Source organism: Cannabis sativa, chromosome 1, assembly GCF_029168945.1.
Source record: "Cannabis sativa cultivar Pink pepper isolate KNU-18-1 chromosome 1, ASM2916894v1, whole genome shotgun sequence".
Classification (NCBI taxonomy): Eukaryota; Viridiplantae; Streptophyta; class Magnoliopsida; order Rosales; family Cannabaceae; genus Cannabis; species Cannabis sativa.
In genome coordinates this window covers 10,712,991-10,785,079 of record NC_083601.1, presented here as the reverse complement: position 1 = coordinate 10,785,079, position 72,089 = coordinate 10,712,991, and the positions used below count along the sequence as shown (strand labels likewise).

At 35.1% G+C, this 72,089-nt stretch overlaps 2 protein-coding genes and 1 long non-coding RNA gene across 10 annotated transcripts; 2 read left to right on the top strand and 1 right to left on the bottom strand.

Moving 5' to 3' along the window:
• Positions 1–19,724: 19,724 nt before the first annotated feature.
• LOC133036455 (uncharacterized) lies at positions 19,725–20,759 on the top strand. Its single transcript, XM_061113025.1, has 3 exons — positions 19,725–20,257; positions 20,352–20,543; positions 20,631–20,759. Exons 1-3 carry the CDS (start codon positions 19,754–19,756, stop codon positions 20,757–20,759), a joined length of 825 nt encoding a protein of 274 aa, XP_060969008.1. The 5' UTR covers positions 19,725–19,753.
• A 5,245-nt stretch (positions 20,760–26,004) lies between these two features.
• LOC115705806 (uncharacterized) lies at positions 26,005–28,775 on the bottom strand. 5 transcript variants are annotated; one of them, XR_004009503.2, is made up of 5 exons: positions 27,205–28,774; positions 26,958–27,104; positions 26,556–26,853; positions 26,401–26,469; positions 26,005–26,305 (listed from the first exon to the last, which is right to left on the bottom strand). It is a non-coding gene; the product is annotated as an uncharacterized LOC115705806 (long non-coding RNA). The 5 variants fall into 5 exon arrangements; XR_004009501.2 differs by having other exon boundaries at positions 26,401–26,853; XR_009684371.1 differs by lacking the exon at positions 26,005–26,305 and having other exon boundaries at positions 26,326–26,853; positions 27,205–28,263; positions 28,460–28,775.
• A 165-nt stretch (positions 28,776–28,940) lies between these two features.
• Positions 28,941–37,019, top strand: LOC115706495 (cyclin-T1-3-like). 4 transcript variants are annotated; one of them, XM_061103734.1, is made up of 7 exons: positions 28,941–29,293; positions 31,516–31,736; positions 32,053–32,134; positions 32,327–32,461; positions 35,012–35,187; positions 35,264–35,415; positions 35,734–37,019. In XM_061103734.1, exons 2-7 carry the CDS (start codon positions 31,522–31,524, stop codon positions 36,732–36,734), a joined length of 1,761 nt encoding a protein of 586 aa, XP_060959717.1. In that variant the 5' UTR covers positions 28,941–29,293; positions 31,516–31,521; the 3' UTR covers positions 36,735–37,019. The 4 variants fall into 4 exon arrangements, with proteins under 4 accessions (XP_060959717.1, XP_060959711.1, XP_060959715.1 ...); XM_061103728.1 differs by having other exon boundaries at positions 31,513–31,736; XM_061103732.1 differs by having other exon boundaries at positions 31,421–31,736.
• The last annotated feature ends 35,070 nt before the right edge of the window (positions 37,020–72,089 follow it).

Here is a 72,089-nt window from a genome sequence, read left to right as displayed (position 1 = left end):
ATAAATGTATGATCAAAATCATCATGTTAGGTTATCCATTGAATTTATACATCCTACATGTGATCAATGATCAGAACTATGCAACATTAAATGTTGTTTCGATCTATGATCTACATCAGTAAGGGATTAATATATTGAAATCCGGATTACACCCTACAACTGTATCTCTATTCCTAAATGAAGAAACAAAAGTTCCCCGTATAAATGATATTTCACGAATGTGAAATGAGTACAAATCCACCAGTGTAGTAGTAGTAAACTCCTCGTTGGTCCGAAGCTCGAAGGAGATCAACCTTTTCCTCGTTTACTATTCGCCGTCATGTGCAAATTTACGTATTCCATGTTTACTGATAGCGATTCTATACCTTGGCAACTACTTTTGGTTAATTGAAATCAACACTACCGTAGTTCCCATAATTGTACGTATGCACCCCGACCTAAAAAGTAGGCTATAGAACTAACAAATCAAAGAACACAAGTACCTTCCTCAAGATCTGAGTCTCTAATCCGTGTGACCTATTTCAGATTAAGATCACTTCTCCGAAATCACTAGGATTAACCCCTAGGCGAGTAATCGACCATCTTATCGTAATAAGATATTACGTAAGTTTAAATTTCGAAATCTGATATGGTGTAGTCTAAGAAGTTCAATATTCATTCCTTTACTTCGACTGCATACATCCATGCATCCAACCTCTTAGATTTACTTTACTTCTAACCAATGTTCTTCTCTCCTGATTAACTTGATACATAGTCATTTCCCTCCAAATTAACACAGTAAACTCTTGTCTATACATATCAGCAAAGCATATACCTCGTGTCACGATAAATCTAAGGAAACTTCTATTCACATAGTCATGTTTATCTTTCTCGAATGTGTTAAGACTATGACTTAGATAAACAAAGATCAAGTATGTGAAGAAGGGTTTCAGATGAAGCTTCTATACATTACGTACATATAGATCAAGAAAATAAATCATGTGAACCATGCAACATTAAAGTAAGTTGCTTCGATCTATATTACAGTAAGTAAATTACTTGATTATATTGACAATGAGTTTTAGGTTTAGGGCATTAAACCCAACAACTCCCACTTGCACTAATACTAAAACATAAGAAGTGCGTTTCAAGTCCATAATTCAACACTTATTATACTTTAAGTGTCCTCAGAATAGAAAACTTTAAAGTCATTCCATCGTGAACAGGATTAAAGAACCATAGGTTGAATTAAAATCGTCATAACCTGTTTCCTATTCGACAATCCATTACTCTGTCCTTAATCACAAAACCATCACAATGTGAAATTTTAATCTACTATGTCTACTCAAGTCTTGGGATAATTTGAGTTCAAATACTCCTTGGCAACTACGACAAGGTTAATCCGTGAATTATGTAACACTAAGTAGTTTAAGGCAATTCCTTGGAAATGGTGCCAAAGATGTATAGAACTTTCCTTAGACCGAATAAGTACCTTTCCGCAATGCCTTAACATTCGCTCTCTCTCGGTAGACCTGTAGACACTTCGTATAGGTTTTTACACTTCTCCGAAATCACTTTATTCCACCCCTTGCAGTAATCACTTAGTCATTATCTAGTAAAAGTAGTATTTTAATGGAACATAGGCAAATTTAAATCTATCGACAATGGGATGGTCCAGCCCCTAAGAGTCATTTGGACAATTTACACACCCTTATTGACTAACATATAGTTCAGCTCTCTTAATCTTAAGATTTACTTGATTAGGTCTTCCAATGAATTCGGTAATGATTTAACGTTAAGGCTACCCATCATTACATCATTCCCAACAGTTACCATATGAATTGGTGTGTCCGGTCTAAGGCATACAATCATCAATCATGGCCCTAAGACCTCTCACATCGTTGATGTAATTCAAAAACTTCAATTTCATGGTTTTATCTTTTTCCGGAATAGTCTACTAGACTATTTCTCCACCCCTATCGCCCGCAAGATCTTAAAATCTATACCTTAATGAAGCCTGTTTAAGCATTGCTATAGATTGCCATTAGAAAGAAAATGCTTCAAAGATCTTCACTAAAGTAAGTTGCTTGCAGATAAGTGTATACACAAGCCATCGTTTTAAGAATGCAACAAAATCTGGCATCTACCTCGAATACATCCATCTCGCGAATGTATGATGAACTACTTGTAATGCATCTAAGATACACTTAAAAGATTGATCCTTTTCAAATGTCCATTGTAATAGAACAACAAGGTCATACAAATGCCATGGATTAAACCATAGTGGTATTGGTCTTTCTTCTTAGGCTTTCTTATCTCGACAATCCATTACTTTGCTTAGAATATCACAAGTGGATTTTAATCATCTAGTGTCTCCCAAGTCTGATGTTAAGGTGAGTTCCATTAATAGAAACTCTCCCACTTGACGACAAGTGTAACTCGTGGAATGTATGTCCTGAATTAGAAATACTAAATGGTATTGACCTCTATTGTCATGGACAAGACTAACGTAAAGTCAAAGTGGGATCATCATATATTACCTAGTAATTCTATCTCGACTGCAACATCTTTTGGAATCATTGCAACTCTAAATATCGATTTGCCCATACTTGGAGATTTCTAAGCACTTGAGTCATTATATCAATTGGGAAAAGTAGACATTTTCAGATTATGAATCATAAGCGTCATTATCTATCGACAATGGGATGGTCCACCCCTAATCATTTAGAATGACATGAACCATGATTTATACCAGCTCTAGCTTTTCTTAATGATATGTTGATTAAGCTAATTCCAAATGAATCCGGTAATGATTTACGTTAAGAGGACCATTAGGATCAGTTCTCGTTTTATAAATAAGTAATTACCATAAGGAATTAGGCGAAACGTCACCAAGTAATTCCTAGATCATACAATCTTCTTGTTTCATACTCGTAAATTTCCTGGGAGTCTAAGTTTGGATCATAATTCAACAAATGCGTATGTCGCATATACAATGATCTTATCTTCATATCCAATACCTAAATGTCTAATGGTGAAAATCCACCCCGTGGATTTATCTCATTACAAACACAAGTTTAGACCACATACCTTAATGGTGTTAAACTAAGAAATTCACAATTGTTAAAATTAACATGGTTCAATATAAATTCATACACAATTTCAGAACAGTAAACATATAAATAAGGTATAATCTGACAAGTTAAAAATACGTTTTAAGAACTTACAACGAAATAATTTCCATATCAACAAACCGATATCATGGTCCATCTCGCGAATGAGTCAAAGCTACTACATTTCGGATATCGCATATTAACTTCAAGTAGAGTGATAGAAAGTTTACATAAGCCATGTGATATTTATCTTTCGAGATCTTTCGAGAAAATCTCATTAGATAAACAAGCCAAGTTAGACCAACAATAAGATTCGAAATTAAACTACAACTTAATAACAAAAATAACATGGTTCAATATAAATTCATACACAATTCGAAATTATAAACATATAGCTGAATGACAAGTGAAAATACTAAAACTTACAATCCTAAATAATTTCCAAGGTTTTCAACAACCGATATCGTTGTCCCGTTTATACCATTCATTGAATGTAGCTCGGTTGTACTGCGTCTAAAATGTTAAACATTCTAGCAACCTTTTATTCGATCAAGATTGGAACTCAGCGTTGTCCCGTTTAGGCGAGAGTCAAGGCAATTCTATCTTATGAGCTTCCACCATTGTTTTATATTCTTGCAAGTCTTATACAGTCGCCACCATTAGGGTGGTCATAAACTATATAAAAAAAACTTACAAGATTACTTATCTTTCGAGATTATAACTTGCTAATGAACGTTCCTCCATTAGGGAGGATTACTCACTAAAACAATAGCTATGTAAAACCAACAATGGAGATCGAATATCCTTATAATAAAGCTCATTATTTAATGAAGGGTTGTATTTTCTTCTAATATTTATTTTAATCCATTTATTTTAAATATATATTTATTTAATTAAAATTTCCAATTTAGAATAAAATATTCTAAATATAAATTTTAATTTAATATTTATAAATTATACTTAGATGGATATGAAAATAACGTGAATTATTTCCATCTTAGTAATAATTTCCATAAATATTTAGAAAATTATTCAATTTAAGTTGTTTCAAAATTAATTTAAATTAATTTACAACATAAATTTAATTTTCTATAAATATATATTGCATTTTCAAAAATGCTTTAAAATAAAATAAAAATAAATCCTGGAAAATTACTCTAATTTTATGTTGGCCCAAAATTAATTAAAAATTAATTTTCAACAAAAAATATAATTTCCCTATTTAATTAAATATCTAAGAAAAATTTCAAATATTTAAGTATCATGATTAAAAATCAACTTAAATATTAATTTTCAATATAAATTCATACACAATTCAGAAATTATAAACATATAGCAAGTAGGAATGACAAGTGAAAATACTAAAACTTACAATCCTAAATAATTTCCAAGGTTTTCAACAAACTGATATCAGTGTCCCGTTTAGGCGAGAGTCAAAGCTACCATTCATTGAATAGAGTTGTCAGCTCGTCTAAAATGTCAAACATTCTAGCAACCTTTTATTCGATCAAGATGTGAATCCGCGTTGTCCCGTTTAGGCGAGAGTCAAGGCTATTCTATCTTATGAGCTTCCACCATTGTTTTATATTCTTGCAAGTCTTATACAGTCGCCACCATTAGGGTGGTCATAAACTATATAAAAAAAACTTACAAGATTACTTATCTTTCGAGATTAAACGGTGCTAACTTGCTAATGAACGTTCCTCCATTAGGGAGGATTACTCACTAAAACAATAGCTATGTAAAACCAACAATGGAGATCGAATATCCTTATAATAAAGCTCATTATTTAATGAAGGGTTGTATTTTCTTCTAATATTTATTTTAATCCATTTATTTTAAATATATATTTATTTAATTAAAATTTCCAATTTAGAATAAAATATTCTAAATATAAATTTTAATTTAATATTTATAAATTATACTTAGATGGATATGCAAACGGAAGATGGTGGTGTTTGAGCCCGACGGTGCTAACCCAGCGGTGTTCGTGGGTAAAGTTCAAGGGGCACGCATACCGAGAATATCACTGTTGAAAGCTAAAGACCTGATGGGTAGAGGTTGTCTAGGGTTCATAGTTACTACAGTGGACACTAGCCAACCTGTGACATCAGGGCCTGAGAATACGAGATTGGTATGTGAGTTCCTTGATGTCTTTCCAGAAGATTTGCCGGGATTGCCACCTGTTCGGGAAATTGAATTTGTTATTGAATTGGCTCCGGGAGTGGATCCAGTGTCTAAAGCACCGTACCGAATGGCTCCAGCTGAGTTGAAGGAATTGAAGATACAATTGCAAGAGTTACTGAATCTGGGATTCATCAGACCGAGCTACTCACCTTGGGGTGCTCCGGTTTTGTTTGTGAAGAAGAAAGACGGAACCCTGCGAATGTGTATTGACTACCGGGAGTTGAACAAGCTTACCATTAAGAACAAGTATCCTTTACCTCGAATTGATGATCTGTTTGATCAACTGAAGGGGAAGACGGTCTTTTCCAAGATTGATCTTCGCTCAGGCTATCATCAGCTGAGAATTCGAGAGGAAGATATCCCGAAAACTGCGTTTCGTACTCGGTATGGACACTATGAATTTCTTGTGATGTCTTTTGGACTCACTAATGCCCCGGCGGCATTCATGGATTTGATGAATCGGGTGTTTAAGGATTACCTGGATAGGTTTGTGATTGTGTTTATCGATGACATTTTGGTGTACTCTGAGACAGAAGAAGAGCATGAGTTGCATCTCAGAGCGGTTTTGCGAAGATTACGGGATCACAAGCTTTATGCTAAGTTCAAAAAGTGTGAATTCTGGTTATCTCGTGTCTCATTTTTGGGGCACATAGTGGATAAAGATGGGATCATGGTGGATCCGGCTAAAATTGAAGCTGTACGGGATTGGCCAGTACGAAGTCAGCTACAGAGGTCAGAAGTTTTCTGGGTTTGGCTGGTTATTATCGTCGGTTCGTTGAGGGTTTTTCAAAGATTGTTGTACCCTTAACGGAGCTGACCCGAAAGAACCGAAGTTTGTTTGACCGATCGGTGTGAGAAAAGTTTCCTGGAGTTAAAGCAACGCTTGATTACCGCTCCTGTACTAACTCTTCCTTCATATAAGGAAAAGTTTGTGGTATATTGTGATGCCTCGAGACGGGGTCTCGGTGTGTGCTTATGCGAGTTTGGGAGGGTAATAGCTTATGCTTCTCGGCGAGTTAAAGGAGTACGAGCGAGAGGTACCCTACTCACGATTTAGAACTCGCAGCAGTGGTATTTGCGCTAAAGATTTGGCGGCATTACCTTTATGGCGAGAAATGTGAGATATACACTGATCATAAAAGTCTGAAATACTTCTTCACCCAGAAGGACTTGAATATGAGACAAAGACGTTGGCTAGAATTGGTGAAGGATTATGATTGTGAGATCCTTTATCATCCTGGTAAAGCCAATGTGGTTGCTGACGCTTTGAGTAGAAAAGGTCAGAGTCAGTTGAGTACTATGAAGCAAATCTCCCGACAGTTAGCAAATGAAATGACTCGAGCTCAGATTGAGTTGGTTGTGGGGCAATTGGCTAATATTACCCTACAATCCACTCTTTTAGAGAGAATTAAAGAAGCACAAAAGCAAGATTCAGAGTTGATAAAAACCCGAGCTAGGGTTTTGGCTGGGAAGGCTAGTGATTTCTCAGTAGATGAAACGGGAATGTTGAGATTTGGAAGTCGAGTTTGTGTGCCTATGAATGAAAACATCAAGAAAGAGATCATGGATGAGTCTCACACGACTCCTTATTCAGTTCATCCAGGGTCGACAAAGATGTACCAAGACCTGAAAGCCATGTTTTGGTGGCCAGGCATGAAGAATGACATCGCTGAGTATGTTGCAAAGTGCCTTACATGTCAGCAAGTGAAAGCTGAACACCAGCGACCTGCAGGGTTGCTGCAACCACTGAAAATACCAGAATGGAAATGGGAAGATATAGCTATGGACTTCGTGGTAGGTATGCCTAGAACCACGGGACAATTTGACTCTGTGTGGATCATAGTGGACAGGTTTACAAAGTCTGCTCACTTTTTACATGTTCGGACGAATTTCTCCATTGATCAGTATGCTGAGTTATATGTTAGAGAAATTGTGCGTCTGCATGGTGTCCCAAAGTCCATTGTGTCGGATAGAGATCCGAAGTTTACATCGAGATTCTGGGAGAGTCTGCATCGAGCTATGGGTACTCAATTAAAGTTCAGCACAGCTTTTCATCCTCAGACGGATGGACAATCCGAGAGGACCATTCAGATTTTAGAGGACATGCTACGGGCATGTGTGCTTGACTTTGAGGGATCATGGGTAAAGTACCTTCCCCTGATCGAGTTTTCTTATAATAACAGCTATCAGGCAACAATCGGGATGGCTCCTTATGAACTTTTGTATGGAAGAAAATGTAGATCGCCCATTCACTGGGATGAAGTGGGTGAAAGAAAGTTCTTGGGTCCCGAAGCTGTTCAGAAAACAAGTGAGGCAGTTGATAAGATTAGAGCGCGAATGCTCGCGGCTCAGAGTAGGCAAAAGAGTTATGCCGATCCAAAGCGTCGAGATATTGATTTTCAAGTCGGGGACATGGTATTTCTCCGAATATCTCCGATGAAAGGCATAAAACGCTTTGGGAAGAAAGGAAAGCTTAGCCCGAGGTTCATTGGACCTTTTGAAATCCTTGAGAGGATAGGGCAAGTAGCGTACAGGTTGGCTATGCCCCCAGCGCTGGCAGCTGTACATAATGTGTTTCATGTTTCAATGCTTCGGAAATATGTCTCAGACTTGTCCCATGTTCTGAGTTATGAAGCATTGGAACTTCAGCCGGATTTGTCATACGAGGAACAACCAGTGCAAATACTTGATAGAAGAGAAAAAGTCTTGAGAAGCAAGACAGTGGCACTGGTGAAAGTACTGTGGAGGAACAGTAAAATAGAAGAGGCAACTTGGGAACTCGAGACGGATATGCAGCAGAAATATCCGGAGTTGTTCAGGTAAATTTCGGGACGAAATTTCTATAAGGAGGGGGTAATTGTAATACCCGGAATTAAGAAATGGATTAGCAAAACCCTAACTAGATAATTATGTATAATTGAGGAAATTATATTATTATATAATTTAATATATGTGAAATTATATGAATTTTATTATGTTAAGACCCCGTTGGTGAGCCAGGGGCATTTTAGTAATTATGACCCGAGAAGGGTAAAATTATGAAATTAATTTGATTACGTGCTTAATGGAACTATATTATTATATAGTATACAAGTGTTGTCTTTTCGGGTGTGTTACGACGGAGTTAGCGCGGTATAGTCACAACCGGGAATTTCGGGCCGAACCGGGTTCGGGCCCGAAATGTAAATTGGATTGATAATTTGGCATTTTATTTGATGAATGATAATCTGAAATTTATTTGAAATTAAATGAGTATTGAAATGACTTATTTACCCTTGTGAGGGTGTAGGTGTGAGTAATAAGCCATGAGGGCATTTTGGTCATTTCACCCCTAATTATTATGTTTGATTAAAATTGATTTTTGATGAAATGAAAAGCAATTTTCTGGTTTTTCTTTCACTCTTGGCCGACCCCCTCTCTCTCCCAAACCCTCTTATTATTTCAAAGTTGAATTTGAAGAAAAGCTTGGTTCTTAGCTTGTTTTGGAGCTTTGAAGTTGTGAATTCTTGAGCTTGGAGTTGAGGTAGATTCTTGCTAAGTTTATGTGAAATTTATGGTTGAATTCTTGCTGAAATTATTGTGGAAAAAACATGCTTTAAGTTGTTTGATCTTGGTTTGCATGTTTGGGAATGATTTGAGTGAGTTTTGGGGGTTTAAAGATTGAGAAATTTCGTGTTCTCTGCCCAGACAACCGGAATTCCGGTTGGTTCATCCGGAATTCCGGTTGGAGTTCATCGGGAAATGCTGAAATTTGTTTTGGCCATAACTTTTGACTCGGGACTCCGTTTGGGACGTTCTTTATACCGTTGGAAAGCTCTTTTCTAGCTCTATGTGATTATCTGTATTTGAAATGCCATGAATTTATTTTATGAATGTGAAATCAGGGGTTAACCCTATTTGTGAAAATCCCGGATTGTGTGTGACTAGGATTACCGGCACACAGTCGGGAGCACCGGGGATTTGGAATCTCTACTATTGCGGGACAACAGGTAAGACAGTGATTAGCACGTAGAGTATGCGCAGTGGCGCTTATGTTGAGAATGATATGCATGAATGTTAAGTAACCGGGATTAGGGTTATTACCCTAATAGGAACGGTCTTATAGCCTAGGGTTATTACCCTAGTGATATATGTGTATAAATGCCATGCCATGTTAATTGAAATGAGATTTAAGGATTATGTGCTCAAGGCATAATCAGGTTGGACTCGGTACTCATAACCGAGATGAACCGCTTCTAAGGCCTTAATGTATTTAGACGTGTGAGAGTAACACGTGGGTCTACGTCACGTAGATTTAATTAGATGTGTGAGCGCAACACATAGGTCTACGCCACGTAGACATAAATGGGCATGATGAAATAATGATCAGGTCTGTGCTATACAGACATATGTGAATGAGCATAATATATTTGTTATGATTTATACTGTCTTGCTGGGCTTGGCTCACGGGTGCTCTACTGTGCAGGAAAGGGTAAGGCATTAGCTGATCAGCCATGAGTTTCAGGAGCAAGGCGAAGAATGTACATGTTCATGCCACTTCAGACCAAGCGGGTTATGGGTCTAACAGTGTTGACTTTTGTATTCTGTTTTGCCGCTTAGGTCGGCTAGTAAGAAAGAACTTGTAATAAGTTTGTAAATGTTTTTGGGATCCCAACTATTTTGAAAAGTTTAAATATATTACAAGTTTATTTTCAGTCTGTTTAATATAAAAGTTTAAATTCTGCGCTATTTTAATTAGTAATCCCGGTTAGGGGATTAGGGCTTCATAAGTATTTTGGGTAGCGTGCCTAATTATTTAGGGCGTTACATTGTTAGTAAATCTAGGTCCTGGTAAAATATTCTCAACAGGTGGAGTACATACTCGAGGAAATCGTGAAATAGAGAATACATCTCATGATTCGAACATGTACTCTGTTCTTGGTGAGAATTCACGATCTACTAATGCCAATGACCTCTCGAATCCTTATTTTCGGTCGAATGGTGATAACCCAGGTGCTGTTGTTGTTCCAAAAATTCTCAAAGGTAGTGAGAATTACAACATCTAGAGAATATCGATGTTGATTACTTTGGTTGCTAGAAACAAAGTGAAATTTGTTAATGGAAGGCTTCCTCAACTTGATGATGATCACGAAGACTATGACAACTAGTGTAGATGCAATAACACTTCTTGGATCTACATGCTATTTTTGATGAGATTGTCGATAGCATAATGTATCACGACAATGCTGCTGAAATCTGGACAGAGTTACATGAACGGTTCAATGAGAAAAATGCACCACGTATCTTTGAAGCAAAAAAGATGGTGCAGAGCCTTACTCAAGGATCTAATACTGTGACTACTTACTATACTCGTTTGAAGGCCTTGTGGGATCAGATCAGAGAGTATATACCACAACTTGTTTGTACATGTGGTGCAATGAAGGTGATTCAAGAATATAAGGAGGAGGATCGATTGCTCAAATTTTTGGTTGGATTGAATGATTCCTACAGCTTTGTTAAGTCTCAAACCTTGATGGATGATCCTCTTTCAAGGGTGAACAAAGCATATGCTGCTGTTGTTCAAGAAGAGAGACAAAAAGGCTTAACTGGTGGAGGAATTACCTCATTTGATGTAGATAAAGCAACATCGAGCAACAATGGACAGTTTGCTGGAGCTGTTCAACCTTTCAAATCAAAGTAAAATTGTACTCATTGTGGTGTGAATGGACACTCAATTGAGAGGTGCTACAAACTTGATGGATATCCTCTTGGTCATAAATATCATGGAAGATTTCCCAATCGTGATGCTAATGGACCTCCAGGCTAGACTGCTGGTGCAAATTTTTCAGGAACGAATGAAGGAAAATTAGAGGAATTGCCAATGGAGAGAGATCACATTTCTAGTTTGTCAAGTGTTCAATGTCAGAAGCTCATGGCCTTGCTTGCTCAGTAAACTACTGAGAGCAACACTCCTAATGCTTTTGAGGATCAACCTGTGGTTTCTCACTTCTCTAGTAAGAAATTTTTTGTTCATAATACAAATTGGATCATTGACACAGGAGCTACACATCATGCGTGTCCTGATCTTTCTTTGTTCAAAAATACCTATGTTGATTCCAATCTAAAAAGTGTCCTCTTGCCTAATGGATTACATACTGAAATTTCTTGCATAGGGACATTTGTTTTAAGTCCTGACCTTGTTCTTGAGAATGTTTTATATGTGCCTTCTTTCAAGTGCAATTTGTTGTCTGTCAATTCCTTAACAACCACAACTAATTGCACTTTCTTATTCTTTAATGGCAATTGTGTCATCCAGGACACTTTGAAGACCAAAGTGATTAGGATGGGTAGAAAGTTTGGCAACCTGTATTACTTGAATTGTAATCAAAACAGTGATAGAAAGTTTGCTTCTGTTTCTTCTTCCATTTCTGAATTAAAAATTTCTAACGAAACTATGTGGCACTATAGATTGGGCCATCCATCTTGTGTAAAAGTTCATCCTTTGAATAAAGCTTTAAAGTTTCATGTTGATTCTAATTCCCTATTCTATTGTTCCATTTGTTACTATGCAAAACAAAGAAAATTGTCCTTCATTTCTAATCATAATGTTGCTGAAAAGTGTTTTGATGTGATTCATGTTGACATTTGGGCCCTTATAACACCATGACAACTAAAGGGTATAGGTATTCATTACCATTGTTGATGAATGTTCCAGGTACACCTGGATCAAACTTATCAAGCAAAAATCTGATGCTTAAACTGCCATACCTCAGTTTGGTAAAACCATTATGGGAGTTAGGTCAGATAATGCAAAAGAGTTGCAATTCAAAGACTTGTTCAATGAACTTGGAATTATGCATTATCATTCATGTGTGTAAAGACCTCAACAAAACTTTGTTGTTGAGAGAAACCACCAACATTTACTCAATGTTACTAGGGCTTTGCTATTTCAGTCTAACATTCCTTGGTGTACTGGGGAGATTGTGTTGCTACTGCAGCATATCTAATTAACAGAACACCTACACCCAATCTTCAAAACAAGTCACCATTTGACATCCTTCATTCTAAAGCTCCTGCCTATGAACATCTAAAATCTTTTGGATGTCTAGCCTATGCATCTACTTTGAGTCAATCCAGGTCTAAGTTTTCACCTAAGTCTGTTCCTTGTATCTTTCTTGGATACCCTCCAGGTATGAAAGCATACAAGTGTTGGGTTTTGTGCCCTAAATAAAACCCATTTCAATATAATCAGATTTACTTTTTAATAAAGATCAGAAATAACAATTTATGTTGCATGGTTCACATGATTTATTTCATGATTATATATATAATGTATGAATTCCATTTAAGTTCAGAACATATGAATTTGTTAATGATTATAGTGTTGTCAGCACAGTGGAATATAATCTTAATTATATGTTCGAAAGTTTATTCTCTGATTTGTCAGAACACTAGATTTAGACTGACATGGTATAATCAGCGATAGGTATTCTTACACCTTGGAAAAGTGTTATGTCCTTTCTAGGACATTGGCAAAGTTTACCAGTATCAGATGTATGGAGTATACATCGGAAGCGACCGATATTGAACTTTGATTAGATATAATAGAATTTACCGTAATATCTATTCAATTCAATATCACTTGTTGATCCTAGATCAAATGATCTTAATCCTGATTAGGTTCAATCTCAAGAGTGTTATTCGTGTTCTTTGATTTGTTAGTTAAGCCTACTTTTGGGTCAGGGTGATACGTACATTTTGGGAACACAGTAGTGCAATTGAGTGGGAACGCTAACATAAATATGGAATCTATAGCTTCTATCTGGCGAATAGAAAGTAAAGGATGATTTCCTTCGAGCTTAACCAACCGAAAATAAATGGTGGAGTACTCATTTCACTTAGCTGAAATGTCATTTATACAGGGTTAAGTGTTTTAAGGATAAAATACATTGTAGGGTGTTACGGTAATTTAATCCCTTTACAGTGTAAATCATCTATATAGAGGATCATTGATCACATTAGGATTATAACAATGGATAACTAATGACGTGTCTATATCGTGGAACATATAGAGCGTTCTATATGACTGAGAGTGCAATTCCAAGTTCTAAGAGTGGATTCAATAAGGAATTAATAAGTTAGGGAATTTACTTGGTAAATTCAGTTCGACTTATTGGAAGCTCGGTTATATAGACCCATGGTCCCCATACTAGTTGAGACCATACTGCTTGTAAGACTCAGTTAATTGATTTTAATTAATCAATTATAATTCTAAAAGTTAGACTATGTCTACTTTATGAATTTTCACTAAGCAAGGGCGAAATTGTAAAGAAAAGAGATTCTAGGTTTATTTATTAATTAAGATACTTTATATGTCTAAAATAAATACCTTAAATGGCAATATTATTTAATAATTATTTTTAAGTTATTAAATAATTAGAATTGGCATTTGAATGGTTAAATTAGAAAATTGACATTTTTGAGAAAATGGGAATGGAAAATAACAAAATGGGAAAGTTGCAAAGTGAGGCCCAATTTCCTTATATGGGCCGTCCACTATGCATAGGCTTTTACCATTTTATTTTTCCATTATTTTAATGCCACACAATTCTAACCTAAACCTAGAGGGCATTCTATAAATAGAAAGTAATGGCTTCAGGAAACAACACACAATTCCATCTCATTCTTTTCAGAGTGAATTCCTGAGCCACCACTTTCCTCTCTCTTTTCTTCTCTTCTAAATTTCAAAATTTCTTGAGTGATAAGAGTAATGCCCACACACATCAAGTGGTACCTCAATCATAGTATGTAAGACTATGGAAAATCAACCATCAAAGAAGGAGAGAAAGAGATCCAGATTCAGATCTTGATAATGCTCTGCTACAGAAAGGAATCAAGGGTTAGAGATCTGAATGGAAGGAGAGATTATATTCCGCTGCACCCAATGTAAGGTTTACTAAACTTTATATGTGTTTATTTCATTGTTTTAGAATTCATATTAGGATGATAATAAAACATACTTGGTAGTAAATCTAGATCCGGGTAAAATATTTCCAACAACAAGTTGCTTGATCTGAACACAAATGTGACATTCATTTCTCTAGATGTCTACTTTTATGAACACATTTTTCCCTTTGTTAATAGTGGAGGTATTCCTCCTACACATGAATTTTTTTTCCTTCATTTCCTCACACTGCAGAGTCAAATGATTCACACATAGCAGGTACCTCTCAATCTCCTCATGAAACTGTTTTACGTGATTCTTTTGATGTGACTACTTTTGATATGTCTAATGTCATCTCTCCTCATAATAGATCAGGGAGAAAAATCTCAAAGCCCTCATATCTGAATGAGTATCACTGTTAGTTGGCAACTAATAATTTGTCTAATTTTTCTCAGGCCTCATTTGTCACAACTCACCCTTTGTCTCAGGTTATTGGATACCACAAGTTGTCTCCTGCATTTAGAGCTGTTGTTCTAGCTATTTCAAGCCATTTTGAACCAGAGTTCTTTAGCCAAGCTCAAGGTATCCCTGTTTGGGATAATGCCATGGACACAGAAATAGAGGCCCTTGAGAAGAACCATACTTGGATCATTGTATCATTACCTGTAGGCCATCATGTCATTGGTTCAAAATGGGTTTACAAGATTAAACTTAATGCTAATAGGAGTGTGGAAAGGTTCAAGGCTAGGTTGGTTGCCAAGGGTTACAACCAACAAGAGGGGATTGACTACACATATACATTTGCACCAGTAACTAAACTAGTTACTGTCAAGTTGGTTTTATCTCTTGCAGCCATCAAAGGTTGGCATTTGCATCAGTCGGATGTCAATAATGCCTTTCTACATGGTGACCACTCATCGGTAGGATACCTCCGAGTATGGTCATATGACCTTGGTGGCATCGACCATGAACTGTTGAATGTAGCCCTTCAAAGTTTCATCTTATCTTTGCTTCATTTCGACAAGATCCTCCAATCGGACATGTATTTGTCTTGAAGAAGAGAATTGAATATAGAACTCTCGGGAGAACTCTTCCCAAGAATTGAATCATTCTAGGGCCAGCTTGAAATACCATTGTTGAGCTACTTCAGCTAGAGTTGCTGGAAAGATTCGACATCGCACATCTCCAGATACTTGTAGGAGATCTGTTTGGATCTCAAAGTACTTCAGGTGTACTAGGGGATCTTTTTTCTCCGTGTACATCTTCCAAGGTGACATCTTGAATTTGGGCAAGGGCAAGGCGTTGATGTATGCTGAGAATGGTGATCCCCTTGACCTGTCTAGCTCAAGTTCTTAATGTCTCGCAATTGATCCAACCGCGCTTGCACAAAAGGATCTCTTATTGTAGGGGCCTGGTTGATTGGCTCTTCTTGATTGAGTTGCAGCCTCGAATTAGCTATAGCCTGGCCGACCATATCTTGGGAGAGGGTATACTCAAGGCCGATCAACTCTGAGTCTGGTGCTTGTACAAGGTCGGCCAACCCTAATGTATTGCCCTATTCCATAGGGACGCCACATGTGTGATTTTATAAATTAGTTTAATACTAATATATTAATTAATTATTAAAAACTGTGAGAATAATAAAAACTTGACTAAAATAAAACATTGAAAATGGATATTATAACGACAGTGAAAATGTGTTATGAGGATCCCAGTCATAAAAAAGTTTTACAAAATAACTATATACAACGACAACACAAAAACATAAAACTAAAACACAAAATAGATACAACCCAAAATAACTTCTAGCAGCCTGACATGAAGATTGGTGAGGTCAATATGTGTATTGCTGGAGAAGACTCTCATCTCATGGCTGCTATGACTTTTCCTTGCCCTTACTTGCACCACAAAGTACCCACGAGTCACATAGACTCAGAAAGAAAAACAATAAAGAAGGATACATCAAACAACTAATTATACGTTTCATTATCATAAGATGATCATACCATAACATTCAACAATAGGTAATATAACTAACCATATGCACAAAAATAGATATGCACATACATTTACATTGCCTAATCAGACAAGCCCGTGTCATAATGTAATATCATATATAATACGATTACACCACTTAATCTTCTATAATAATGAAAATTAAATGGAAGAAAGATGTGTGTTATGTGTATTCCTTTTAGAAAAAGAGTACAATAAATTGATCATAGAAAGATAAGTATAGTCGTTTAGAGAAAACATACATAAGGTAAAAAAATATTGAAAATTAAGTACTCATAAAAACAACTAAACAAAGATTGCAAACTATTGATGCGCCAAAAAGAAAAGATAGAATAAAAAAAAATATTACCTAAAGATGTTGATTGATGGTATGGCATAAGAATGAAAAAATGAGAGAAAAAAAGAAACTTATACTATGAAATTAAAATGATATTTATAGTATATATTTATAAGTTAGTTATTAAATAAATATTTTAATTTTAAAAAACTAAAAAAAAAGGCAAATAAATATGAGAGATTTTTTTTTTTAAAAACATAAAATTTAAAAAGCTAAAAATTTGTGATATTAATTAATATTAATAAAAAATTAAATATTTAATAATTCTAATGAAATACTTATTATTTAATAAAAAAATGATAGAAATAAAGAGAACAAATAATTTTAATTAATTTTTTTTTTAGAGTAATCGTTTTATAATTTTTTTTATAGATATATATAGACTAGCAAAAAATTACGTGCGATGCACGTATACTAAATTTTATAATAGGTATTTTCTACTTTATTTAAAAGTGATATTAAAAATTAAAGAAAAAATATTATTAGTTATTAGGTGAGATTATTATTAAAAATATAATAGATTAAATATAATAGATGAATGTTACGTGTCAAAAGCCATGTATGATTAGTAATATTTAAGTTTATTTTGAAAAGAAAATGTTAAATGTAATTTTAAAAGGGAAATTTCATATTTTGGCCCTAATAAAACACTCAATATCAAAATTTATACCTATTAATTTTTTGAACAAATTGATTCCTCTAATTTGAAAAAGTTCCTAAAATACCCCTAAAATTAAATTTTCACTATCTCTCTGACTTTCCCTCTCTCTCTGGCTCTCTGACTTTCCCTCTCTCTCGCTCAAAGACTTTCCCTCTCTCTCGCTCTCTTCACGAACCCACACGAACCAGACAACCAGACCAACGGCGTCGACCACCCACGAACCCAACCACACGAACCAGACAACCAGACCAACGGCGTCGACCACCCACGAACCCAACCCCACGAACCAAACCCAATCGACGAACCGAGGAGAAACTGCCGTCACCACCACGAGGAGAAACTGCCGTCGCCACCACGAGGAGAAACCGCCGTCACCACCCACGAGCAAAAACCGTCGCCTACACCACGAAATTCAGTCAAAGGTAAGATTTTTTTTTAAAAAAAATACATTTTTCATAGATTTGGATGCCAATTATTGCATGTTGTTGAGATTAGTGGATTTTGTGTAGCATTTGTGATCTTTAGGTGTAGTGTTTGAATGAAATCTGTGTGAATTACAGGGTTATCGATGACATGTCAATAGGTTATCGATAGGATGTCGATAGATTTAGTTGTACATTTGAATATCCTTTGTAATTTGTATGTCGATAGGATATCGCTTGTATGTCGATAGGATGTCGACTGGCATTTTAAGAGTATTTCTGCCCTATATTGTCGACTACTTATCGACAGTATGTCGATGGTATGTCGATTAAATGAACATGTTGATTGGTAGGTTGTATTGTCGACTGAATGTCGACTGTATGTCGACAGTATGTCGATATATTGTGTAATTGTTATTTGTTTAAATTATCGTTGAATGTCGACGGGATGTCGACATTTTTGTCGACATGAAAGTGTTTTCTCTTCTTTTGATAATGTCGACATAATGTCGAGGGTATGTCGACATAATGTCGACATGTTTGTTTTGAAATTTTTGTGTGCTTACTTGTTAGATAATGTCGTTGAATATCGACATGATGTCGATGCTATGTCGACAATTTTAAATTTTTTAGCGACTTTATTTATTTGTTTGTTTTTTTCGAGATGGCTCCCGGACTCATTATTCCAAGACCCGAGCATTTCCTTTGGCCGCGTCACATATGAGGGGCAACCTTGGAATTTTGCCAAAATTAAAGCTCGGTTTGAGGAGTTCAACCTTAACAACACGGCGAAGGAAAGCGTTTCGGGAGCTTACGGAATGCCGTACCAACGACATTCTCCTCGGTGTTATTTCACCGGTGATGCTCCACAAAATGAAAGTGGATGCTCAGGAGGAGTTGAGGATGAGGTTTTATGTTGGTCGGAAGGAGGTCCGATTCGGGGTGTCTTGGAGTTTGCACTCATTACGGGTTTGGACTTCTCCTCGGGGCCAACGAAGAGAGAAGGCCGCGCGAGTCGCGCGCTCGGGGTCGACCGACCGATCAACAAATATTTCAGCGGTCGATAGTGTGAAGACGAAGCACTCCAACTTCGATTCCTGCCGGAGCCGGAGAAGACTTGTACAAGCTCGGCTTGTGCTTGTTTGTGGAGTCGATTAGCTCGGGGCCGCGAGGCCAACGCGCTGATCACGCCTCACATCATTAGATATGTGGAAGACCTCGAGTTCTTCTTCCGGATTCCTTGGGGGAAGCACTCATTCGCCAGACTCATGCACTCGCTTCAGAAAGACATGTTGAAACAGAAGGCCAACTACGAGAAGAAGGCTGAGTTCGGATGTTCGGCAAAGACGAGTGCAAATACACGGCATATGGCTTCGCACTGCGGTCCAATATTGGGCGTACGAGGCCATTTGGAGGTTGGCAAGAGGTATGGCACGAACCACGGGATTCGGTTCCACAGGGATGCTTAGGTTGGACGAGCAAAGGCGATATTGGGAAGAAAGACGTCGGCGCATTATTTTCAGACGGGTATGATTTTCACTTATGTTCTGAATAATTATTTAACATAAATGCTTGTAATAAATGCTAAATGGTTTTATTTTGATATTTGTTAAACCATAAACGAATGCGGAAGTGGGGAAGGGGCTCCTTCCACGGACAGAGGAGGAGGCATTTGTGAGGACAATTTCTTACGATGGTGTGGAGAACCTGGTTGATGATGTTGTGGATGACACAGAGGCTGAGGCAGGTAGTCAGGTAGTCAGGTACCAGAGACTCAGGTCCCAGACACTCAGGAAAGAGACACTCAGGTACCAATTTTTGGAACTTTTTTTATGTCTTTATTTTTTATTGTTTTTGTTTTGTGATATTTGTTACATTGTGGAATTATCGTATGCTTACCGTATTTTTTTATATATATTTTTTCAGGCCACTGGTTCAGAACCTCAGCCCAGTGCACCATCTTCATCAGGCGTTCGGGGTGCCGAGTACACTGATTTAGTGGCTCGGTTGGATAGGATCGAGGCCGACACTCGGGGTACGTATGCTCGGCCAGCCGAGCCGAAGAAGGCATACGAGACCTGCCATGTAGAGCTGAAGGGTGGTCAGAACGTAATTATGGAGCAGCTCAGACACATATTGGCCATGTTGAATCGTCCGCCAACGACAGCTTCAGCACCGGAGGCCCCAGCAGATCCATCTACCCCACCACCAGCTGCTTCACCCCCAGTAGAAGAGGATGAGGTCTTCCCCGACGATTACGATCCTTATGAGGGAGCTCCAGCGACTCCGATCGAGGCACAACCTCTTATCCATGTACATGACACCGAGTCGCAGGGTGAGATTCTGTCCATAGAGGCACAACCTGCAGTGGTTAAGAGTCGGAAGAGGAAGAGAAAGCCTCCTGTATGGTTCGGTGACTATACGGAGATGAAGAGGAGACATAGGCCATCTTCGACTTTTGATCCCCTGGAGCCACCGGATGAGAAATTGTTAACCACTTTCCGAAAGTGGTGTGTTGGACTCATTCCGAACCACCGACTTCGGGATTTGAGAAGTGGTGATTACGGTCCAGGATTCTTTTGGATAATGCTCACACCAAAGGAATGGCTTACAGATGACGTAAGTAAAGTATTTTATAATATTACTTCACTTTACAACTTTATGTGCAATTAATATATTTTTTTGTGTAACTGACATTTCCGTTTATATGCAGCATATAGATGCAGCAATGCATATGCTGAGGAGGCGACGCACCGACTATCCACTGACATTTCCTCAGAAGGGTATCATTCTCTCCACATTCGTGACCGCCATGATCAGCAGTGCATGGACGAGCCACAAGGGTCCGAGGAAAAACTTTAAATGGGAGGAATATATCCTGGACTACTGCACAGGGTTTCATAAGGTATTGTTTTAGTAAGATTTTAAATGTTAATTGTTTGGGAAGATTATTATGGTTTGTTAATTGTTTCGTTGTTCTCTGTAATTACAGTCCCAAGTCTTTGAGAGATGGAGGGGTAACGAGTTTATTTACTTCGTTCTGCACCTTCCCACGGCAAGACACTGGGTCACAGTTGAAGTGGACATAGAGCTGTGGAAAATTAATGTCTACGATCCGTGATTCCAGCGTCTGTCATTGGACCGCCTTGGACCCCATCTTGAAGGTTTGGTCGAACCGCCGCCATACTCGCTAATCCTTGCAACCGGGGAATTTCCACATAACAACCAGATCATGGCGTTAGCTAACGGTGACATCGCGGTGCTTCCAAAAATGCACGCGAGTCGAGCCACTCACGACTTAGTTCCGAAGTCAGCAACCAGGTACATAGCGATAAAAAAGTACTATAGTATTAAAATATGTTTTACGTTAGGCCGACTTTACATTTTATTTTGCATTTAGTGGTGATTGTGGCGTGTATTCCATTGAGTATGTGGAGCATCTCATGATGCGGCGTGGATTGACCGATGTGACGCCGGACCAGGATAGCCATGTTTCGTCAACGGTGGTGTGTCGATTTATTTTACCAAAATGTCGCCGATTATATTTTTAATTATTGGGACATTGTATATTTTGTGTAATTAACATTACAGTTATGTATATATAGATTTTCTTTTCGTTCAAATTTTGATAATTATACGTGGTTTCAAATATAAAATATCAACATTATTCAACAAAAATAACTATTAAACCTAAAAATAATTAAAATATTTGAAAAATATTCAACCTCAACAAAAATAACTATGACAAAATATGCGTCATTACAATATATCAAATTTCCCAACGAATACGTACAAGACGCCTCGGATGCGGGCTTTGCATGTTGCTCTGTGGCTGGAGCACCACGGCGGGCCGGTGCTTTCGTGGTACGTAACCTTTTTTATCACCAGGACGGAAACGGTTCTCCCGTCTTCTTCCGGCGTTGCTTTTTCTTGGACGACCTACGGGCTTCTTTTCCACAGGTACCCCAACTTTCATATTCTTGATGTGTTCTGGGAGAACCCAATCATCCTCGTCACCAGCGAGATTGATGGTATCATCGTAAATCTTCCTCCACGTTTCTTTTGAATAATAAGGTGAGCAAAGCGTGTACACACTTGTGTTCGTTTTCAATGCCGCGGCACATGCATGAAGGCAAGGGAGTTTCAATAACGTGAACACGCCGCAGGTGCATGTTTTTTCAACTAGATTCACATCACCACCTCTTTCACCGTTAGGTCCCCTACCAACGTTATACAAATTGGCTCCATTTCGTTGGACGCGCCTGTACCTTGCATTTTCATGAATTTTTGCCAAGTTTTTTTCGAAGAGCGTGGCCAAAGGGGTGGCACATTTGTCAGCATTTTCGAGGCGATCAGCGAACCACGATTGGAGTGTGAACCTGATAAATTCAACCAAAGTAGTTATTGGATATTTCTGAACTCTTCGCGTGACACTATTGAAGCTTTCGACGGCGTTGCTCGTCATGATGTTGTATCTATCGCCCAAACAATAAGGGTGAGCCCACTTCACAAACCCTATACTCTCCACATATGCAGCGATGGCGGATTCATCTTTCTAAGCTTCTCGAACTCTCTATCGCATTCCGTCTTCGACCATGCGTAAGCAACATTATATATTTGGTTGTGAAAAGCATCGTCTTGAATTTGGCGTTCACGTTCATAACAATGTGGTGATAGCATGCACAGTGGACTGCTTCGGGAAAAACGAGTTCAACAGCATGATCAATGCTTTGATGCCTATCTGACACAAACACTAAGTTCTCAACCACGCCAATTGCTACCCTCAACTTCTGTAAGAAATACGTCCAGGAGTCGTTATTCTCACTGTCAACGATACCATAAGCAACCGGCAACAATTGGTTGTTCGCATCGTATGCCACAGCAACTAACATTATACCGCCGTACTTCGTCTTCAAGAAGGTGCCATCGATACTCAAAACAGGACGACAAAAAGAAAAGCCCCTTCTACATGCACCGAGTGATATAAAACAGTACTTGAACCGCTCATCCTCTAAGTACAAGTCAGTAATGGTACTGGATTCTTCGTTCCAAAGCATGTACAAGTACCCAGGAAGCTTCATGTATGAAAACTCAGGCGTACCCCTAGCATACGTAAGTCCCATCTCCCTGCACCTCCACGCCTTCACATAACTCATACTGATACCGTAGTTGTCAAACATGTCCCTCTGTATGTCTTTAGCCTTGTACTTAGTTCCGTCTTGGGTGTACTTCCCCTTAATAAGGTGGCCAACTACCCATGGTGCTGCTTGACGGTGATCTGAACGTCTCGCATTCAAGTTACATGTGTGTTCATTGTGAAATACAGTGACCTCAAAGTTGTCAGAATGCATCTTCTTCCTCCCCCTCAATCTCCATTTACAATCTGGAGCCTTGCATGTAACGTACAACACATCAGGGGATGACTTCTTCACCATCCACTCGAAATTGTTATTAAGGGCAAACCTACCCACAACTTGTCTCAATTCTTCCTTGTTTTCATAAAAATTACCAAGCTCTATCACCTCGCTTCCTTACTTTGTAAACAAGTAGTTAGCTCATGATTTTCCATTATATCTTCCTTTGTCCACATGGGAGCTTTGAACTTGGTACAAACTTCAAAAGAGGAGAACGTTGAGAACGTTGCATGACGAGCATGTTCTTCAGTTCTGCCTGGTCGACTACTGCTAGTTCCAGGTGTAGTGCGATTTTCACTACGAGGTTGTCGTTCTCGCTGTGTACCTTGGTTACTCGGTACACACTCTAACCTCAACAATGGTCCCGCTACGGGTTCATCGACTGCTAAATCATGGTCATCGTCCATATTCAAATCTACAATAGGATCATTATTGTAGAAGGGTGTATCGAACTCTTCAAACTGATGAAATCCTGTCGCTTCTTGTTCTTGCCCTACATTGGTCGGAACATCAAAATTGGTCGGAACCTCTAAATTGGCCGGAACCTCCTCATTCACACCAATCCCAACATCTGTTTCGAGAACGCAAGACCCTACCACACTCCGAGGAGAGGATTAGTAGGCGGCGTCGGCTCCGAATTCCCCACTTTTCTCACCTTGGTCACGAATAATGGCATAAACTCGTATTTGACATTGTTGCCCTCATCTCTAAAAACGTTCTCAGTTGGCGTTCTCTCTTAATAACCTGCGGCGCAACCATTTTTCCCTTCATGTACAAGGAACAAATCTCCAACTTTAAATCATACGCTACGGATCAACTTCCAACTCTTCATATAAAATTTGTCGCAAGTTCTTGTAGGGTTGTCTCGGTTGTATGTCAACGTCAAGCGCTTTATTTGCTTTGTAGATCCAATTATAATTCTCACATAACCAAACACCATCGTACGATACAACAAGGAACACTTTGTCTCCTGCAATTGCAAACCAAAAAAACAAGGTGAGTAAAGGAAAAAACACCAAAAAAAAATAAACATCGACATCCCATCGATATCAATAGACATAATGTCGAGAAGCACAATACCAGAAATTAGGGCACTGATTGTCGACATTGTGTCGACATAATATCGACATACAATCGACAACAACAACAACTTTCCTCGTCATCGACACACTATCGACATACCATCGACATTATATCGACAATAGAAACGGTTGCACATTAAATGTTAATAAATTTTACATACGTTCCCAACAACCCTTCCCAACTGAAACGTTGCATGTCAGACACGTGTCCTATCGACAACATATCGACATGAAGTCGACATGTCGTCGACAAATGTGGTAGCAGTGACACTAAATTGGCATGTTGTCGATAAGATGTCGATATAGTATCGACATTCTGTCGATAAATACGCCATTTCATGCGTTTTTCCCTGTACAGTTACGCATTTAATGACCATTAAATTTTCATACATTCCCAACATTTTTACTGCTCTATAAAAGCAAAGGGAAATCTTGTATTCTACCTATCTCTTACTCTTAAAAATCTTCTCTTATTCTCTTAAGTTTGAAATATGGCCCCAAGAAAGAACGGCAAATACCCCATCCTAACTCCTGAGGAGCTGAAGCAGGAGGATGATGTTGGCATAGTTACTCCTGCAATGCAGAAAGTTTTGGACGCCGCTCGAGCTTTCGAAAGAGAGCGAAACGGTAACGAGTTCAGGTTCATGCAACTTGAAAGAGAATTTGCAAAAACTGGCGAATGGCCGGCTCCACCACCTGGGTTCCCCGAAGGATGCCGTCGTTGCAAACTGGGCATCTTCAACGGTAAACCGGTGAAGCCTGGAACATTATGCAAGTATTGCAAGGCTCACCCACAAGCCAAAGAATTTAAAAAAAAATAATTTCTTATGTTATGGTTTGTGGGTTTTATTTAATGTTTTTTTTTTAATTTTTATGAACTTTTATTTTCTGTTTTTTTTTTTTATGTTTTTTTTTTGTTATTTTTAATAAAGTTTATTTTCTGTCAATGTTATGTTTATGTTTTATCTACGGTATTTTTCCATTGCATCGATATTTTGTCGACATGTCGACAAAATATCGACAACTTCTCAAAAACAACCAAAAATGCTTGTTGTCGACATTCTGTCGACAAACATGTCGACAAAATGTCGACAAATGGTTAATCCCAAAGTTGGTTGCATGATGTCGACAACATGTCGACATCATGTCGACATAACGTCGATAATGGTCGTCACTGACCTTTCCTTCATAATCATCGACAAACCATCGACATATCATCGACATATCATCGATAACACTGGAAAACCCAGAAATCGACTGAAAACCAGATCTGCCAGATCTCAACAATTTCAGACCAAAAAATGTTCCAACAATAAACACACGTATAACAATTTTAAACTACATAAAGTCAAACAAAATGCTTAAAATGCAACTTACCCATTATAATGGTGTAAGATTCTTGAGTGATGTTGTATTGTGCTTCGGTTTTCCACCAACACCCACCGAGAAAACAACCATGCAACAGCAAATAATATCGTGTGGGACGGATTTCACCTTCGGTTTTTCATAAATTTTTCAAATTTTTTCCTAGAGAGAGAGAGTGGTGCACGAGAGAGAGAGGGAAGAGGGAAGAGAGAGAGAGAGAAATACACTTTCAGATTTTAGTTTTTTTTTTTTTTTTTTTTTTAAAAAAAAGGGTAAAATGGGAAGTTCATGTAATTAATGGACTAAATTTGTACAAATTATAAAGGGGTATAAATTTTGATATAGGTTGTATTATTAGGGTCAAAAATTGAAATTTCCCTTTTAAAATAAATAATTTATGAATGATAATTGTAAAAAAACATAATAGTAATTTGATAAAAAAAAATAATATATTGTGCAAAACTTTAATAAATAAAAATTAAACTGAAAATGTTAGTAAAATATAACAAAAGCAATAATATTAAATCTATGAAATTAAAAGCTAAATAATATGTAAATTGTTGATATTTTTGTGAAAGAAACAAATCTATATCATATTGTTAAAGACAATAAATTATGGAGATTTTCAAAATTAAAAAGAAACATATACAATTGAAAACACTATTGAAAAAGCCCCTCTAAAAACTTCCTCTGGATATAATCCTTTGACCGAGCTTGTTAAAGAATGAATGCTTTAGCAATATTTTTGCAGAAGGGAGCCTTAAATAGTCTTTTATCAAGTAAGAAGCAACCATTTGCCTAAAGCTCTAAAGAAAGACACCAAAGAGAAAGAAGCTCATTCACATGTATAATCATAATGAATGAAAAGTATAAATAAGATATTAAGAGGTAAAGATCATACATTAGAAAACATATCATCCGAAGGATTAGTAACGCAAGGAGGTCCACTTTGCAGTGTCATTAGTAGTATCTACTCACAATTTAAAAATTGGTTCAGATTAAACTCTATTCGTAATTAAAGTGATTAGAGTCCAATAAATTGAGCAAGCTATGCACCTTTATTGGAGGGTATCTTGAGAAAGGAACATGACCATGAGCAAGCTCTGTTGCAGTTATACCAAAAGACCCTAGAGAGAGCTAAGACCCTGAATTGATTCACTTAAGTGTGCATTCGTTACAAATATTAGAACACAGTTAGACCAGCAAGATGTCCCAACAATCGTGTTCCTTAAAGACCAAGGGGGCGGCAGTAATTTCACAGTTTTTATCTTGGTTGATCTGAGAGTATCGATAGATTTACACCTCCTGAATCACTTCATAATGGTGGCAAAAATTTGAATCTGTATTCTTGTATCTGAACTTTGTAAACACATAACAAACAGAAGAATGTTCAAAAAATTTCCAAAATATATATACAACAATATTTTTTCTCTTTAACATAAGCTGTATGAAGATAACCTTTTCCAGAATTCTATATAAGTTGAAACAAGGAACCTTCTTTGCCCATTAAAATGATCTTGGTAACTGAAAACACGAGCATGATCATGCTCCTTGGAAAACTTCATCGCTTCCTCCTGCCTAGGAAATGTAGACCATATTTCCCTACTAAACACACAATAACACTCAAGTTACAACTCACTGAAATGTGACTTAACAGAAGTAGAGATATCAGTAGCAATGTAATAGGAGAAATGCAAAGAAACACCTTGAGCTCAAAAAGATCCACACGAATTTCATTCAACAATCGCAATAGCAACCACAAGTAAATACTTTGTCAATGGAAGATTGTATTTTGGGTCGTTTCTTGAGTTTTTGGGATTGTAATTCTGGAGAAAGAATTGATGGGCATGTAGAAACACCATGCCTCAACTTTCTTTTACTTGCCTTTCTCTATCCTACATCAGATTCCTACATTGAAAGCACATAAGAGAAAACCACACGAATGAGAATGAATTTCTAACACCCTTTCGCCCTAACAAACAGAATCTTTAAAAGACATTGATGAATGAAAATGAAAATGGATTGAATAGATTGAATGAATGAAATGATGATAAGAAAAAGAAATTGCCAAGAGTAGAAATGCCGCACTTGAAGAGGCTTCATAAATTTTTATATCTGCTATAAGTAATAATAAAAACACCATCAGTATAAACTTTTTTTTTTATATAAAGTAGTGAACAATACATGATTATAAACCAATTAAAATAGCAGCAAAAAAATATTAATGGAATAGAATGAGTATCATATGAACCAGTAAAAAAGAGAAGCATTGCATTGCAGTCTTATTTATACACCAGTAATATTCCAAATTTACATCTTTGTATAGGATGATACAAACTTGGAATGACTTAACCTCGTCATGAAACTTATCTTCTGCAAGTGTTGCCACTAAAATATAATTTATGATATAAGGCTGATGTTTTCTACTTCATAAAAGTCCAATTAATGAGGATTACCAATATGATTCTCATGATTCTCAACCTCGTCTTCAATCAGCAAATGATCCCAAAATTGAATTAAATATGTAAGTAGTAAAAGTAACTAAATAATTAGTAAAATACTACCATCTATTCCGTATTTTTAAAAACCAAACAATCATAGTTTTAATAATGTCCCATTTAAACAGAACAAGGAAGCAAGACAAATCAAATTAAAAATTTAAATAATCCATACAAAGATCAAGTGTAAATTGGAATTCTTATCTCTTATTTAATGGTGATTTGATTTGATTTGATGAAGCACTCAATTGAAGATGTAGATATATCTAAGAAAAAGGAAAAGTGAGATTTAATTCAGTCAGACCCAATTGAGAGACTATAAATTTTTTGAAAAGAAAAGCAGAAACAATGGTGAATGAAGAAGATGAAGAAGAGAGTTGGGCTGGACTGGCTGGATTTTTTTTTAATCTAAAAAGGGACGAACTTATATGGGAAATAATCACGAAGAAGAAAATAATCTACCAAATCAAAAAGAAAAAAATTAAACATGAAAGTCGTAGAATAAAATATTAGATTGATTGATTTTTGAGAAAAATACCAGAAACTTGGATTTCAATTGAAAAAGGATTTCTTAAATGAAAAGAGGAGAATCAGCCGCAACAAATGCTTGAGTTATTGTCACAGCCCGTGGTTGAGGAGTGAGATGAGAGGAATGCTCGATTTAAAAAGTTACCAATAGTATTTTTGAGATTTATTTTATTTTTATTTTATTATATATAATAAAAAAGTGACCATAAATTTCTCATAAATTATTTTATTTTTATTAATAAATTATTTTATTTTTAATATAAATAAAAAGCTACCTATGAATTTCTCAAAAACCAATAATTCTGTTATATAAGTACAATAGAGATAAGTACAATAGATACTTTCCAAGATTTTGGTAAATGGAAAATTTCCATTTCCCAATATTTATTTAATTTTTTTTGAAATCATTTCCTTAAATTTTGTTAGTGGTCGTATTTCTGTGAAAGGAAATTCCCATTCTAATTTCTAGGGTTTTATCACTCTCTAAATCCTTTTCTCTTCACATTCCCTTCTCTTCGAGTTCCTTCTTCCGTGCCGTCACAAACCACGGTAATTATTTCCTTCGACCGCCGTATCGCCGCGCCTAGGGCTCTGGTTGATCTCCCTGACCCAGTCTAGGACCTGGCTTCCAGACTTTCACCAGTCTCTCGCATCTCGATTGGACGCTCGGCCTCGCATTCCTCTGCCACGCCCGTTTCAGACGTTTCTCACGTTTCGGTCTGGTAGTCTCGTTCGGGCGCTTGGTCTCACCATTCTCTTCTGTTCGAGGTACATTTATCTGAATTGACACTTGACTTTCTGTGCTTTGATCTATGAGGATTCATATGCTTATACGCCTAATATGATTTAGGGTTATAATTTGTATGTCGTGTGATTTTATGCTCTGAGGATTCTTTTTTTTCTTAAGGATGCGGCATAGTAGTTAGTCCCATCTATGAAAATTCCCTTTCAAGTGATCATTGTAAAATCCATAGATTACAGAAAACAAAAGCTAGGTAACATTCCTGAGTTCGGGACTAGTACGCTATAGAAACAATTTGACCTAGGATTTTATGAAATTACTGTGACAATTGTGCTAGTAGTAGTTGGAGAAGTTGGATCAATGCACTATGGAGCCATACTGCAGCCAAGGTATGAAATTCCAACTTAGATTGGAGAATAAAATTCTAAAGTTTGTGTTTTTCAAATTAAGGTGGTGGTGGTTGATCGGCTAAAAGTGCTGGAGGTAAGAATCATGTAGTGTTGGAGGTTTAGTTAGGTTTGCTTGCCATGTGCAAATATGATTGTCATTGATGAATTATCTTTAGGTTTGTGGAGCGAGAGGGTTTTGAACTATTTTCCACTGTTGCTTGCCCTAAGTTTGATTCTCTGTATCATGCATAGCACTACCTAGGGATATCACGAATCCTTACTATTAGGAGGGAAAAAATGAGTTTTCTAATTCTTTTTATTAGTCTCCCTGACCAATGAGTCGTGTGATTCTATTAGAAATGCTTGCCATATATTGTTGACCGCACACTATATAGATATTGAATAACAATTGTAAGGGGATTTTGAATTTTTATCAATTCCTAATCACAATAGGAAGACAATAGGCAAATCGATTGAGACTTGCTTAAAACAATGGGGGTGTTGAGAGGGTTTTTGCAATCATAACTGATAATGCCTATTTAAACAATCTAGCTATTTGTTACACAATGAGAAGATATTGCAAGTTTGGAAGCATGTGGCTTATGATTGATAGATTTTAATTATGGGTGATAGATTGTGGTATTTGGACTTGTTTGTAATGTAATTAAATATGTTAGAGATTCTCAATCAAGGTTGTCTGTGCTTGATATTTAGATGTTTAATCATTAATTAATTATGAAAAATAGAGACTCTGGATTGTTTCAAACATTGACTAGTACTCTGACTCTGGAACCTTTTCCTCAAAATATGAAGTGAAATAAGAAAAATCTGAATTATACCAGCATGTGCTTACTTATAAGATCTATTTACACACGGTAGGTTCTACGGTTATTAACTAGCTCATGTTTTCTATGCATTTCACATTTTGCATGTCTTGAGTTCCTCACAGATTTGCTAAACATTCTATCAAAAACTCAAACACAGATAAAATAGCAAACATGTCGTGTTAGGTACAGAGAAAGAACCGAATAGACTCAATTAATATTGCTATTAATTATAGGATTTTTGAAATGAAAGGACTATCCTCATGTGTATAAAATGATCCTAGATTTACATGTGCTTGGTCCAATGGTTAGCTTGCTTGGAGTATTGTTTTTTTGGTTGTATTTGAAAGTTTGTTTTGTTTTATTCTATCCAACGTTTGAAACTTTTTTCCCCATTATTATTGTATCTGTCCACTGAATTTAAAGGCTAGCTTTGGTACTAAGTGTTTTATCAAGGATGGGGTGATGATGAGGCAATAGATTCATTTCTTTAGAATGTAAAACAATTAAACTTCTGAATATCAAGCATTGACCATTAAAGGCAATAAATCCTGCATAAAAATCATAATAACAACACTCAATAAAAGCTCAAGTTTGAATAAGATTTTAATTGAAGTTCAACCACAGCAATAATGTGATTAATGCCTCCTAAAATGCTTCAGTTTGTTGAATTCTAAAGGAATTTGGGTTTGTTTTTAATCACTTAAATGGGAGTTAAATGTTGTAGGTTTCTTCCTACAGTTTGAAAATACTCTAGGGGTGCTTTTACTAAGCTCAACTATCTAATATGAACTATATGAAAAGGTTCTCCAACATCCTCTAAATGTTTTGTTTGCCATGATGTGTATGTCTTGCATACTTTTGGTCACCTTGTACTTCTAAGATACATACTTCTACTTCTAGTATATGTCTTTGACCAATTTCAATTATCTGTGGGCAGGAAGCTTCTGTCTTTTGGTGATTTTATTTTATAAGCAAATAAGAACATACGTCTATGATAGACTGATAGTATTAATTTACAATTGGTGAAAGGAGATACATATGGCTGGTGATGGCTCTCATCATGGAACATATGAAGGTGGTTCTAATAGACATTCTCAAGAAACGCCTGAGGATGGAGGTCGATGGTACTTTTCTCGGAAGGAAATTGAAGAAAATTCCCCATCTAGGGGCGATGGAGTGGATTTGAAAAAGGAGACTTATCTACGCAAGTCGTACTGTACATTTCTCCAGGACTTGGGGATGAGACTTAAAGTGTAAGCTTTGTTACTTCTAATTTATTATACGTAAATCATTAAATTGATGTACTTCTCACTGTTAAGTTGAATGCCTGGTGTTGTGATGAGGTCAAACATTATTTTAGTCGCCTTCCATATTAATAGGTTTAGGTTAAATGATAACAAAAAGTCGGTCCAGGCATGCTTTTTTCAGTGAAGATATATGACATTTAGTTATTATATAGCACTGATGTTGAAAGAAGTCTTTCATATTTATCTTCTTTCATCTAAAAAATCTGTGGTGTTATGATCATTGATTGAAGATAATGATGATTGTAAGTGTTGTATAATGCAGACCCCAAGTAACAATTGCAACAGCCATAATTTTCTGTCATCGATTCTTCCTTCGTCAATCTCATGCAAAGAATGATAGGAGGGTAAGCCAATGCTGGACTGTTTTATAACCCCAATAGGTGGTTATAGAAGATTTATCATTCCATGCTGTTTGGCAACTTCTGAAATGTGTAGTGGTTCAGGGACAACTGTTAGAAAGGATTAAGTTGGAATTTGTATTGACTTAGGGCATTTATCTATTTTAGTGCCTAATTGGTGTTGTAATTCTTCCGCAGACCATTGCAACAGTTTGTATGTTCCTTGCTGGGAAGGTAGAAGAGACGCCTCGCCCTCTAAAAGATGTTATTCTTGTTTCATACGAGATCATTAATAAAAAGGACCCCACAGCAGCCCAAAGGATTAAACAAAAGGTATCTTTTACTGCTGTAATTCTTGTTTTAACTTTCAAATCATTCTGTTATTTTTAAATTTATGATATTTCTTTTAGGAAGAACTACCCAAATTGTCTTGAACAACTTTATTTGTAGCCTACTTGTTATTTTAGTGGATAGCTGTTGTATGCTGAAAGTTAGGGAAGCTTTGAAGTTTTTTCTGAAGTATATTTTTATGGGGTAGCTGCTGCTGTTCAAAAATTTATGTTTGTTTGATTGAAAATGGATAAACATCAGATCAGGAGATTTTGTTTATTAGAACTGCTATTTGAATTACGCTGGGCGCATGATGCAAAAGTTTAAGAACTAATTTATATATGTTAACATGTATATGTACAATACACGTTGAGAAAATCATGGTATTTAGGTTTTGGAAGTGTAGAAGTAAGTTGAACAATTTTTGGTGCAAACATGAGACAAGGGGATGGAACAAGCATATGCTTGATAGGTGTTCTATACCCACTTTAAGACAAGGGTAAATTTAGCACGCCTTGTACAGGCTAAACTTTGTTATATGTGAATTTGTTTTTATATAAGAACTTTTGTGATACCGTTTTCATTGAGTGTATTCTATTCCATTAACCAAAAATTCTTGACTGCTGCAAAACAAATTTATCCCTGTCTTGTTGAACATTGGTCATGTTTAGCAATTACGTGGATAGCTGATGTAGCCCTAAATTTCAGGGAAGTTCTGAATTTAGCTCAAGACTTTTTTGTGGGTTAGTTGTTGTTGGCTTAATTGTTGACCAGAAAAGGAATAGTTTCAAGTAATTTAATGTAGTCTTTACCCTAGGAGAGAATCTGAAAACCACATTGGGTATACTAAAGGTTAAAACTGAGATATACAATACAAGTTTTCAAACTGATTTATATGTGTGTTTGTATTGTATAAACTAGCTGAGAAAATCATGGCTTTAGGTTTTGTTGGTGTAGAAGAAAGTTTGTTGGTTTCATGCTAAACTAACTCAAAGAGGATCATTAAAGAATGCCTTGGATAGGTATTCTTGATGCATTCCATAAGATGAGGCTACATAATGTTTGAATTGTATAGACTTTTTTAAATCACTCGTCGAAATGGTGTATACGAATTTAGTCTTGGAGCCTTGGTTTGTAAGAGATTAACAGTATTCAAAGAAAGTCCAAGAACATTGCTTGAACTAAAGCCAAAATGAATAAGGAGATAAGTGTATTTAATGGTCTGAAATGCCTAATTATAAGGAATGGAAACACAAGAAACTAGGGTTTCGGCTGGTGAATGCCAATTGTTTTGCTATATATTTTTTTAATTATATCCTTTACATGTTTATGATTTTGGATTTCAAATTTTTGACTGTCCTTTTTCTTCTTTTGTTATTCAAGGTAAGGCTTATGCCCAAAAATAGCTTTATTCTCTTGCACCAACTCACCAAGAAAATTTGCATAATAGCAACTTGAGCTAAACCTTTTTTTCTTGAACTTTCCACTAGAGGCATGCCTGAGCTAACCTTTTCATAAATCTTCCACTTGAGGTGTGCCTGATCTCATGAAGCAGTTTAAGAAACCTAATAATGTATTTTACATTTATACTCTTTCTGTACGTTTCTCTCCGAGGTGAGGTGCCCCTTCTATGGTGCCTCACTGCATTACACGAGGTGTAAGCTTCTCCTTCACTAAATTGCCGTTTGGTACAAGGAGTTAGATGTTTTTTAATTAATAGAAAGAGGGTAATGTACTTGTTTAGAATCATGTAGAATAATAGAAAGAGGGTAATGTACTGGTTTAGATCATGTAGAATATTAAAATAGTGTTCAGTTATGCATGAAAATAGATTTAGTTGCACACAAGATGTATAATTTGTCATTTTTATTTAATTACTTCTGTGGGTCCCCCAAATTTATAAATGTAGGGAATCTAACACTCACCTATTTTAATTGGGTTTATAATGTTACTGTCGTGGTTGATAGAATGAATCCCTTGTGTTTGATAAAAGTTAAAAACTTGTGACATACAATACAAGGCAGTGTTATAAGATTTCCATTCCTACCAATTGACTCTTAAATGAACCTTTTGGGATCATTTTTACAAGCAGGCTTAGAAGTCATTTTAAAGCAATATTGCCAGCCCAGGCCAAAGATTCACTAATGTAGCCTACAATTTTGTCTTTCCCTTTAGCTGTCTTGCTAAGTTGACAGTTGGTGAGACATTTTATGCCATGTTGTAATTGCAAATTTTACTCTTCCACTATTTTTTTGACATAGGGGGAGGGAGAATTCGAATTTGGAGTCTCCTCTTTGTGAGAAGTGTGATGCCATTAGAGTATGCCTATATGACCACAATTTCCACTTTTGTGTTGTTGATGATTTATTAAGTTTGATTATTATTGCTTGGTGTTTTTAGGTATTTAGGAGTACTTTGTTAATTGAATGCTTGAGCCTTACCAACACGAAACACCTTGTACTTCAAACCCAGTTTTTAAACATTGGTTTGTTGTTTCATTATTGTTTTTTAGCTTCTATTTAGTTTATTCGTGTATTTGCTTCTATCATACAGGAAGTATATGAACAACAGAAAGAATTAATTTTACTTGGAGAGAGAGTCGTGCTTGCTACTCTTGGTTTTGATCTCAATGTGCAGCATCCTTATAAGCCCCTCGTTGAGGCAATAAAGAAGTTCAAAGTAGCTCAAAATGCCCTTGCTCAAGTTGCATGGAATTTTGTCAATGATGGGTATGCTTATCTTAGTTTATTTTTACTGCCCAGTGCCCACTGTTGGTCATGTCATGAAACTGAATGTGGTATGCAGACTTCGGACATCACTGTGCTTGCAATTTAAACCACACCACATTGCTGCTGGTGCGATTTTTCTTGCTGCCAAGTTCCTCAAAGTAAAGCTCCCATCAGATGGTGAGAAGGTTTGGTGGCAGGAGTTTGATGTCACCCCACGCCAATTGGAAGGTTGGCATCCTTCTATGACAGAAATTCCCTGTTACACTGGGATCCACTGATTTCGATTTCTTATGTTCCATACGTGTGTGATTCTCATTCTTTCAGTGAGCTATTGTTTTGTGCTTGCAAATGGTGATGATAGGTCTATCAAAACTAAAAATGATAACTAATCATGTAGTCAGGACATGAAACTGCATTTGAGAATGTTTTTGTTTCGTGTTCTTTTTGCGTTCCCTGTTTCTGTCGGTTTTTTTTTTAAAGTGGAAAACAGTTTATATGAATCAGTATTCTGTTTTGTTTAACATTATATGCTATGATTTATTGCAGAAGTTAGCAATCAAATGTTGGAACTATACGAACAAAATCGGGTGCCACCTTCTAGTGATGTTGAAGGAAGTGCTGCGAGTGGTGTTACTCATAGAGCCCCTGTCAAAGCTACAACGAGCAATGAAGAGCATTTGACTAACAACAATCATTCTCAGGCCGGAAGTACAAGACCTGGTGTCTCAAAGCCTGTGGTATCTAGGCCAGCATCCGAGTTGTCTCATGCTGACAATCATAGTGGACCCCCTAGAACGACTGAGAGTCGGAGTAATGACTATGGAATCATAGAAACAAAGAGTGGTTCAGATCACAAAGTTGATAGTGAATTCAGAGATAATCATCATTCTGAACCCAAGCATTTGTCACACCAGGCGGTGGGTGAAGGCCAAACTATTTTAAGGCTTGGGTCAGAAGGAACTGGTGAAGAAGATCAACAAAATAATGTTGGAAGGAGTGAAACCAGAGAAGCTAGAGAATTGAAGGACAAACATCATGGCCGAAATTCAGAAAATAGACCAAGCACACTTGGCCGGTCACCGCAAGATATAAAAGTTGACAAAGATAGGGTAAAAGCTATAATGGAGAAACGAAGGAAGTCAGTTGGTGATGTAACTCGAAAAACAGATTTGATGGATGATGATGATCTCATTGAGAGGGAACTGGAAGATGGCATTGAACTGGCTTCTGGAAATGATAAAAGTAAGCAAGAGCGGAGACAGAGTTGGTCTAAACCCTCAAATAGGCCCGAACATGAGGACTCACAGCATGCTAAATATCAAGAGTTTGTGAAAGACGAGCATCATCAGAGCAAGGGACAGGCATCAGCAACGGATATGAACAATGTGGAAGAGGGCGAGCTATCATTACCGGATGAATCTGGTTACCAGTCACCTAAGTCTGGAAGCCGCAAGAGGAAAGCAGGAAGCCCACCCCCAAATGCAATGGAGGGGAAGCAGCGGCATGATTTTGCTCCTGGGGTAAACCATCATGACAGGTTGGCCTAAAATGTATAAAATGGGTATTATCTTTTTTCCCTACCCTTAAAACGTTCGACGGTGAATTTTGAGAGCAGTCAGTAATTCAACCATTGGACAATTCCATTCACTTTTTAAGTGATTTATTTGCTGCCCCCTCTTTTAATTTATATTAATTATTAAAATTGTTATAGGTATATTTTTACATACTTTTGAGAACGTGATCGCATATTCAGCTGATATGATCTTTAAAGCTCTTTGAGGAATGTATGTGGTGGCATATATATGATAGTAACTTACACCAACATTTTCATTTTTTTTTTCTTTACAAAGTCCCAGAAGATTCAAATCATAGATTACTAGATTACAAATCCGTTCGTATGATTTAGAACACATTTCTTACATAGATTACAAGCAATTGCTTCCACTTGTTGATTTATATGATAGTGTTGATTGCAAGGATGGATCCACTGAAGTTTCTCTTTTGGACAAAAAGAAACAGCCCTCTCAAAGTTCCACATTGTGTGTTCAATCAAAAAAAAAAGAAAAAAAGTAAAAAAAAATAAAAATACAACAATAATTATACATGAATTTTATTGTTATGACTGCAAATATATATATATATTTATTCTATATAAAGTGTGCATATATAACCGAATTCTTAGTTTATGAGAAATTCATAGGTAATTTTTTATTTATATTAAAAATAAAATAATTTATTATTTAAAATAAAATAGTTTATGAGAAATTCATGGGTCACTTTTTATTTATATATAATAAAATAAATAAAATAAAATTCATTAAATTTAGAAAAAAAATACGATTGAGTTTTTGCTGTTGTACATCGATTTTTTTTTCTTCTTCTCTTCTTCTCTTCTAGAATTACCATTTTCTTATAAAAACACTCATTAAAAGAAAAAGTTATATTTTAGCACATACAGTATAATAAAGAAGTCATAAAATTTATAATTTCGTCTTCTATTAAATAAAAATAAAAGCAACTTAAAGCATTATTATAATTATGCTGCTTTGTACATGCTGCGACAAAAAAGAATGTCAATCTTATTAATTTCTCCATGTTCTAGATATTAATGCAAACCAAAAAAAGAAAAATATTTACTAAAACCCACCGAAACTTATCATAATTAAACTCGAGGCATTAGATGCAAAAAAAAAAAATAAAAAATCAAAGAGTACATTACAACACTGTTTTTGATCATGTGCTCATAAATTAGAAGCACAATTAAATATATTAGCGAAATAGTGACTAACATCCAAATTTCAGAGTTGACGAAAAATCTACAACTGAATGAGGTAAAGATTACTACAATATTTACTTTATAAAACTTTTGTTTCAATATCTTACTATTATTAACACTATTTGATTTGGATGTAGAAAAAATATTTTTGGATTGAGGCGGTAATAAAAATAACTGATACTGTCCAGAGTTTTTATTACATGTCATGTGACGCATGTCATAAAAAAATAGATTTATACAATCGCAATGAAAAAATTATATGTGACAAGCCAACATGCGGCTAGGAATGATTTTCTACACCACGGTATATTACAAAAAACATATGATGTTATTGAAATTAAGTTAAAATAATAATAATAAAAAAGATACTAACAATCTTATTATGCATTTTACAGTGCTATAGCATATGTTGAACTTGATGACAATGCAAAGAGCCTATTTGCTGTCATGTTCGCAGATATTGTGGAAAAATATTTTTCGTGTAATGCTGCCCAACTAATGAAATATACTGCAAAGGTGTAATTTTTAAAAAATAAAATAGTTTTACATGCCTTTCATAACTTGATTTTTTTAATTAAATAAGCTATGCACACATGTCTAATCATTTAAAATGAAAATACATCACGTTTTACGGGAACACCGCCGCTTTGTCGACACTGCCATATTCAATTTATCAACGAAAAAATGGACAATCCAGATATATGCGGACCCGGCTAGAATGAAAAGTGCAAAATACAAAAATTACACTATTGTCTCTATCGAAGCAAATGAAGATTGAAATCCACCAATGACTATTATTAGTTTTCTTATCTAGAATTTTTAGACAAATGCTATCTTCAATTATCAATAATTTAAAGACTGATTTTTAATTTTCTTTTTATCTTACACCCATTTAAGTAATGTTTCTTTAAGTATTGGAACATCATTTTTTAATTTATTTTTGGATTAACTTAAGAACATATTTAAATCATCAAGCTTTCTTAAACATTAATATATTGCATTCGGCATTTACTTTTAATTGACAACATTATAAACTATAATATTTAGATATACATAATAATAATCTCCCCTAATAACTAATAGTATATTTTCTTTAATTTTTAATTGTATCACTTTCAACTAACATAGAAAAAAACTAGCATAAAATTTAGTATACGTGCCTTGCACGTAGCTTTTTGCTAGTATATATATATATATATATATATATATATATATACTAACGAACTAAGCCGCGCCTTGCGCAGTTTTGTAAATTTTCTTTTACTGGTTAAGTAATATAATGTAAAATATAATATTTTGATGTATATATATATTATAAATAAAGTAAAATTTTTAAAATTAGAAATATAAAGAAAAGAAGAGAACAAACAACAACACAACATATAGTCGTATGAGTTACTAATTTATTATAAACTCGGTACACATGAGACACTGAATAGTATAAACAAAGGGAAATAAGGTATCTGTTTGTTGGTGTGGAAAAGTCTTCTGAAACCTTCAAACAATCACATTCACTCAATAATTCCTCAACTCTACTTTACAATCATTATTAACCAGAAAGTGTTAAGCATGAGAAAACTTGAAAGCAAAATAGACATGAACTTCACATACATAGAGTCACTTCACTCCATAAAATGCTAAGAATATTAGAATTATGAGTTTGAAAGAAAGCCTAAACTAAAATAACATTTGTGAGAGATTTATGTATGTATAAATTCTCTAAAACCATAAGATTATTATAATTTAAAACCATAACCTCTTTTACATTAATTATTTTGCATGCATTTAAATTAAATTTAAATTTATTTTATTTACTCAACGTTTCAAATATAATGTCTTAAGGTTTTGAAATTCCGTATTTTAATATTCCCAGTTTGATTATTTAATTAAATGATTAGTTAAATGCGGAATAATAAAACTGGTACTGAAAATAGTTTTCTGTAGTTACAGAATGCAACTCTGTAACTCCAGTGAAACCCAGAAAAACAAACAGTGCATAAAAGTAAAAACACACAAGATTTTTGTACGTGGTTTCAACAATCCTTTCAGATTGTTACTAGTCCACGGGGCCACGCCCAGAGATAAGATTCATTAGATCGGTATCAAAAATACAAAGTAATTGACTTATGCATAAATAGACTCCCTCTTATTGTATGCCGCAAGCTTGATGTATTCCACCTACTAACCGAATCTTGATAAAACTCCAAGTGCTCGAACTCCCTTCGATCACCTTGAAGAGTGCTTGAATCCTCCCGATTCAAGGCTTAAAGGCTATCTCCCGAAAGCCTATACAACCATCTCCCGAAGGTTGTGTGCTTGTATCCTCCCGATGCAAGACTTCAAAAGCAATCTCCCGAAAGCTTGTAAATACCCTTCTCCCGAAGGTGCACTGATGTTCTTCTTCGTTGTAGACTTGAATACAGACTCAAGACAATACAAACAACAAATAAACAGAGTAAGAGTAGAACAACTCTTCTCTACAAATCAAAGACTCTCTTTTCTAAAGATATGAATGAAATTCAAAGATACAAGAGAGGTACCAAGAGAGGTACTAAACAAAGACACTCTTTCCCTAAGATATGAAAGCAATTCTAAGTGTATGAAAGAGATGCAAAACCTAGCAGCTATAAGATGTATTTATAATGAATATACATCTCATAGACAGCTTACATTCGGTCTGAACAAGACCTCAACCCACTAGAAACTTCCCTAAAATAATTCTTCAATCAGTCCAGGAATTTCCGTTTCTGTACATACAGAATCGTGGGCAGTAACTACAACTTTCCTTTTATAGAAAAGGAAAGTCTTGCTCCGGTTTTCTCTTCAAGAAACCTGATCTTAGAAAATGGGAAACTCAACACAAGATCAGAATAACAGCTGGTTAGATAAAAAACGAAATGGGTAACCAAACTTACCATTTTTACCTTTTTTCCAAAAATAGGAAAGCTAGACAACTTTCCTTTCAAGTTTGATTTACACAAATATGGAAACCAAATCAATATATGCCAGCCGAAATATACATTTAATAATAAAATATTTTTGTCAATTAAATATGCCAAAAATGGAATTAACAATCTCCCCCTTTGGCACTTTGATTGACAAAACATTTTATTACGAGAAAACCTGCATCAAGTGTTAGAAACCAAAGCAAATAGCTTTTTAAAGATACAAGAGTATAGAAAATACTCCCCCTGCATGAAAGCTCTCTAACACATAAAACAATTAACTTTTTTTGGACGGAAAAGCTTGCAAACCGAAGAACACAACTTTTTAAACGGAAAAGTGTTAAACCACAAACAAGACAACTCCCCCTAAAAACAAGGATCCAGAGTTGTAACACATAATCCACAAAAAATAAGTACTACTCCCCCTTTTTGTCTATCAAGGAGCCAAAGATAACAAAAACCATGAACAAGGACATAGTAGTTTAAGCATTCACAAATAAAAAGCAAGAGATAGAGAATTGAACCACTTATTCATCATCATTGGGTCGGAAGTATTTCATGATGTTGTCCATCTTCCTGAGAAGTAAGGCCTGACTGGTCTCCATTCTTCCCAAACGCAAGTTGAATTCTGCCATTTCTGCAGGAGCAGAAGTGGAAGCAGATCCAGCAGCAGGATCATTTGTAAGACCAGGGGAAGCAGACCGAGCCTTTCTTTGAGCAACTTTTCCTTGAGGAGGCTTCTCAGGAATTTTGAAAGTGGTTCCAACAGCAGGCATCTCAATTGATTCATTCTCAAGAATCAATTCCTCTTGATCAGATAAAATTTTATAGATTAAGTGAGGAAAAATGAGATTGAGCCTAGGTTTCTTACCCTTTCGAAGAGAGACAATTTGCTCCCAAATCATGTCAGCCAAATCAATTTTAGCACCAATTGAAACTTTATACAAAAAGAAAGCAAGTTCATTTGAAACATTTACCGGATTGGAGCAAGGAAACCAATTGGATAGGGCAAACCTCATGAGAAAGCGAAGATGTTGATAGGTGAGTTGAGACATATGCATGGTGTCGGAAAGTTCAATTTCATCATCACCAGAGAGATAACCGAACACCTTTTGACGATCAAACTCCACATCAGTTGGCTCAATTCCCATAGGCAAATTGAGAGCCTCAGCAACATCCTTCACAGTGAAGGAATACCAGTGTCCTCTGACAAAAACTTTGCCAAACATGAAAGAGTCCTCATCGAGAAACTCATCAGTGATGTTAGCATAAAATTCCTTCACAATTCTATCCACATACCCATCAAAACCGATCAAGGTATCTACCCATTGTCTTTCTTTCAACATGTTATACACTCCAAAAGGCTTATGAGCAATAACATTAAAATTTTTCTCCACAGTAAAATTCCTATTCTCATAGAATTTCATATCTCTAGCATGATCATTATAACAAAAATAATGAGAGTGAGGCTTGAAGTTATCAAGAGAAATACCAGAGGGCCTCTTTCTTTTCTGTGGAAGAACAGGATTAGAGACAATGGGCCTTTTTCCTTTGTCCTTCTTTGGAACAGCAGGAGGCACTGGAGCAGATTCTGTAGTGACAGGCTCAGTTTCTGGTTCTTCACTCTCGGATCCAGAATCATCAACAACAGGAAGATCTTTGGGCACAAATTCTTCACTTGAATCGGACAAGCCCTCTGAATCATGATCCTCCTCACTTTCTTCTGGTTCAGAATCCGAGGAAGAGACCGAAGGGGGATTCTCCTTGAGATTTTTGGCCTTCGAAGATGAAGAAACCACCTTTTTCCCTTTGGATGCAATTTTAGGTTTAACCACTTCAGGCTTTGAAGGAGTGGAAACCTTGGACCTTGTTCGAGAACTCACCGTGGGCAAAGTCACCAAAGCTTGGTCGACATTAGGAGCACCATTCGAAGAAGAGGACTTCGACAATGTGTGATCGGATGAATGGGATTCATCATGATCACCCAACCCAGGTGTTGGAGAAGCAATAGGAGAGGCACCAACAAGAGGAGATGAGAATTTTGCCACTGATTTTCGAGCTTGGGTCTTCGATTTCTTGGCAGACTTCGTCGGAGCAGAAGACGAACCAGAAGCTCTGGTTGCTGGTGCAGGCGGCGCAGGCGGAGACACCGGTGAAGCAGAAGCAGAGCCACGAGTGGGCTTCTTGGATGGTTGGGCATTCTTAGTTTTGGCCATTTTTTTTCTTTGAAACCCTAGAACACAAACCCTCTTACTTTGAACAATGTTAGACTTTTGAGAGAAAACAATAAAAAGAGAAGAGAGAGATGTGATCGTGGGATAATGGGAAGTTGAGAATATATAACTTCCAATTTTAAATGCCCAAATTTTAAAAGAGACAAACTGAAAAGGAAGGTAACTTCCTTACCTTTGACCCACGTGTGGAGAGGAAAAAGGAAACCAAAAAAGGTTTTTCAAAATTTGGTCAATGTTTCCTTAAATGAAAAAAGGAAACCAACATTCCCCACAAAATCTAAGAATTTAAAGGCCCTTACCAAAACCGAAATTGCCACCAAAAAGGAAACCAACAAATAATTAATTATTTAATTACAAGTTTCCTATACACATCAAAAAGACCAAATCTCCACAAATAAAGGAAACATTCTAAATAAATAAATACAATTAAAACATGTTTCCATAAAATAAAAAATAAAAGAAAAAAAAATATACAAGGATTCGAAAAAGAATTCGAAAAAAAAATATGCCCCCCTTTTTCTTTTATTTTTTCAACATATGCCCCCCAAAGAAAAAATTGCAAATAATAAACAAGAGAACACACCAAGACACAAAAAGCACTAATCACCACTTAAGAGCAAAAATTGTGTCTAAGAACATAATGAAACATAACAAAAAAAATAACAAAATTTTTAACAAAGCTCACCAACTCGATCACGAACCCTTATTTTTTTTTTTTTTTTTTTTTATTTTTATATTTTTTTTTTAATTAAAAGACAGAAAAATAACCTTGATATTTTTGCAACTAGAATTCACAATGTCCATTTGTCTTTGTCCCTGATGAAAAAATCAAACTCATAAGAATAATCAGAAATTATTTTATCAAACTAATGAAGTAATAGAATGAGGTCATACCAGTTCACAGGAAAAATTGACTCCATCATCAAGAATATTAAAGCACATCAAACAGTATGTAATAGCTTTATAACACCATTTTCGAGAATAAACACATTTTACCACAAACTGTGTCAAGCATTAGTGTGTGAAAGTGTAAGCAGGGAACATTGCCCAATTTGTCAAAAAGACTTTTTCTGATAAATTGTACCCATAGGAGACGCTGTCACACTACCTCAATGGTAGCCCTTTTCAATGGTAGCGTATCTTCTACATAACTCCTAATTACATAGTTCCAACTTACTCAGAGATGGCTTTCACACATTGAGATAGGTAGCTCTATTCATCCAATGGAGCTTGAACACACAGTTTTTTTTTTTTGAACAACATCATTCGAAAATGGTAGCTTACATAACACTGTTTGATGAACCTGAATATTCCTGTGAGGAGTGGACAATTTTCCTGACAAACCTGTATGACATCATAATATTACAACATTAGCAATAAAATAATGACTGAAATTCTTATAAAGTTGAAATTTTCTTCTAGGACAAAGACAAGACATTATGAACTCTAAGACAACTCAAATATCAAGGATTATGGAAAAATAAAAGCATTAAACAGTACAAACCCCTAAGGATTTCCTTAGAGAAATAAATCGGACCGAGTCAAGAGCTTTAGTAAAAATGTCTGCAATTTGTTTGCTAGTTTCAACATATTCTAAGACAAGAGTTTTATTTTCCACAAGCTCTCTAATAAAGTGATGACGAATGTCTATGTGCTTAGTGCGAGAGTGTTGAACAGGATTCTTAGAAATGTTTATAGCACTAGTGTTATCACAAAAAATGGTTAAAGTTTTCAAATCAAACCCATAATCTGCCATCATTTGTTTCATCCATAACAATTGGGTACAACAACTACCCGCAAGAATGTACTCGGCCTCGCTCGTGGACAGAGAGATTGAGTTTTGCTTCTTGCTATGCCATGAAACCAAATTGTTTCCAAGATAGAAACATCCACCACTAGTACTTTTTCTATCATCAGCATTACCTGCCCAATCAGCATCACTAAAGCAAACAAGGTTAGAATTAGTGTCTTTTGAAAACCAAATCCCAAAATCAATGGTGCTATTTACATAGCGAATGATTCTTTTCACAGCAGAAAGATGGGATTCCATGGGATTAGCCTGATAACGTGCACAAACACCAACACTATAGCAAATGTCAGGACGACTAGCAGTAAGATAAAGCAAACTTCCTATCATACTTCGATACAAAGTTTGATCTACCTTTACTCCTTGTTCATCTTTGCTTAATTTCAAAGTTGTGCTCATGGGAGTGTTGGTATGTTTGGCTTTCTCAAGGCCAAACTTTTTCACCAAATTCTTTGCATACTTACTTTGAGTGACAAAAGTTCCCTCATCTGATTGCTTCACTTGAAGACCGAGAAAATAATCACCTACCATACTCATTTCGAACTCCTTTTGCATTTGGGAAACAAAAACCTGCACTTCAGAGTTAGAGGTAGAGCCAAACACAATATCATCAACATATATTTGAGCAACAATCACATCAGAATTAATGTTTTTGATGAAAAGTGTTTTATCAACATTTCCTCTCTTGTAATCATGAGAAAGCAAGAATTCAGTTAGACGCTCATACCAAGCACGTGGTGCTTGTTTTAGACCATACAATGCCTTGTCTAACTTATAAACATGATCAGGAAAATGTGGATCCTCAAACCCTTTAGGTTGTTCCACATACACTTCTTCTTTTAACAGCCCATTCAAAAAGGCGGATTTGACATCCATTTGATACAATTTAATACCAAGAATGCAAGCTATGGAAAGAAGTAACCTGATCGATTCCAGTCTAGCTACTGGAGCAAATGTTTCATCAAAGTCAACACCCTCAACTTGAGTGTATCCTTGGGCAACCAACCTTGCCTTGTTTCGAATGATAGTGCCAAACTCATCACTCTTATTTTTGAAGATCCACTTGGTTCCAATGATGTTCACAAACGGTGGTCTTGGAATCATTTTCCAGACTTTGTTTCGAACAAATCCGATGAAGCTCATCCTGCATAGCTAAAAACCAATCTTCATCCATTAAAGCTTCTTTTACAGATTTAGGTTCTAAAGAAGAAATAAAACATAAAAATTGAATTATATTGGCATATTTTCTTCTTGTAACCATGCTCTCATCCAAGTTTCCAAGGATGAGATCTGAAGGATGATTCTTTTTAACCCTGGAGGATGGTTCCCTCTGTATTGGATCAGTGATTGAATTTAAAGGATACTCGGATTCTTTTGTTGTTGGATTTTCTGTAGCAACAGATTCCTGCACAGTAACCTCGACGACTGCTTCTGAAGCTTCGTCAGGTTCCTTTTCCTCAGCAGCAGGTTTCTCAAGCAAATCTTCAATCTGTTCTTCTGTGGAAAACTCAGAAAAATCTTTTAGATCATCAACAACAACATTAGCAGATTCCATAACAGTTTGGGTTCTCATGTTATACACACGATATGCCCTACTATTTGTGGAATATCCTAAGAAAACACCTTCATCACTTTTAGAATCAAATTTACCAATGTAATCACGATCTCGTAAAATATAACACTTACATCCGAACACATGAAAGTGACTTACATTTGGTTTCTTACCTTTCCAGATTTCATAAGGTGTTTTGTGAGTACCTGGGCGCAAGAATACTCTGTTGATGGTATAGCAAGCAGTGTTAATGGCTTCGGCCCAAAGGCGCTTTGTGAGCTTCTTGCTATTCAACATTACTCTAGCCATTTCTGCTGGAGTACGATTCTTTCTTTCAACCACTCCATTTTGTGGAGGAGTTTTAGGAGCAGAAAATTCATGAGAAATACCGTTAGCTTTACAAAATTCATCATATACGGTATTTTCAAATTCCTTACCATGATCACTCCTAATCCTAACAATTTTGCCAATGTTACAATCTTTTTCAACTCGTAATTTCAAACACAGAGTTTGGAAAGCTTCAAAAGTATCAGATTTTTCTCTCAAAAAATCCACCCATGAGAATCGAGAAAAATCATCAACACAAACAAAAATATATCTTTTACCATTTAAGCTTTCTACCTGGATTGGACCCATTAAGTCCATGTGCAAGAGTTCGAGAACTCTGGAAGTATTCACATCTGGGACACTCTTGTGAGAAATTTTCAGTTGCTTACCTAACTGGCATGGACCACATTTTCCCAATGACTCTTTACCTAATTTAGGTAATCCTCGAACAATCCCTGAAACAGATAATTTTTTCAGATTTTTAAAGTGAATGTGACCAAGTTTTTCATGCCATAGGTCAGTAACATTTTCAATGACAGAATGACAAGTGGCATGCGTAGTGAGAGTATAACAATTATCACTAGATCGCAGCCCTTGTAACACAATTTCATCAAGAATATTATATACATAGCAATGATTGCTATCAAAGCTCACAGTATAACCCTGATCACAAATCTGACTAATGCTAAGTAGATTAGCTTTTAGTCCTTCAACCAACATGACATTCTTTAGTTTAGGAAGTCCTTCGAACTTGAGAGTTCCCATTCCTATGACTTTACCAGTAAGACTGTTACCAAATGTAACTTCTCCACAGTGCATTGGTCTTATGTTCACAAGAAATTCTTTTTCACCTGTCATGTGTTTGGAACAACCACTATCAAAATACCACATGTTAGAAGCAACAGTTTTAAAACAAGTAGAACCTACCAAGCATTTGTTTTTGACAACCCATTTTTGTTTTTGTAAAACATGTTTATTTCCAATGTAATTAGATTTAAACATGTTATGCATGGTTATGCATTTAGGTCGAATGTGACCTTTTACTCCACAAAAATGGCAAATAGGAATGAAACGTCTTCCTTTCCCTTTGAAGTTGTCAAACTTACCGTGCTGCTTCTTTTCTGTAACAACAGAGTGCTTTGTTTTGTCGAGACGAGAGACCCGCGAGGCGAAACAGTTCTTCCAGAAACAAAACTATTAGTGGTATTAGACACAGGTTGATTTGGAACATAACCCAGCCCAGCATGATTGGTTTGGCCAGATTTTTGAATTTTTTCAAAGATGGTGGAACCTGGATTTAACATTTTAACATTCTTTTTAATGTTATCAATTTCCTTGGTTAAAGAAATAATTTTTGACTCTTTTAAAGACAATTCAGATTCACAACATTTGAGTTTATCCTCCAACTCATTAATGTTGTTACACAAAATTTTATTGTCTTTAACCAGGGAGCGATTTTCAGCACTAGTTTCCAACCACTTACCAAACATTACCTTGTAGGATTCAATCATGGAATCCTCATCAATTTCTGACTCATCTGATTCGGATCTAGATTCTTCCTTGTTGTCATTGATCAGGATATTGTTCAAGCAAATGCTTTTTCCTTTTTCCTGCAAATTTCTTGACAAAACACTTGTTAGGACAACTTTTTCTTTTTCATCCTCACTACTCTCAGAATCATCACTCCAAGTAACATTCAATCCCTTTTTATTTTTCTTTAAGGTATTAGCACATTCAGATTGAGTGTGACCAAAACCTTCACATTCTCTGCATTTAATACCTTTTTTATTGTTAGATGGAAAAGGTTTAGAGGGAATGTTACCAGAAATGTTACCTTTTGGGTTCTTTGAAAAGAACTTTTTATTTCCACCAGATTTCAAGAATTTTTGGAAATTTTTTGCCAATAGAGCCATTTCATCATCATTTTCATCATCAGAAACAATATTTTCAGAAGCATTAAAGGCAATACCTTTGCTTTTCTCATTCGAGAGATTTTGCTTACTCTTTTTCTTGATTTGTTGATTCAACTCAAAGGTTCTTAAAGATCCCATGAGTTCCTCAACCTTCATTTTGCCAAAATCTTTCGCCTCTTCCATTGCAAGCAATTTTGTATCAAACCTGTCAGGAAGAACTCGAACAATTTTTCGAACCAAGACAGATTCATCTAGTTTTTCTCCCAAGGCAAAAAACTCATTAGAGATGTCAGATAATCTTTCATAGAAATCATTTGAAGTTTCAGTATCTGACATTCTCAATTCATCAAATCTAGTTTGAAGCATGGTAAATCGTGATCTTTTTACATCAGCAGTACCTTCAAATTGAATTTGAAGGATTTCCCATGCTTCTTTTGCAGATTCACAAGATGAGATTAATTTAATAAAACCTTCACCAACACCATTAAAAATAGCATGTAAAGCCTTATTATTATAACCAGCCAGTTTTTCATCTTCAGTGGTCCAACTGAGTTCAGATTGTACCTGAGTATTACCTTTTTCATCATTTTCAGTAGGTTGAGACCAACCTGTAAGAATAGCTCTCCATGCTTTCTCATCTTGCGATTTGATGAAAGCTCTCATCCTGACCTTCCAATAAGGATAATTCGACTCATTCAATAGAGGAGGTCTAGAGATGGAACTTCCTTCTGCAAACAAAGACATCTCACACAAAACAAGTTAAACGGAATAACCTCAAGATCTCACTAAGAATTTAGTGACTTGCTCTGATACCAATTGAAATTCCGTATTTTAATATTCCCAGATTTGATTATTTAATTAAATGATTAATTAAATGCGGAATAATAAAACTGGTGCCGAAAATAGTTTTACGTAGTTACGAATGCAACTCGTAACTCCGGTGAAACCCGAAAAACAAACAAGGCATAAAAGTAAAAACACACAAGATTTTTGTACGTGGTTTCAACAATCCTTTCGCATTGTTACTAGTCCACGGGGCCACGCCCAGAGATAAGATTCATTAGATCGGTATCAAAAATACAAAGTAATTGACTTATGCATAAATAGACTCCCTCTTATTGTATGCCGCAAGCTTGATGTATTCCACCTACTAACCGAATCTTGATAAAACTCCAAGTGCTCGAACTCCCTTCGATCACCTTGAAGAGTGCTTGAATCCTCCCGATTCAAGGCTTAAAGGCTATCTCCCGAAAGCCTATACAACCATCTCCCGAAGGTTGTGTGCTTGTATCCTCCCGATGCAAGACTTCAAAAGCAATCTCCCGAAAGCTTGTAAATACCCTTCTCCCGAAGGTGCACTGATGTTCTTCTTCGTTGTAGACTTGAATACAGACTCAAGACAATACAAACAACAAATAAACAGAGTAAGAGTAGAACAACTCTTCTCTACAAATCAAAGACTCTCTTTTCTAAAGATATGAATGAAATTCAAAGATACAAGAGAGGTACCAAGAGAGGTACTAAACAAAGACACTCTTTCCCTAAGATATGAAAGCAATTCTAAGTGTATGAAAGAGATGCAAAACCTAGCAGCTATAAGATGTATTTATAATGAATATACATCTCATAGACAGCTTACATTCGGTCTGAACAAGACCTCAACCCACTAGAAACTTCCCTAAAATAATTCTTCAATCAGTCCAGGAATTTCCGTTTCTGTACATACAGAATCGTGGGCAGTAACTACAACTTTCCTTTTATAGAAAAGGAAAGTCTTGCTCCGGTTTTCTCTTCAAGAAACCTGATCTTAGAAAATGGGAAACTCAACACAAGATCAGAATAACAGCTGGTTAGATAAAAAACGAAATGGGTAACCAAACTTACCATTTTTACCTTTTTTCCAAAAATAGGAAAGCTAGACAACTTTCCTTTCAAGTTTGATTTACACAAATATGGAAACCAAATCAATATATGCCAGCCGAAATATACATTTAATAATAAAATATTTTTGTCAATTAAATATGCCAAAAATGGAATTAACAGGTTTAACATAGATTTTTTTTTTTCCTATTTTTATATAGAGACTTAAATTATATATTAATGCATTAGTATTTTTGTATAAGGTTAGCATATATATATGCAACCTAATCAACACCACAAAACTAAAACTGATAAATTAATGATATAGATTAACTTTTATTAATTAAGAATACCATAAGCCTGACCACAAAACTAAAACTGAAATAAATTAATGATATAGATTAACTTTTATTAATTAAGAATGCCATAAATCTTTTAATTAGTTGGTATTATTGAATAATACGATGTTTTTACTATATTATTAGTAGATAGTAGATTATTAACCGTTTAAAAGAATAAAAGTGAATAAAAAATTGAAAAATAGAAAAAATAGATTATGTAGAAAAAAGAAAGATTAGAGTGCCACCTCATCAACCCTAACAACAGAATTATAGATATATAGATGGGATTTGTTTTATTTTTATTTTATTATTTTATTATATATAAATAAAAAGTCACCCATGAATTTCTCATAAACTAAGAATTCAGTTATATAGACACACTTTATATAGAATAGATATATTTTGAATGGATTATTTGCAAATATTTAGTTTCAAAAAAGAACAAAGATTTAAGAAGATGGGGCTAATAGAATTGGAGTGTATTTAAGACACTTTTAAGTACATCAATTTTCAATTGGGTAAATATTATTTTAAACTCTGTATTTTGTAAAAGTTATTAATTCGACCATTTATTTTGTTAAATGATAAAATGGACTCTACTAAAATAGTAAAAATAGAATCCTGAACTTAATTTTTAACGATTTTATTTTTTAATATAATCAACTTTAAACAATTTCTAACACTAACCAATACAAAAAATGTAATCAATTTTGTCACAACATCTATATTAGATTATTATTAAGTTTTATTTTGACAAAGAAATCAATTCAGGGTTTTATTTGTACAATTTAAAAAATACAAGATCTATTTTGTTATTGAATAAAACTGAGAATCCAATTGGTAAATTTTGCAAAATGTCCAAAATGATATTTACCCTTTCCAATTAGTTAAAAAATGAGTAAATTTTGTGATTCTTCTGAATTACACACTCAACTCTAATTTTAGATTTATCTCTTACAAAACTCACAGTTTTATCCCATCTAATAAGATTATTTTATTAGTTCTCTTGGCTTTTGGGATGCGAAAAAGCTTAATTATTATTTTGATTTTGAAACTGTAAATCAGATTCTTCAAATTCAGATTGTGATTGAATCAAGAGGATAGTCTCATTTGGGGACTACATTCTTCGGGCTGCTTTTTTGTCAAAACAACTTATAATTTAGCTAAGACAGAAACTCTTCTTCCTGCTTCTTCTAATTCTGCTAAGGCAAATGAATTAGTAAATATGTCCCCTCTCATGTTAACATATTTGATTGTCTAAGAGCTTAAGTACGCTATAACTCATCTGACCCTCTTCAATATATAATGATTGAAGCGGTTGGTTAATCCGATCAGTTCATCGATGGTCGACAAGTTACGATGGTACTAATGATGATCCTCCACTTCCTATCTATTTGCTTTACCTTGTAAATTGCAGGGGGCTGTAGTGACCCATGTTCTCCTAGATTGTTCTAAAACGGAATACATACGAAGAGTCACTTTTCAAAAAGTTTTTTAGTAAGAATAATCATTGTGACGTTAAAGATTTTTTTTTTTTGTGTGCTTTCAGTATATAAGTAAAGATGATTTGGATTTGTTTTTGGGTATGTTGTGGGGAATTTGGTACTGCAAGAATGATATTCTCTATTTGGGAAAATACGTACTAAAGATATTAACACTGCGGATTGGATTAGTTCTTATATTTATGATTACATGGAATCTTAGATAGATTAATGGGAAGAAAGAAACATGAGCATGCAAATCAGAGTGTAGTGCTGTTGCAACCTACCACTGTCTAAAGGTTTCTGAGGTGGCATTTGGTTGGAGGTAATGAAATGGAATAGAAGTGTTAGAATTTGAGGAATAAGATGAATGAGGTTCCATCCCAAAACTAATTGGCAATGGGAGGAGTAGCCCTTTTATCTTATATATCACAATTTATTTCCACACATTAGCAATGTGAGACTAACTCTTAATACACTCTCATCACGTTTGGGCCTGGAAAGTGTGGGTATAACGAACGACCTTTAAGAGACCACAGGACCGAACGTGACATTTGAAAGAATCCCACAAATTTGTGGGTGTACACGTCGGGAAATTTGTGGATTTTGAAACAGGTCAAAGACCCCAACACTGGAAATTGGCACACATTGGCCGAAAGGTCCCAAATGGAGGTTAAAGGGGAGACAGCGGAAGTATCTGTTTGGACCGGCGGCACTTTGGCTCACAACGGATCACAAACGGCTTTTTGGACCGGTGGCAATTTGGGCTCACAACGGATCACAAGTGGCTCTGATACCATGTTAGAATTTGAGGAATAAGATGAATGAGGTTCCATCCCAAAACCAATTGGCAATGGGAGGAGTAGCCCTTTTATCTTATATATCACAATTTATTTGCACACATTAGCAATGTGAGACTAATTCTTAATAGAAAGGAAAGGAAATGATCTCTATTTCATTCCTTTGTTTGGTTGCATGATTAGAAAAAATTCAACAATTTTTTTATCAATTTTTTTATGCTTTTTAAATTTTATTCTATTCCATTCCTATTCTTATTCCCATTCTCATTCCTATTCCTATGTTTTCATTCATTTCAACCAAACGCCACTTGAATGTGGATGCTGCAACAGATTGCAACAACATTAAGCTTGGATTAGGGGCTGTTGTAAGAGATTGGCAAGGTAATTAAGTGGCTAGAATCTCAGTTCATGTTCCTCAATTCAACTCTAGCAGAAGCTTTGAATCTTAATCATTCATTCAAGTGTTGTGTTGGTGCCAAGTAACCACTTCTTGAAGTAGAGACAGATTGTCAAGTTGTGGTGAATAAGATACATAGTCACTATAGAGATATGTCCAGCTTATCTGATTTCTTAATCCCAATTTGTAACTCTTTGTCTTATCTCCCTACTCTAATGGTCTTCTTCTCTGTTATCATCTTGGTTTTGTTGATGTTAAGGTGGAAACGTACTGCCAATGGGTTAGCCTGGCTCTCTTTGTTGAATTATATATTGTCTCTTCGTAATAGTGTCCATGCCTTTAAGTTTATTCATTGTAAACGCACTGAGAATATTAGAGCTGCCATTAGTTTGGTTACTTGAAATATCAAGAAGTGTGTACTTGAAAAAGGTTTTATGAAGTAGGCAAATAGCACAAGTTGCCTAAATAACACCACCTGAAGTCATATACTTGGGAGTCCATCAACACCAACAGTCAAAGACATAATTAAATATTCACAATATTAAGAATGTGGAAGTATGGTTAGGAAAGTAGGAGAGGGTAAGGTGTATAGTAAAATATATGTAGTTTAATCTTAAAATTAAGTGTAGTATCTATATGAATATTTTATAGGAAAATTTGTAGCAAAAGTCCCCAAAAAGGTAACTTTGATGCAGATTAGTCACCAACCTCCAAAAATAGCGGCAATAGTCCTCAAGGTCACACTTTTATTTGTCCGTTAGTCCTAATTTTAACTAGGCCGTTTTTTTTTTAAATTGCCACGTGTCAAAATATTATTGGTCTAAAATCTTATTTTTATTTAAAAAAAAAATAAATAAATAATTTAAAAATGATTTTCTTTCTTTTTTTTTTTTTTTTTTTTTTTTAAATTTTTCTTTCTTTTCTTCTTCGTCTTCTCACTGCCAGAAACCCACCACCAACCCCCAACCCCAAACCAGCACCACCACCACCTCTAGCCGGCGACATCATCAGTGTCTGAAGATGCTTAACAAGAACAGGAACAACTCCACAATAACATTTACACTTTCCTCTGCACGAATCACAAAATTTACCAGAAACTCATAAACCCTAACCTCCCCCCCAAAAAATATTAGATCGAAAATCACAAAATGAAACAACAACAACAACAAAGAAATACTGTTTATTCGATCAACATGGAAACCGCACCGTTCTTGGCGAGTTTGTAGAGCGCATGGGTGGCGCATTTAAATGCAGCACGATCGGAATCAGCTGAATCAAGGATTCCGATGAGAGATCGGACGTCACGGAGCAGGTATTGGTGAGCATCGTGGGGTGCGACGGAAGAGATTTTCCGATCGGAGGACTGTTGGTTGAGCTTCCTATTTAAGCTTTTTCTGGCGGAGGAGGTTTGGTACTAATGTATCTCTCTGTCTCGCATGTATGGATCTAGAGAATCTTCTTCACTCCTCGAGTAAAAAGGGCAAAAAGAGGATTGCCGCTTCGGAGACTTCTTCAGAGGTTAATCTGGAGCCTCTTAAGAGATCCAGAAAAACCACTGCAAACAAGAGGCATGCCTTACAAACGATAGACCTCGAGACTTCTGAAGATCAATTCCATGCTCACACTATTGCCATTACACATGTCGAGGAGCCAGTTCCAAAACCTCACCAGACCACCACTTTTCAAGCCAGACGCCTGAAACTTTTCCCATTAAGGCTGGGGGCACTGGTTCAAAGTATTGTGCGCAGTTTGCTACATCCTGCTGGCACCATTTTTGATTTTTCTAGCCTAGCGACTGGGATTTGGTGAACAATGGCAGCCCAATGGAGATGCTTGAGAGGAGTCTTACCTTTAGTCTCTCGGTTAGTTTCCTTCTTCTTTTCTTTTGTTTTGTTTTTTTATAACATTTCTTTCAAGAACCCACAAGAATTCATATGCATATGTTTTGTGTAGGCCACCTTCTTATCCCATGTCGCCCAAAGTCGGGTTCTCCATAAAGTAAAGCAACTGGAAGCTGAACTTCGCAAAACCATTGAGAAACGCGAGGCTGTTGCTAAGGAATGGAACAATGCTCAAAAGGAGATTTCCTGTCTGAACAATGAGGCTGAAGAGATAAGAAAGACTCACAAGACTGAGCTTGAGGCAGCCTAGAAGGAAGCCAAGGACAAATCCGAGGCATGCCAAAAACTCTAAGAGGAACTTAACGAAGCCATTGTGAAGCGCGAAGGTGCTGAGGCCAATGCCAAAGAACGGTGCAACTCTGTTGCCAAGCGTTCCATTTACCGAGCTTGGATGGAAAATCCTGAGATGGACTTAAGTTTCTTGGGGGAGGGCGCCGAGGAAGTCTTAGCTTATTGCGAGAAGGCCAAGAAAGAAGAAGAAGAAGCATCAGAGACTGAGGAAGAAGAAGAACAATCCAAGTCTCTGTTGGAATATTATTTTACCAGGATCTTAGATCTACTCACAAGTATGTTGTTTAAACACCCTAAATATGAACTTTCTAAAGCGATAAATTAAACACATATAAAGTTAAGAAAACCTTACATTGATGCAGCGGAATTAATGTCTCCTTCCACTCAGATCTCTAACCCTCGAATCCTTTCTGTAGCAGAGTATAATCAAGATCTGAGCCCGAATGTCCTTCTTCTTCAAGTTTGATCCTTCACAGTCTTCCAATCTATGATTGAGTTACTGCTTGCTGTGTGTGGGCACTTACTCTCTCACTAGGGTCACGAAATTGATGAAGGAGAAAAGAGAAAGAAGATTTCGGCCAGGTATAGAAAGTGGGGAAGACTCAGTTTTTCTGAAGAGAGAAATTTCTGTCAGATTACTAATGAAAGCATGTTATGTGACTGAGCCATCACTTTCTATTTATAGGCAACTACTAGGTTTAGGTTAGGAATTATTTGGTATTAAAATAATGAAAATATTAATTTGAAATCCCACATTAAGTGGCCGGCCATGGTGTTGTATTGGGCCTCACTTGATTTTGCAGTTTTATCAAATTTTATCTCTATTTTCTCAAAAACGCCAATTTTCCAATTCCAACCTTTTAAATGCCAAAACTAATTATTTAATAACAAAAATAGATTATTAAATAATATTGTCATTTAATTTAATTATTAATTAGACATATAAAGTCCATTAATAAATAAATAAACCTAGAAACTCTTTTCTTTACAATTTCACCCCTGCTTAGTGAAAATTCATAAAATTAGACATAGTCTAACTTTAGAATTATAATTGATCAATCACGAATCAATTAATGAGTCTTACAAGCAGAATGTTCTCAACTAGAATGGGGACCATGGATCTATATGCTGAGCTTCCAATAAGTGAACCAAATTTACCAAGTAAATTTCTACTTATTAATTCTTCGTTGAATCCACTCTTAGAACTTAGAATTGCACTCTCAGACTTATATAGAGCATATTGTATGTTCCACGATATCAATATACTATCTCATTTAACCATTGTTATAATCTTATTGTGATTTAAAGATCCTTTATATAGATGATCTACATCGAGATGAGATTTCTTTATCGTTCTCACCCCTCAATGTATTTTGCCCCTTAAAACACTTAGCTACCTGTAAATGGTGTTTAGTGATCTAATAATTAGTCAGTTAAACAAGAGCTCATCCATTTACTTCTATTTGCTAAGCTCGAAGGGAATCATCACTTGACTTCTATACACCAGTAGAAGCTATAGATTCCATATTTATGTTCAGCACTCCCACTCAATCATACTATCATGTTCCCAAAATATACGTATCACCCTGATCCAAAAGTAGGCTTAACTAATAAATCTAAGAACATGAATAGCACTCCTGAGTTGAGCCTAAGCATATCAGGATTTAGATTCTTTTAATCTTAAGATCAACTACTGATATTGACTTGGAAAGATATGTATAACGGTAAGTTTGTAATATCTTAACTTAGTTACAATATCGGTCCAGTCCAATGTATACTCCATACATTCGAAACTAGTATACTTTACTAATGTCCTGGAAAGAACATAACACTTACTCTAAGTGTAAGTACACATCATCACTGATTATCACATTAGTGTAAATCCAATAACACTGATGAAACAGGGACCAAGTCTTTTGATTCATATGATCACAATCACATTCCACTGTGTTGACGATACTGTAATTGTGAATAAACATATGATCTGGATTTAACTGATTTTGTGTGTATGAATGTAATAAACATATTAAACCATTAGCATGTAAAATTCATGCAAACATCAATCACTTCAAATTTCTTATATTGATAACTAATCAGATTGTAAAGAGTTTTATTTAGGGCATAAAACCTAACAGTCTCCTACCATGTAGGCTTGGTTTTTATCCTTTTTTTATTTAAGAAAATGGCCTTTTGGTTGAGATAATGGTTCGCCCCTTTTGGCAATTTTTTGTAAAGACAAATTTACATTGTTGGATGGCCAACTTTACTTTTATTTTATTTCTTTTCATTTATTACTTCCCATCTTTATATTTGAACTTAATATGTTTGCTTATTTGTGTTTTTAATCACAACTTAAACAATTATATTTTGATCAAACTTAAGATACTTTAAGTAAGCACTTCCATTGATCTTGTTCTTCCTTTAAGATTGCTTAAGTAGTTATTAATCTACTATGTATGTACGCGAGTAGTTATATTCTACTATGCTTTCTATTCGCGAGTAGTTCTTATCAGTTCTACTTCGCGCGAGCAGTTAGAATCTGCCATTTGTAATTTAATAAGCAAACTTAATGTACTTTAAATAATTCATCTTATGAATTACTTTACATTGCTTATATGAATAGTTAGACCTTCTATTCATATCTTAGGTTAAGTATTATCTTTTCAGGGCATCTTGGTACTTCGTTTATAATACATGCCTACATAATGCGAGCCATTAAATATTTAGCCTCGAATGTAACTTAATATTGTTTTTATGAGTTAAATCTCATTTACAACTGCTACTTCGATTTCCTTTCAAAAAGGTTCAATTTTTGATTTTATATTATCCATAGACAACTTTAATCAATTATTTGGATTTTTTTTAAAGTGTAGTGGTTTGGCAATATATCATGTATATCTAGATAAATTCTAGTTGATCATACACATATATATGCCCCTCAAGTAATTTTAAAGAGTAAAACTTTGTAATCACTTGAATAATACTTCAACTTTATTAATAATAAAAATTTACATCACAAAGAGAAAATACAGCAAGTACATAAGTTTACTGGTAATAAAGTCGCAAATGTTCAACATTTCAGTAGTTTTTTATTAGCGAGCCGTTAAGCCGAGCTAATTTATAAACTCTGGTTTCAATTATTGCTTCGATAACATAAGGACCCTCCCAGTTTGGGTTAAACACTCTAGTAGATGCATCTCTCGTGTTTGCAAATACTCGTCTTAACACTAAATCTTCGACATTAAAGAGCTATTTCTTTACTCTTTTATTGAAGTATCTCGTGATTCGATGCTAATATGCCGCATTAGTGATTTGCTAGAAATACAAAAAGGAAAGAATATTGTGAATATAAACATGTTCTAATTATTATAATTCATGATTAAGATTATGTGTTTTATTGATTTAATAGATCTCTTATTTTTTTATTGCAAAGCTTATTTTAAAAAATCACAATTTACATAAATTTCACATTATAATTCAATATTTTATATTATTTAAAAGGAAAGAATGAGAATATAAACATGTACCAATTATTGGAATTCATGATTAAAACTATGTGATTTATTGATTTAATAGTTTTGATATTTATTAGTGTAAAGTTTAGTTTCAAAGAAATCATAGTTTCCATAAATTTCACATTATAATTTATATTTTATATTATTTTACTTATTTCGTAGAAAAATTTAGCAACTAAAATTACTATGGTAAAAGCCAGCACATAAAATTAGTTACACAGTATCAATTTATCTATAAATAATATTAGGTTGATGTTACGTGCAATACATGTATAATTAGTTTTTTTAATTAAGCTCAATTATGTGATATTAAGTGCAATACATGTATGTTTATTTTTTTTTAATTAATTAATGTATTTTTTTAACCTTAAAAATAGAGTTTGAGATTTTGATCTAAGATTTTTTTTGTAACTATTGCTACATTGGTGTGTCAATTGAAGGTGATTATATATACATATTTTTTTAATTAGGTAATAACGTATCTAATAATGCATATATTATAAATTATTATATTCTTAACTAAAACTCATATAACCAAATTTGAGTGTGTCTATATATAGGCTGGATTCATAAATTTAATATAAAAGTTTTTTATTCTCAAACTTTACGAAAAATATGGTATGAGGTTTACCATAACTAAAACAAAAAGCAATCAATTTTTTATTATTACTATTTCAATTTAAAATATAAAATAAATAATAATAAAATTTAAAATATGGTTAAAAATAGAAATTTTTACACCAAAAATTCAAAATGATAAATTTATTACATAAATACCTATACACGGTTAAGGCAACTTTTTTATTCATCTTCTATATTTTATTACTATTTTACCACATGCACACACAATTCAACCTTTTTTGACACGTCAGTGATTGATGTATTACATAAATCACTCTATACATCATTTCTCTCATTTTTCTCTTCTTTTTCCTTTTATTTTCCATTTCTTTTCAGTTTTTTTGTTTGAAAAAAATATAGTAACCTCCATAGCTGAACACTTCCCTCTCCACAATCCCAACCATTGACAGACTCATAATTTTTACTTTGTGGGGGCTTATTTATCATTGAAAAATATTTATACATATATTATAATCACTCTTACTAGATTTATTTAATTTTATGGGGGCTTTTCTATTATTTTGGTCTATAATTATCAAATTAAAAAAAATTACATTTAATTTTTTAAAAGGCAATATTTTTGTTAGTGGGGGCTATAGCCCCCACATTGTTACTTGTGGGTCTGTCCCTGATCCCAACTCAATTTTTCCTCTTCTTTTTGTTCTTCAATTTTTTTTTTCAACTCCCATTAACCGTTTTCCCTCTTTTTATTTTTCTCTTAATCTATATATAAATATGGCTGTAACTCATTATTCATCAACTCCTTCCCTTGTTCAAAAAAAAAAATTCTAAAATGGAGTTGAAATCTTTAGCTAATATAAACAAGGGTAAACGACCTGTTGTTGAGGAGGATGACTCTGATTTTGCTCTTCCATTGTCGAAACGTGGGCAAGCTCTTCCAAAGAAGAAATCAAAGGTGGCTGCCCATGAAAAAATTCCTCAAGATGATGCTCAAAAAAATGATCAAGATGGAGTTGGTCTTCGGTATAAGGTTTGATTTTAGTTTCTTTTTGGTTTTGCCCCTATTTAAAATTTGTTTGTATTTGCCATTTGTATGTCTTGTGTTTTTCGATTTTACTATTCTAGGTTTTTTATTTCAGCATTTCGTTTGGTTTTGTTTGGTTTTTTAGGGCTTCTATTTTTTTTTTAGTTTAATTTATTTGCTCTTTTTATGGGTTTTTCATTTTCGTTTGTTTAGTCTTAAAGACTGTTTCATTTTATTGTCTTTTTTTTTTTCCTGCTTTTGTTTTTCCAGATGTTTTATTCTTTTTCATTTCAGTTTCTTCATTTGATCTGTTCTCAGTTTGTATTAGTTTTTTCATAGTTTTTTAATAGTGTAAACACGTTCTATATGTATTTTTTTGGGAATATGTTTTTGTCTAGTTGTTTCCTGTCCATTTTTATATCATCAATAGGTAACAATTTGATTTATCATGGATGTTGATGTTCAAAGAGTTTTTTCTGTATTTTAGTTTGTTTACAGTTATTATGTAGTTTTATTATGATTTTTCTACTTGCATAATATATAAACTATCATAAAACGATAATGCAACTATAATGCAACCAAAATAAAAAATAAACAGACTTATACGTAACTTGTTGTCCCTTAATTCAAATTTGCTCTTCTTATTGTGTTTTTTTAAAAAATATATTCCACATTGGTAACCAGCAATCAACCAAAATGTAACTATATATAACGTAGATCTATTATTCATGAGGTTTTTTTAAAATTTTCACATCATACCTTGTTTTGGATTCGGGGGGAGCTCCAAATCAGTTTATTGCAGATCTACATTTCATGAATCTGGATTTCGATATTAGGGGGAGTTGTTTTGATCGAATAAAACCGAAAACATTTGTGTAATTTTAGTTTCTTCCCACTTTTTCTAGTTTTTTTCGTAAATTTCTGTTTAGATCATTGCAGGTCTTCTTTTCCAGTTGATTTCGGCGGAATTAATGGTTGTATTTCCCTCGTTTTGGTTTCATTTTGGTTGTTTTGCTGATTTGAGACGATCGAGGTATGTTTATTTTCATCGTTCGCTCCGTGCAACTGAAGGTTTAGTGCATGTGGTATTTTTGTAAATATTTGTTTAGTCTTAAAGACTGTTTCATTTTGTTGTCTTTTTTTTTGTTTTGTTTTTCCAGATGTTTTATTCTTTTTCATTTCAGTTTCTTCATTTGATCTGTTCTCAGTTTGTATTAGTTTTTTAATAGTGTAAACACGTTCTGTATGTATTTTTTTGGGAATATGTTTTTGTCTAGTTGTTTCCTGTCCATTTTTATATCATCAATGGATAACAATTTGATTTATCATGAATGTTGATGTTCAAAGAGTTTTTTCTGTATTTTAGTTTGTTTATATTTATTCTGTAGTTTTATTATGGTTTTTCTACTTGCATAATATATAAACTATCATAAAACGATAATGCAACTATAATGCAACCAAAACAAAAAATAAACAGACTTATACGTAACTTGTTGTCCCTTAATTCAAATTTGCTCTTCTTATTGTATTTTTGTTAAAAATATATTCCACATTGGAAACCAGTAATCAACCAAAATGTAACTATATATAACGTAGATCTATTATTCATGAGGTTTTTTTAAAATTTTCACATCATACCTTGTTTTGGATTCGGGCGGAGCTCCAGATCAGTTTGTTACAGATCTACATTTCATGAATCTGGATTTCGATATTAGGGGGAGTTGTTTTGATCGAATAAAACCGAAAACATTTGTGTAATTTTAGTTTCTTCCCACTTTTTCAAGTTTTTTTCGTAAATTTCTGTTTAGATCATTGCAGGTCTTCTTTTCCAGTTGATTTTGCCGGAATTAATGGTTGTATTTCCCTCGTTTTGGTTTTATTTTGGTTGTTTTGCTGATTTGAAACGATCGAGGTATGTTTATTTTCATCGTTCGCTCTGTGCAACTGAAGGTTTAGTGCATGTGGTATTTTTGTAAATATTTGTTTAGTCTTAAAGACTGTTTCATTTTGTTGTCTTTTTTTTTCTGTTTTGTTTTTCCAGATGTTTTATTCTTTTTCATTTCAGTTTCTTCATTTGATCTGTTTTCAGTTTGTATTAGTTTTTTCATAGTTTTTTAATAGCGTAAACACGTTCTGTATGTATTTTTTTGGGAATATGTTTTTGTCTAGTTGTTTCCTGTCCATTTTTATATCATCAATGGGTAACAATTTGATTTATCATGAATGTTGATGTTCAAAGAGTTTTTTCTGTATTTTAGTTTGTTTACATTTATTCTGTAGTTTTATTATGGTTTTGCTACTTGCATAATATATAAACTATCATAAAATGATAATGCAACCAAAACAAAAAATAAACAGACTTATACGTAACTTGTTGTCCCTTAATTCAAATTTGCTCTTCTTATTGTGTTTTTTTTAAAAATATATTCCACATTGGAAACCAGTAATCAATCAAAATGTAACTATATAACGTGGATCTATTATTCATGAGGTTTTTTTTTTAAAATTTTCACATCATACCTTGTTTTGGATTCGGGGGGAGCTCCAAATCAGTTTGTTACAGATCTACATTTCATGAATCTGGATTTCGATATTAGGGGGAGTTGTTTTGATCGAATAAAACCGAAAACATTTGTGTAATTTTAGTTTCTTCCCACTTTTTCTAGTTTTTTTTCGTAAATTTCTGTTTAGATCATTGCAGGTCTTCTTTTCCAGTTGATTTCGGCGGAATTAATGGTTGTATTTCCCTCGTTTTGGTTTCATTTTGGTTGTTTTGCTGATTTGAAACGATCGAGGTATGTTTATTTTCATCGTTCGCTCCGTGCAACTGAAGGTTTAGTGCATGTGGTATTTTTGTAAATATTTGTATGTGGACTGTATAAATGTTTAATGGGCCGACTCATAGTATTTTTGTAATTTTTTTTTCTTCTTTTTTTTTTTGTATTTTTCAATTTTTTCCCTTAAAAATATTTATATATTTTAAATTTAAATTTCTTTATATAAAATATCTACATAATTTTTCTTTTTATTTTAATTTAAAGTTAAACCAATAAATTTAAAAATATGATTAAAAATATTTATAATATTTTAAGTATTTTAAATTTAAATTAAAATTTCTTTATATAAAAAAGGGTAAATACTATTTTGGACCTTGTATTTTGCAAAAATTATAGATTGCACCATCTATTTTGTCAAATGATAAAATGGACCATGTATTTTCCAAAATGGTAAAAATAGGACCCTAAGCTTAATTTTTGATAACTTTTTTTTTAATGTAACCAACTTGAAGATAATTCCTAATATGAATAGATACAGCAAATGTAAACAGTTTTGTCATAACCCCTTTAGATCAAATTATTATTAAATTTTATTTTGACAAAAAATTAGTTCAGGGTCCTATTTGTACCACTTTAGAAAATACAAGGTCCATTGCATCATTTAACAAAATAGAGGGTCCAATTGGTAATTTTTGTAAAACACAAGGTCTAAAATGGTATTTACCTAATAAAATATCTATATAATTTTTATTTTTCAATAATATAATAATATTATAAAATTAATAAAGAATATTCTGTTAAAGTTAACGTAAAAATTCAAAAAATATCGTTAAACTAAGAATTCTGTTACATAGCCACATTTTATATAGAATAGATAAAAGAGAATTATAAAGCAGTGACGTGACACTTTAATTATTGTATATTATATAAAAAACAATAATTATTGTTTATTTATGATAAGCTATATATTTCTATAAAAAAAATTATTAATTTTATATCTTTTCTTATTATATAACCTAAACCACATATAATCCTAAACTTATAAATTTATCAACATTGTATGAGTCATTTTAATTTTTTTTATCAATATCATCAATAAAATCTCCATTTATTATCTTTCCATCTCTATCTCACTTATAACTATATATTATAAAGGCATGATATGTTGATTTATTATGCTTTATTATACATTCTAAAGAAAGTTTTAGTTATGTTTTTTGCAAGATGATCAACAATATATGAAGCCAAAGATACGTTAGGATAATTAACAAAACTTTGACCTTTAATATTTATTTAAATACCTTTTTGAACCTTCCAAAAATTTGGTCTTTAGTCTTTAGTTTCAATATTACACATTACATATAAGTATATTGGTTGTGTTGGTTCAAAGCCATGGAGGTGTAAAGAGGAGAATATGCAGAGAGATGATATTAAGATGTTGATAAATAAATTGTGGGACATCTATAAAGATGAGTCCATAGAATGAGAGACTAATCGAAGCCCCCGTGATGTGTCGTGGCTGAAGCAGAACATGCAACTCTTCATTAACGTTCTCTTTGAAGACGCTGCTTGTACGGTTAAGTACATAACCACTCCATCTGTAGCTCGATAGACTTATGAGGCATTTGAGTTTTGTAATGATGATTCATAGTTTACTATATTGAAAAACTGTGTTTTTGCAAATGTCAGTTGTATATAAGAAAATATAAAAACTGTAAGCGTTTGCAGCAGCAGAAAGTAATTCTGCTACAGCAAAACTGAACAGGCAGAATATAAAATATTTGCAGAAAAATAAATAACTTGACACAAGAGATTTATACGTGGTATCAGTGTTCTCCCGAACACTCCTAGTCCACGGGGCCACGCCCAGAGAATGAAATCAATTAATAAAGTATCAAAATTACAAAGACAATTGACTTAAACAAGTTTAGACTCCCTCTAAAGTATTGCCGCAATCGTTTGTAATCCACTTTATGAATCTGACTTCTTGAAACACCTTCAAGCCCGAACTCCCTTCGTCTTTGAAGTGTGAGTGCTTACTTCCTCCCGAAGTAAGGCTTCAACAAGTCTTCTCCCAAAGACCAAGTGCTTACTTCCTCCCGAAGTAAGGCTTTATCAAGTCTTCTCCCGAAGACCAATCTCTTGTTCAGTCAAGTAGTTCTTCACAACCTCTAGGATAGAGTAAGAACAGAAATAGAACAACTAGAACCTAGATGAACAACTAGGCTCTCACAAAACAAAGAAAGACTCTCTTCTCTCAAAAGATAAATGTAGAAAATGAATAATGGAAGAGGTAATTCGAATGGTTGCTCTCTAGGCTCTATTTATAGATCATAGAAACCAAAGAGGCAACCACAAGTTTGAATTAGCAGCTGTAAAAAAACTTTCCAAAAGAAACACGATCTGCTACACCAGATTCGGATGCTGACGAAGCAGATCTGCCCAGAAACGGGAAACTTACTAAAATCGGGTCCGATCTTCTTTCAATGCTTGATTCCTGCCAAAAACAGATTAGATATTCTGATTGTATCAAGATACAATCGAATCCAATAAGGAAAAGGCAATAAACAAAGTTTCCCTAAAAAAGACAACTTTCCAAAAGAGAATTCCTTCTCTTTTGAGAAGATTTCAACAAAGGAAAGTTCAGCTGAAAGTGCAACTTTCCAAACAAGGAAAATGGCAACTAATAACCGAATAAAAGAGGTAAGAATTCGAAAATGAATGCATAGCAATCTTACCATAAAAAGGAAAAATTATTTTGTCACCTAACTTGCCAAAAAAGGACTTTACAATCTCCCCCTTTGGCACTTTAGATGAACAAAATAATTTTTTCCATAAAGTACCTGCAAAGCAAAGTTAGCAAGAGCAAAATATACTACTCCCCCTGAGTAACACAATCGAATATCACAATAAAAACACAAACATGCTAACTTTAAACATTAAGTTCACAAGTACTAACAAACCACAACTCCCCCTGGAAAAAGGGTCCAGAGTTGGGCAACAAACCAAAAAATAAATATCTCTCCCCCTTTTTGTTTATCGGAGTGCCAAAGTAAACAAAGAACAAAAAATAGACTAAAGTTTAATTAAAAAGGGACAAATGAAAAACACTTTAATCTTTGTAGAGTTTAACCAAAGTGGACAGTTGCCTGGACATGCTATGCTGGACATCTGCCATTGCTTCAAGACTAGTGTACACATTCTGAAGTTCAGACTTGACTTCCAGGAGTTCTGCTGCAGCAGAGCCTGAACTTGCACCAGCAGAAGCAGCAGCAGCACCAGCCTTTGGCCGTTTTCGAAACACACCATCAAAGTATTCAGAGGGTTGGAATGTAGGTCCAGTGATGGGAGGCTCAAGTGTTTCATGTGCTTGGGCCACATTCTTCTGAGAAGATAAAACCTTATAGATTAGATTTGGAAATACAAGTTTGAAGGTTGGCTTTTTACCTCTTCGGAAGGAGACAATCTGGTTGAGAATATGAGAGGCTAGATCAATGGAGGTTCCAGAAGTGATGCGGTATAGGAGTGTAGCCACTTCTTGAGACACCACGGTCTTGTTAGAATTTGGAACCCAATTGCTTAGTGCAAACCGCATAAGGGAAGCATGAGCAAAAGTGAGGTGAGTGATTCGAAGACTCTCCCCTGGTTTCAATTCTGAACGAGCACCAGTGAGTTCAGAATGCATCAACTCACGATCCATGGACATCACAGCATTGGATACATTCTCAGGCAATTGCAGAGCCTGAGCAATGTCCTTTTCAGAAAATGAGAACCAGAGACCCCTAACATAGACTCTCCTATACAGTCTAGAGTTCTCATCAAGGAAATCATCAGTAAGATTAGCATAAAACTCCTTAATAATGTTTGCAATGAATCCAATGAAACCAGTAAGAGTGTTTTCCCATTGATGAAATTGAATGTATTTTACAATACCATAAACACGATGGGCATGCAAATCATAATTCCTCTCACTTTCAAACTTACGGGTTGCATAAAGATTCCAGTCACGCTCATTGTCTCGATAATAAAAAGTAGGACAGCCAGAAAGAGAGGAAGGGATATTACCAGATGTAGGATCTTCCATGGGCTGCTTGCCTTTGGCAGCAGCAGAGGCCTTTGCTGCAGAAGCAGTTTTTGAACGAGGAGGCTCTGGCTCGAGTTCTGTGTCCTCACTGTCCTTCTCAGTATGCAGAGATACTGATTTGTCTGAAGAGACTTCCATTGGATCCTCTTTTTCTGAACTGGAACTCGAGGAAGCCGAGGGAGGATTAGTCTTGAGTTTCTTCTTGGCTGGAGGAACAGTCTTCTCTCGAGATTGAGAGGCTTGAAGTTCTTTCTCAGCCGAGGCTTGCTGGGCTCGAGTTCGAGTGGAAGGGCCTGTTGGAGTGGTGCCAGCCATTGATGCAGCAGGAGGAGGAACAACCAATGGAGGAGGAGATTCCTTAAAGGATTCAGATGAGGAAGTCCAGGTGCGATAGGGCCTTACCGATTTGCGAGCAACTTGCTTGGGTGGACGTTTTGGCTTCACGGCTTGAGATTCACGCTGGGGAAGCGATGAATCTCCAGGCTTTGCAACAGCAGGAGGAGGAACTGAGGCAGCAGGGGGTGCACTAGAAGGAGTTGGAACGGTTTCTTCTAACTTTTTAGTGTGTCCTAAATTCTTGGTTCTCACCATTTTGGAACTGTAAGAGAAGATGAATAGTGACAGACAAAGAAACAAGAAAGAAGGTTCGGGTAGGTGGTGAAATAAGTGTCAAAGTTTGGTTTATATAACCTTGGAATCAAAACAAGAAAAAGGAAACCAATTTTGAAAATTCAAATGGTAACCGCCAGCCCATGAACCAAAAGGGGAAACTGCCCACTTCTCAACTCCTTTCCCTTTTTTTTTTTAAAAAATAAAAGGAAACTAGAAATGCCAAAACTTTTTTCCAAAAATAAATCAATCTTTCAAGAATAAATGCGCATTACCATATAAAGATTAATCTTTACTTGGAAAAAATATCAAAATAAATCAAAGAAGAATGAATGTTGATACTTACCATTTATGCACGAGATTTTCTTAACCCATGAAGCAAGTCACACGCCTCCCTCTTTTTTTTTTATTTTTTATTTATTTTTTATTTTTTTTTATTTAAAATAAAACCGAAAATAAAATATAATGTGTACAATAAATATATGTGATTCGAACCAAGCAAAAGAAATCAAATATCATTGACAATTGACAAAATAAATTACATGTTATGCTTTTAAGGAAAATAACTAATTAGTATATCATGAAATAATCATACTTAATTGATGTTGAGGAAAAAGATATGCATGTTACTGAAAATTGTGAACTAGGATTATCAATTTAATTTTAATAGAGGAGACTTACAGATTTGAACACACTTGTCAGACATAAGTGTGTGCAGTGAAAATAGGATCATTGTCCTTGGCAAGATTTTTTATTTTCGCCTTTTTCAATTTGATCCCGCAACTGGATGCTTTCACACCATACTGAAGGTAGCCCTTTTCTATGGTAGTGCATCCTCATCATAGTTGCTAATTACAATGTTCCAGCTTACTCATCAGATGGCTTTCACACCTCAGTATGGGTAGCTCTATTCCAGCAAGGGGCCTGACAAGACTGAAACAAAAATTGCTCAACTCTGTATAAGAACATTATTTAATCCTAGACACACATAAAGAGTAACATGAACCTTTTAGCACAACATCACAAAGTATGATCAGACTGAGATCCTAACTAATTATAAACCAAAAGCATAAACATGATTTGTCAAAATACAATGATAGACGATTAAGAGCTAGAGATGAATCACATAACACTATTGTACAAGAATTATGAACAGATAAAATTAAAAAATGCAAACTCCCAAAGACTTTCTGAGGGAGTCAAACCGACTTGCATCTAGGGCCTTTGTGAAAATATCAGCTAATTGTTTTTCAGTATCAACATATTCTAATTGCAATGATTTATTTTCAACAAGTTCCCTGATAAAGTGGTGTCTTATGTCAATGTGCTTTGTTCTAGAATGTTGAACAGGATTTTTGGAAATATTTATGGCACTAGTGTTGTCACAAAAAATAGTCAAAACACCCAATTCAAACCCATAATCAATCAACATTTGTTTCAACTACAATAGTTGAGTGCAACAACTGCCAGCAGCGATGTACTCAGCTTCGGCCGTGGATAAGGAGATGGAATTCTGTTTCTTGCTATGCCAAGATACTAGATTATTCCCAAGAAAGAAACACCCTCCACTTGTGCTCTTTCGATCATCAGCATTTCCTGCCCAATCTGCATCACTAAAACAAGCAAGATTTGAATTGGTATCTTTCGAGTACCAAATTCCATAATCAGGAGTGCTATTAACATATCTAATAATCCTTTTTACAAACTCGATACATGAGATTCCATAGGATTACTTTGATATCTAGCACACACTCCCACACTGTAACGTATATCGGACGACTAGCGCTAAATACAAAAGACTTCCAATCATGCTACGATAGAGTGTAGTGTCTACCTTTACTCCATTTTCATCTTTTGTTAATTTCAGAGTGGTGCTCATAGGAGTACTTACCTGCTTAGCCGATTCAAGGCCAAATTTCTTGACAAGGTTCTTAGCATACTTGCTTTGAGATACAAATGTACCTCCTTCCATTTGTCTCACTTGAAGACCCAGAAAGAAATTAAGCTCACCAACCATGCTCATTTCAAATTCACTTTTCATTTGATCAACAAATATCTGCACTTCATGGTTAGATGTAGAACCAAAAACTATATCATCAACATAAATTTGAGCAATGATAAAATCAGATTTTATACGTTTGATGAAAAGAGTTTTATCCACACTACCTCTGTGATAGCCATGAGAAAGTAAAAATTGAGTCAACCTTTCATACCAAGCTCGAGGAGCTTGTTTCAGACCATACAAAGCTTTTTCAAGTTTGTATACATGGTCTGGAAATTGAGGATCTTCGAATCCTTTTGGTTGCTCAACATAAACTTCCTCATTCAAAATACCATTTAGGAAGGCAGATTTCACATCCATTTGAAACAATTTAATATTCGAATACAAGCAATACACGAAGTAAACGAATTGATTCTAATCTTGCAACGGGAGCAAAAGTTTCATCAAAATCAATACCTTCTACTCCGTGTGTATCCTTGTGCCACCAAACGAGCCTTGTTTCTCACAATTGTACCGAACTCATCACTTTTATTTTTAAACAACCACTTTGTTCCAATAACATTTATACCTTTTGGTCTTCGGACCAAAATCCATACCTTGTTGCGAACAAATTGGTTGAGTTCCTCTTGCATTGCATTGAGCCATTCCTCAAAGGTCATGGCTTCCTTCACATTTTTCGGTTCATATTGAGAAACAAAGCAAAGAAAGCTGATTAAATTAATATACCTTCTGCGAGTTACCATGCTTTCTTCAAGATTTCCAAGGATGAGATCTTTTGGATGATTCAGTTTGACTCTGGTGCTTGGTTCTTTCTGAATAGAGTCAGTAAGGATATTTGGATGAGTCAAGATAGACGGTTCTGGTTCTCCGGTGCTTGCAAAGAACAGATTTGTCATTTGCAAAGCATCAACAATGGGTTCGCTACATCGGATCTCGCTCGTTGCAACTTCGGAGGAGTATCCATGAGACTATCTATCTTGGCTTCGTGGAAAACTCGAAAAATCTCTAAAATCATCAACAACCACATTAGCTGATTCCAAAACAGTTTGAGTTCTCATGTTATAAACACGATAAGCTCTACTGTTTAAGGAATATCCAATAAACACACCAACATCACTTTTAGCATCAAATTTACCAATATGCTCACGATCTCTATAGACATAACACACACATCCAAAAACATGAAAATGACTTACATTGGGGCGCTTACCTTTCCAGATTTCATAAGATGTTTTTGAGGTACTTGGACGAATAAACACTCTGTTTATTATGTAGCAAGCAGTGTTAATAGCTTCAGCCCATAAGCGCTTTGTCAATTTCTTGCTATTTAACATCACTCTTGCCATTTCCTGCAAAGTTCGATTCTTCCTCTCAACAACTCCATTTTGTTGAGGAGTTTTGGGAGCTGAAAATTCATGAGTTATACCTGTAGACTTGCAAAAATCATCATACACAGAATTTTCAAACTCCTTACCATGATCACTTCGAATTCGAACAATTTTCCCAATATTACAACCTTTCTCAACTCTTAATCTCAGACAAAGAGTTTTAAAGGCATCAAAAGTGTCAGATTTTTCTCTTAAGAAATCTACCCAAGTAAAACGAGAGAAATCATCAACACACACAAAGATATATCGTTTACCATTCAAACTTTCAACTTGGATTGGACCCATAAGATCCATGT

What these genes read in the sequence shown, in the direction of transcription:
- LOC133036455 (XM_061113025.1), top strand. Translation starts at nt 19,754, where the DNA reads ATGGAGCAGCTCAGACACATATTGGCCATGTTGAATCGTCCGCCAACG. An exon ending in AGGAATGGCTTACAGATGAC is followed by an intron (nt 20,258 to 20,351) that starts GTAAGTAAAGTA and finishes GTTTATATGCAG; the next exon opens with CATATAGATGCAGCAATGCA. An exon ending in ACTGCACAGGGTTTCATAAG is followed by an intron (nt 20,544 to 20,630) that starts GTATTGTTTTAG and finishes CTGTAATTACAG; the next exon opens with TCCCAAGTCTTTGAGAGATG.
- LOC115706495 (XM_061103734.1), top strand. Translation starts at nt 31,522, where the DNA reads ATGGCTGGTGATGGCTCTCATCATGGAACATATGAAGGTGGTTCTAAT. An exon ending in TTGGGGATGAGACTTAAAGT is followed by an intron (nt 31,737 to 32,052) that starts GTAAGCTTTGTT and finishes TGTATAATGCAG; the next exon opens with ACCCCAAGTAACAATTGCAA. An exon ending in CACCCCACGCCAATTGGAAG is followed by an intron (nt 35,416 to 35,733) that starts GTTGGCATCCTT and finishes GATTTATTGCAG; the next exon opens with AAGTTAGCAATCAAATGTTG.